The sequence below is a fragment of the Rhinichthys klamathensis genome, unplaced genomic scaffold (genome assembly GCF_029890125.1).
Source record: "Rhinichthys klamathensis goyatoka isolate OS25496 unplaced genomic scaffold, OSU_Roscu_1.1 h1tg000159l_1, whole genome shotgun sequence".
Classification (NCBI taxonomy): Eukaryota; Metazoa; Chordata; class Actinopteri; order Cypriniformes; family Leuciscidae; genus Rhinichthys; species Rhinichthys klamathensis.
Genome location: NW_026606693.1, coordinates 719,051 through 791,139, shown reverse-complemented (window position 1 = coordinate 791,139; position 72,089 = coordinate 719,051). Strand labels below are relative to the sequence as shown.

General features: G+C 36.5%; 6 protein-coding genes and 1 long non-coding RNA gene across 8 annotated transcripts in view; 6 read left to right on the top strand and 1 right to left on the bottom strand.

The window, feature by feature from the left end:
• Positions 1-3,138: 3,138 nt before the first annotated feature.
• On the top strand, positions 3,139-5,277 carry LOC130091073 (uncharacterized). Its single transcript, XR_008807770.1, has 5 exons — positions 3,139-3,252; positions 3,550-3,648; positions 3,747-3,901; positions 4,372-4,535; positions 5,218-5,277. It is a non-coding gene; the product is annotated as an uncharacterized LOC130091073 (long non-coding RNA).
• A 6,329-nt stretch (positions 5,278-11,606) lies between these two features.
• guca1c (guanylate cyclase activator 1C) lies at positions 11,607-19,388 on the top strand. Its single transcript, XM_056258757.1, has 4 exons — positions 11,607-12,259; positions 16,127-16,276; positions 17,158-17,245; positions 18,974-19,388. Exons 1-4 carry the CDS (start codon positions 12,065-12,067, stop codon positions 19,102-19,104), a joined length of 564 nt encoding a protein of 187 aa, XP_056114732.1. The 5' UTR covers positions 11,607-12,064; the 3' UTR covers positions 19,105-19,388.
• Positions 19,389-24,615: 5,227 nt separating this feature from the next.
• On the top strand, positions 24,616-25,172 carry thrsp (thyroid hormone responsive). Its single transcript, XM_056258756.1, has one exon. It carries the CDS (start codon positions 24,693-24,695, stop codon positions 25,110-25,112), a length of 420 nt encoding a protein of 139 aa, XP_056114731.1. The 5' UTR covers positions 24,616-24,692; the 3' UTR covers positions 25,113-25,172.
• A 2,120-nt stretch (positions 25,173-27,292) lies between these two features.
• Positions 27,293-28,877, bottom strand: ndufc2 (NADH:ubiquinone oxidoreductase subunit C2). Its single transcript, XM_056258755.1, has 3 exons — positions 28,630-28,877; positions 27,589-27,732; positions 27,293-27,476 (listed from the first exon to the last, which is right to left on the bottom strand). The coding sequence occupies exons 1-3, from the start codon at positions 28,766-28,768 to the stop codon at positions 27,427-27,429; spliced, it is 333 nt and encodes a 110-aa protein (XP_056114730.1). The 5' UTR covers positions 28,769-28,877; the 3' UTR covers positions 27,293-27,426.
• Positions 28,878-29,785: 908 nt separating this feature from the next.
• On the top strand, positions 29,786-36,747 carry rab30 (RAB30, member RAS oncogene family). The gene is made up of 5 exons (XM_056258780.1): positions 29,786-29,951; positions 31,440-31,538; positions 31,662-31,745; positions 32,817-33,000; positions 35,942-36,747. Exons 2-5 carry the CDS (start codon positions 31,452-31,454, stop codon positions 36,190-36,192), a joined length of 606 nt encoding a protein of 201 aa, XP_056114755.1. The 5' UTR covers positions 29,786-29,951; positions 31,440-31,451; the 3' UTR covers positions 36,193-36,747.
• A 3,452-nt stretch (positions 36,748-40,199) lies between these two features.
• On the top strand, positions 40,200-63,819 carry prcp (prolylcarboxypeptidase (angiotensinase C)). 2 transcript variants are annotated; one of them, XM_056258779.1, is made up of 10 exons: positions 40,211-40,288; positions 40,585-40,778; positions 50,167-50,307; positions 51,203-51,304; positions 51,383-51,564; positions 52,782-52,933; positions 55,498-55,670; positions 60,002-60,169; positions 62,052-62,239; positions 63,415-63,819. In XM_056258779.1, the coding sequence occupies exons 2-10, from the start codon at positions 40,620-40,622 to the stop codon at positions 63,614-63,616; spliced, it is 1,467 nt and encodes a 488-aa protein (XP_056114754.1). In that variant the 5' UTR covers positions 40,211-40,288; positions 40,585-40,619; the 3' UTR covers positions 63,617-63,819. The 2 variants fall into 2 exon arrangements, with proteins under 2 accessions (XP_056114753.1, XP_056114754.1); XM_056258778.1 differs by having other exon boundaries at positions 40,200-40,778.
• A 7,738-nt stretch (positions 63,820-71,557) lies between these two features.
• LOC130091069 (protein FAM181B) overlaps positions 71,558-72,089 on the top strand; it is a 1,399-nt gene continuing 867 nt past the window's right edge. The window contains exon 1 of the mRNA XM_056258754.1: positions 71,558-72,089. This exon is cut by the window's right edge and continues 867 nt beyond it. Within this exon, the coding sequence (XP_056114729.1) occupies positions 71,633-72,089 (457 nt within the window). The 5' untranslated portion in view covers positions 71,558-71,632.

Below are 72,089 nucleotides of genomic sequence, written 5' to 3'. Positions count from 1 at the left end.
AAGGAGGATGAGGAAGAAAAACAGAATAAAGAGGAAGAAAACTAAAGATATATTTTGTTAGTTCGTTTTTGTAAGTTTGTGAGAGCTATTTTTGTTCAATTTGGAGGTATTTCTTTTAGTTATTTATTATTTATATATTTATTTTTCTAATACAGAAGAGACATTATTTCTATCATTATTTCATTCGTTATTTTTGAAACCTGTAAGGCTATTAATAATGTTACTTAATGTCATGGCTGTATGTAATGGGGAAAGAATTGCACCCCTTTTGGGGACTTCCTGAAGGTAGCCATCTTAAACAGGAAGTTATGTGGCTAGGAGACAGTTTTTAATTGACCTACATCACACCACACTGCTTGTTTTGGAGGCCAGAGTTTTGTCTTTAAGTTTTCACCTTTTTGTTACAATAAAATTCAAGTCTTGTTAAAACAGGTATAGCGTCAAACATACTTTCCCGTAAGGAAGTGGCTTAAAGGAGAACTCCGGTCAATTTTAACATTGAGCTCATTTTTTTGTACATTTGGAGTGTTGTCAGTACAGACAAAAAACGACAAAAATCGGTGTTGCCTACACCGTGTTATCCTCTTTTTAAAATTCGCACCCTGTTGACTTCAATGGGGCAAGTTCTAAACCTGCTTTTAGCCTCTTAACATCCTTGATTTATCATTACAAGTGCACAGCCATGCGAGTGGTGTTATTAAGAGTGACCACACGGTCAATCTGACTGCAGTAGATGTGAAAGATATTAATGAAAATGATGTTAATTCAGCCAGCTCACATACCTGTATTTACTTCCTGTTTTCGTTCGAAGTCCACAGTAGTCGATCGAGTTCGCGCGCGCGATCATTAATATAACTAATGATAACACGGTGTAGGCAACACCGATTTTTGTCGTTTTTGTCTGTACTGACAGCACTCCAAATGTACAAAAAAATAAGCTCAATGTTAAAATTGACCGGAGTTCTCCTTTAAGAAGGAAAGGAAGCCACACAGACAGTATAGATTTTGCTGTTAAAACACGTTTTATTATGTAACATTATAGCTAACAGGGGAGCTCCATAAGCACATGGACGTCTCTAAATTGGATTTACATAAATCATATACATCTTAAAGACGCTTATTTTAAATGTCATTTAACATCTGACAGGAAAATCGTCGATATTATCCCAGAAGAGCATATCACAACATGAAATAGACACCTGAGTAAGTGATGTAACTTGTGTCCTATTGTTGAATTACTGTTGTCAACACTGCTTATATTACATGATAAAACAAATCTACATAAAGTAACTAAACATAGGCTACGTTATCTATTTTATTTGTCCATTGGTAGGCTACTGTTGATAAATTGAGGAACATTTATGTTGCATAAAAAGTGAGTTAACACATCAGCAACAACCTCAACATGTAAATGTTTATCTTGTTGTTAATGATTAAATGTTTGTTTAATCTTGTCTGGATGTTACCCCAGCCGGCATATGACCGACCTTCAACGTTGAAATATGGTTGAAATAATGTCAGTTGTTGTTTCAACGGTGAAACAACGTTGATATAACGTTTAATGCTAAATGGTTGAAAAATGTTAACAAAAACACTTCTAAATCAACGTTGAAATTTTTACATGATCTGTACGTTGAAACAACGTAATGTTTTCAACAACATACAACATAAATATCTGCCTTATAAATTATTATTATGATCATTATTAGCATTTAATGATATTCTGATAATACCGTCTTTCAATGGATATGTTAAAATATAATTATTATCTTTATAGACAACTCTCCAATAATAATTTCAACCTCAAGCTGAAACTTTTTGCTGTGATTTTGTGTGGATTTACAATACTGTGTGCTTGCCTAACAGTTTACCATGCATTTTTTATTCATGAAAACACCATTTGACCAATTAAATAAATATAGACTGCAAATAAACTAAATATACACATTTCGCTACGTAACCACGCTGAAAATACTGTTATTGGTTGTTTCACCGGTGTACTTCATGATTGGTTAATCTTTCTGTCTTCCAGGAAACTAGCCAATGACAATATGCGCGCATATTTTAAGTTTAAAAATACGTCCGTTACTGACAGTCATGTGGCTGAAAGACAACAACTCCCAGAATGCACTTGCTTTGCTGCCCTTACTAGGCCACTCCCAAACCACGCCTACCGGTTACAGGCGGCAGAATCCGAAAAATGGATACAACTAGGCTTGCTTTGATACATCGTAATTTATTTGATAAATTTCCATCGAAATGGTGCTAAATTGCGTTGTACCGGGATGTAGTAGCCTAATGTATATAACACAACTTAGACTGTCACATTAAAAATATTATGCAGAGCAGGACCATGTCAACAGAGTAGCTTATAGCTCTGCATATGAACTGTTTTCCTCCTATTGAAATCACTATTTCTCTAAGCTAATACATTCTCTAGGCTAATCCATACTCTAGTAACACTAAAGGTTTATAAAAAGAACCACAACCAATGAGAGTTATAACTTTTAATAAAAATAATAATAATAATATTAACACTTTTACACTCAAAGCTCAGCGATTCGAATTCAGCGATCTCCTCCAGAAGAAAATGGCATCGCTGAGATTCGAGACGGTAATAGGACACTCTATATGCGGGAGATGGAGGAACGAGAGGCGGCCGGAGCGAGACCTGAGCCCGGCGTCAGTGCTCTCGCTGTGCGCCGGCGGGAGATGGAGGAACGAGAGGCGGCCGGAGCGAGACCTGAGCCCGCCCCAGCTTGAGTCTGGCGCCGGGCTCAGGTCTCGCTGAGCAAGAGGCAAGAGCCGGTTAGCTTAGCTTCTACAGAAAAATGGCTGACACTCTCTTTACATTCTGTGAGTGAGATCCCGCCCCATATGGGCGTGGTGAAAACATGCGGAACACTGGCTGTAGTCTTTAGCCTCTGGCACAAAAATCCTCCGATGACGCAAAATGACGATTTTTGCGTCATCGGAGGATTTTTTCCAGACTAAAAATTAGGGCTGCAACTAACGATTTTTTTTGACAATCGATTAATCGGACGATTATTTTTTCGATTAATCGATTAATCGGATAAAAAATCCAGGGGGGGAGGGGTTAAAAAATAAAAAATAAAAGATAAAAAATTCAATTTTCCTTTTTATTTAATTTTTTTAAACCAGATCATTCAGCCCTGGCCAAGAGAAGCTGTCCAGATCCCTTTCTCAGAGACAGCGTGAGGGTTCCTCAGGGTCTTCCACTCATGGACGGAGGTATTTAATTTAAACATGATCAAAAGTACAATATTGTCAGTATAAGTGAAGTGCTGTAAAGCTGCAGTCTGAACTAGGCATCTTCCATATGTAAGGAAGTGTTTGGCACCGACCTCAATAAATGTCACATGAGATATATTTTTATATAGAGAAAAAAAAAAGTGCAATGCAAAATGATCATTCCCACTAATTTGAGAATTAGACTTCATTTGCAATAACGGTCATACCAATGTCCTTTTTAATTTATGTAATTTTTTTTTTCTTTTTTTCTTTTTTTACCATATAATGTAGCCGAAGGAGTCTGTTCAAGTCACCTTTGCAGAAACGGAGGCGGAGTTCCTCTGAGTCCTTCTCATGGCGTCAGAATGCTTCTGAACCCACAAGGAGCAGTAGGAGGTGAGTGTTGTTAGGAACATATTTTGGCATATGGGAAAAAAATACTGGAGCTCTTTAAGATACTTGTATCTGTCTTGGTTGTGCTTGTATATGATCAGTGACACCCCGAGAACGACTATCGACCGAAGCCTTAGGCAGCCTCCTGAGAAGTCTATGAGAGCTGAAAGGGATCCCCCAAATGCTGCCAAGGCGATGTCGACGCATGCACACTCAAACAACTTGAGGAAGGAAGACTTCCCGATGTCTGAAAAAAGTAATTTTATTCTCTTATTTTTGCTGATGAATAATTAGGAGTCTTCCAGTGCTAGCTGTCCCCAAAGTTTCAGTTGAATCAAACTCAGCAGGTCAAAATGACACATTGCTGATTCTTCAAAATTACCTGAATATTATTATTTTTTTAAGAGCACATTTAACACATGTAAGGTTTTTTTATTATTATTACAAGCAAAAAAAATTGATCCACTCGCAGATTTTTTTATTTATTTTAAGTGAAAATTTGCGTGAAAATTGAATACAAGTTACTTTTTAGGTGTCTTATTTTAAGTGTATGAGATTTATTTTGAATAGAAATTAGACATTTAACTAGAAATATCACAAATATTCTTGGTAAAATTGAGTTTTTGCAGTGCATTTTTATTGGGCAAATGAGAACTATGATTTTGTGGTGTAGAGCGTACTCCCTACATTATAAAAATAGTAATCGGTCGCTTCTTTTTTGGCTAGAATTTCAGAAGAGAGTTCTTCAGCTCCTTGTCGAAATCAAGGATACAATTTGTGTTGCCACCGGAACATCTGGAACAAGTTATGAAGTGAAGCCGGCAAACACTGAAGAGCAGCTCAAAGCTTTAGAGAATCGCCTGGAGGACAAGAATGAGGGAGCAAAACTGGTTAAGTTTTAACCCTCGTGGTATTTGGGTCTGAGTATCCTTTCTTTCTTTCTTTCTTTCCTTTATATAGCACAAGTAAACACAACAGAAGTTGACTACTGTGCTTCACATAACATAAATTGTGCAACAATATTTAAGAAAAAAAAAATCATTCAGACTGCAGAAGAAAACATAGATACATTTAAATAAATGCACGCTCCAAAAGATACAGCTTTAGTTTGAGTTTAAACTCATAAAAAGAGGATAGCGATCTCAAGGAGACAGGGAGGCTATTCCACAACCTAGGACCGACAACAGCAAAAGCACAGTCCCCTCTAGACTTAAAGCGTGAGCCTATAGAGCGTGCACGGTATGTTTTCATCATAGACAGTAAATCCTCCTCCTGTCTATACAGTAATGTCTCTATTGTGCGACAAAGTCATGTGGTTATGATGCAATTGTTAACCTGTTTTTAACAAAAAATGCTTCTACGGGGCCATAACGTAAGATACAAAGTAATGGAGCCTTTTATACATTGTCGTGTTTCTTTAGAAATAAATTACATCATTATGACAGTTGGCTTGTTCACCTTGGTGACCACTACAAACTCCTCGTCCTAATCATTTGCCTGCTTTGTGGAGGTCTGGACTCTACTGATCACTTTTTCTGGTAATATTTTTAATTTCTTGTTGCTCCTTTTCAGAGTAAACATCTGAAGAGGTTGGGAGGTGTTGATGCTGCAGACCATGTGAAAAAGTCAATGTAAGTAACTTTTGTTCCTTTTTTGCATTGGTTTACAGTGATTATGTTCCCTGTCATATACTGTCATGCACTCCCCCCACACACCCACTTACTCGCTCTCTGCTACATTTTCATAATGAACTTGATTGCAATATAATATTCTAATATAAATCTGTTTTACCATGGCAGAACTATGACAAATAAAATGATGGCCATAATGAGCCTCAGAGGAAGAAGTGGGAAGGTTGCCTTCATGAAGACCCATCTCTATAAGATAATCTGTGGTGAGTTGTCTAACAATGTTTTAAATGATTTAATATAGTCAGCAGAATAATAATTCATAAGAAAAATCATTTTAGTTGGAGGACTCTACAGAGAATGCATTTTTTATATATATACACTACCGGTCAAAAGTTTTAGATCAGTAAGATTTTTTTATGTTTTTAAATGAAGTCTCTTCTGTTCACCAAGGCTGCTTTATTTGATGAAAAAAAAAAAATGACAAACAGTAATATTGTGAAATATTATGACAATTAAAAATGACTTTTCTATTTTAATATATTTTAAAATGTAATTTGAAAGCTGAATTTTAACATCATTACTGTTGCTGATTACACATCAGTTTTCAGTGTCACATGATCCTTCAGAAATCATTCTAATATGCTGATTTTATGCTCAAAAAACATAAATTATTCTTTTCAATGTTGAAAACAGTTGTGTACCTTTATTTTTCTTTTCCCCCCCAAAATTCTATGATGAATAGAAAGTTCAAAAGAACAGCATTTATTTAAAATATAATCTTTTCTAACATTATAAATGTCTTTACTGTAACTTTTGATCAATTTAACTCATCCTTGATGAATAAAAGTATTTTCTAATAAAAAAAAATATATATATATATAAAAAAGAAAATTCTCACTAAACCCAAACTTTTGAATGGTAGTGATTAATGTTACAAAAGCTTTCCATTTCAGATCAATTCTGTTCTTTTGAACTTTCTATGCATCAAAGAATCCTGAAATAAAAATTTAAAAAACTGTTTTCAACATGGATAATAATCATAAATGTTTCTTGAGCATCATATTATAATAATTTCTTTAGGATCATGTGACACTGAAGTCTTTAATGATGTAATGTAATGATGCTGTAAATTCAGCTTTGATCACAGGAACAAATTACACATCACTATATATTCACATAGAAAACCGCTGTTTTAAATTGTAATAATATTTCTGAATAAAACAACTGCCCAAGCACATGATTATCAATGAACTTGCACTTTGATAAATACTAATTTATATACTTGAAACATTGGCAATGCCACAAAATGTGATATTTGCAAAATGTTTTAATTTGAGAGGTTAGTGTTTGCTAATACTGATCTTTTTTTTTTTCTCATCAGACGCTGTCTTGAGCTCATTTGCTACAACAAATACAGAAGTAGACCAATACATGGCCAAATACCTTAAATATGCACCAGAGAGGATGGGTGGCGGTGGCAGAAAGTAACGAGGGAAGATTTAAAGCGATGAACTATCCCTTTAACCAGCCGTAGGCCTACATGTTGCCTAATGTTTGGGCCAATTTTCTAAAGTTTATAGTATGATGTGTAATAAATGTAATAAAGCCATGCAGCCATGTAATAAAGCACTTTTCTTACGCCAGTGAAATGTCTTTATTAATTTGACCAATCTGCTTCTTTCTAGCTGGCATGTCCGGAACCAGTGTTTATGTATCCATTTCAAGGTGTTTGGTGTTACTGTTGAACACATCAATACTTTAGTGAAAACGGTTTAACAAAATAAACTGTTGAAAAGCAGGACTTTATATTGACGTTGAAATTTCAACGTTGATTGGATTTGCAAAATCTAAACTAAAATCAATGTTGATTCAATGTTGGCGAATTCACCTATGTTGAGAAACGACGTTGGAATGACGTTGCAATTTCAACGTTGATTAGATTTGCAAAATCTAAACAAAATCCAACGGTTATCCAACACTGGCACCTGACGTTGTTTCAACAGTGACTCAACGTTAAAATGCCAGCTGGGCGAACATTGAACACGTGTGTTCAACATCTGGTGGACAGTGGCTCATGAAGGCTTTGAGTGAGTATATTTCAGAAATGAATAAAACAAATCTATTTAAATCTTCTCTGTCGAGAGCTGATGTTAGTGCACCTGTCGCTCATTTCATTTTGTTATCGCAGAACTTAGTTACATAAAGATCAGGGAAAGATTCCATGGTTTTATCTTTTAACAATGAACAATCATAATGACAAAAAAACAGAAAACAAATATCATGGGTTTGTGTACATCATAATATACGAGGAAAAAGCACAATGACAAGGTTAATATCTTTGAATAATTAATCATAATAGCTAGCCTACATGATAACGTCAACATGGCGGATGATGTACGGATCGCATTCATACTTAACGAGATCAGGCTATAAAGTACCTACTCTTTTAGCGCTCCTTAACTAAGTAGGCCTTATTGAAATGAAGTAGGCTACCTACTCAGTGAATATGCGGTTTCGGATGCAGCCAGTGATTTTAATTTTACATAGTGATGGATTTTGAAAAGTTGAGTTTTGTCCACACCTGGTGACCATTTTCATGAACTGCAGTCTGGTTATATTCTCCGGAATAGGGTGTATACTGTATTATATCTGACTGCTTATATGTTGGTATTGTTCTGCAGGATGGGGCAAGACAAACTTAATTACAGATACAGTTACATGAGAACCAAATGACTCTGGAATGACAAATATGTCTTGTCATTTTCACTGCATTCCACAGCATAATATCCAACCTTTTACACCACAAATTTAAGGGTAAAAAAATTATCTTAAAAGTCTGTCATTATTTTTAAGTGAAGATTTCGAGACCCTCTTAGAGACCCAAAAGCAAAATTCAATGTGTGAACTAATGATATTTTTTCCTGTGCATAATTGAAAGCTCTGAACGACATCAAATAATTAATTTACTCATCATTTGCTCATATTTTCAGATGGAAATAGACGAGTCTGTGGATTGGATAGTTGGTGTGTTGAAAACACGTTTTGACTTCTTTGTTTTAAGTTTTTAACATTTAGCCTATAGACCAAGTAGGTATTGGCAGACACATAGTTTGAGATGATATATAGATATCCACAGATCTATCATCAGAAGTCATAAAAAGACAACCAAGCAAACACCTTACCAGTAAACATCATTGCCATTCTCTAATGACCCAAACAAATCTCTTCAGCTCTGAATGTTGTCATAAACAACAAACCTGACACATAACTAACATCCTGCAGACACACCACAATTTTCACATGCCAAATATCCTCTGAAAAACATGGTGCCAGACCCCCTTCATCTCTAATGACCCAAACAGATCTTATGTTGCAGCTCTGGAATGCTATCAAAAACAAAGCCGCCCAACAGACACTTAGACCAACTTTTAAAATAATCTAAAAACAAATTAGTTAGAAATATATTATGATTTTGTTATATTTAAAGGCATCCATTTGTTAAATACCTCATGACAAATAATTTGACAACATAATATTTGTGTTCATTGTGTATTCGCACTGTATCATGCTGATAAAAGCTGGTTGAATCTTTTTAGTAGTAGTAAATCATATACAACTATGAGAAATAAGCACACTTTTTGCTTTAATCTATTTACCAATCTAAAGTTTAACACAAATGATACACCAGGTTTTAACATATATTTTCTTCCCCAGTACTTCTGATGTTTGGCCTCCGATGGGTAGGGTATAAGATTACAGTATGCTTTTGAAATAGGTTTAGTACTACCGGTAAGTAAAAATTCACAGAAGAAAAAAGTTTCGCTCAGAGGACCCTCTGGTCTGGGTTTGAAGCTCTCATTTTCTGCTATGGGCTCAGCCTGTACGAAACTCTCTCTCAGATATTTCTTGTTTGTTTATGATGCTACTTAGAACTAAATTGACTTTTATAAACCTCTCATTCTCGGTGTGGGCAATATTGTGTAAGGACCTCTTTTTCAAAAAAGTGTTTAGATTGTGCTTTTATAAAGTAAGCAGATCAGTGGGTGCATATGTACAGAACGAACAATGGATACAATATATATACACAATTAAGTATAAATATAAATCGAGTAAAATAGAACTAAAACATAGTAACAGTAAACAGCAAAAAGATCATTTGAAATCTAAAGAGATTTACTTCATTAATCAGATTGGCAGGTGTGACGTGCTTTGGCCAATTCTGTCCAATTAATCAACTTTACCTCTATTTAATCCTGTTTTTATTAATAGAAAATCCTGAGTAGATTTATTTTAAATTGTATTGGAGAAATGTTTCATCACAAAGTCTGTTTACCTGTTTCCAGTACATGTAAAATTTAAAGTTTTATTTCTCACTTTTCCATGCAGGCTAAAACTGTTTAACTGCATTATATGGTCTAAGATTAAAATTAAAAATTTAAAAATCTCAAATTAGACACATTTTACTCAAACCACTAACACTTTTAAAATGATCCTAAATAATGAATTGAATAATATTATTATATATTTAATATTACAGAATGTTTATTTAATTTTTGAGTGGATTTAAGATTTAAGATTTAATTTATGAGTGTACACGTTGCAGGGGATATTGTATAAGAAGTCCCAAGAATCTCAACAGAATGAATGTAATCTGTTTTGGAAATTGTTTAGCCAGATTTACTATAACGGGAACACTGATCTTTGATAGTCTGCTTGATTTATCCGCTGCATCTAAATGTGGTGACACTTTGTGATCCTGAGTGGATCATGCACAAGCTCATGCAGATCAGAGCTCAGGGTCACACTTGGGTCAGCCGTGTTGGAGAAACATGCTGTGTGTTTGTGTCTGTGGCTAAAAAGGGTTAAAAGCCACTTAAAAAATAATTTAAAAAGCATTAACTAAGTTTAATAGCTATGAAAAGATGAGTGACATGCAGTATTGAAAAAAAACCTACAGTATTTTTTTTTTACATTATGAGTTTTATCATTTCCACCACATTTCCATTTTTTTCAAGAGTTTGTGTACTTGTTTATCATACATACAATAGTGTCATTAGCTGTGTTTCTATCCACCTATTTTTATGTGCATTTTGGGATATTGCATAAAAAAACCTGGATGGAAATGATGCACATAGATTCTAAAAAATATTATGTATGAAAACTATATACAGTGGCTTCTCCTACTTTTCTTAGTGATATTTAGCGCAAGTTTACCAGGAAGTGACAAATTTGTTCTCTTTTGGATGGAAGCAGTGCATTATTCACAAATGTTTTGTGCATTTTCCAAGTTAAATTCGTAATTTTGGATGGAAACATAGCTAGTGAAGAGCATGGAATGAAATATAAGACAAGTGATGTGTGAAGGAAAACAGTGAAAAGGTAACACAATATTTTTATTGTCTGTTATTTCTAATCAAGCTGTAAATTTACAAATTTTGCACACACACAAAAAAAGCCATAACAAGAACAATAAGTCAGCTATTTTATTACAAAAAAGTTTAAAATGTGTTTTTCACCACAGAATAATTTGTATCACAATAGAACATTGTGGTAGATGTGGTATAGAAATGTTCCTGACTATAAAACACAGATTATTACTGGAACTATTCAACACTGTCATATCAAGTGCACTGTAAAAAAAAATATTTCTGCGTTGTTCGATTATTGAAGTATGTCTTACACGAAAATACTGTTTCAGTCTTTCTACTTCAAAATTTCACGTTTAATTCAATGTTATGTGCCGTGTCTTTGTAATTAATTATGAAATTTACTTGTGATTTCTGAAAACACCAACAACCTTTTATTTTGTAATGTGTTTGCTGGTGCTAAACTTGCAGCCACAATGCTATTTGTATTTTGGGTGGTTGCTAGAGTGTTTATATGCAGTTGCTGGTGTTCTGAGTTATTTGTAGAATGTTGCTATGCAGTTATTCTGGTGTTCTAAATGTTTTCTAAGAAGAGTGGTCACTAGTTAATGAAACAATCAGAAATCGTAAGTCTTCATTCAGAAAAGTAATACTCTACCCAACAAAGTATAATTCATGTCTATAGCACAAATGGTGCAGGATAAGTCCAAACTCAAAATATGAACAATAATAATAGTAATGCTGGCCTTAATAAAACATAGTTTCATATAGAGTAATGAATTACTTAAGTGCCTTTAAATTTAGCAGACCTACTATATATTGCCCCTTGGTACAGTTCGAATCTTAGCTTCTTAAAATATCTTCTGCCCCCAGTTATGTTCCACACTTTGGTAGACTCAAATATAGCCTTCTCTAAAGGGTTTCCCCATATGAGGAACTCGCCATCCTTGGAAATCTTTTGGTCAATTACATAAGCTTGAGAAACAAGTCAAGCTGGGCGGGGTTTACTCAGAGCGGCCAGGAACATTAAAGCCTATTGGCTGACCTCTCTATGGAAAGTGATTGATCATTCTATGTTAAGCCCTCTCAGACAAGCCAAGGAAGTTCAGGATCACGACAAATCATGACCTATCCTACCCAGTGGGAGGGGTAAGTTCGTCACTATACTTTCAGAGTTCTCTCTTTGTCAGCCGTAGATGTCCTTTAGTTCTTGGAAGGGTTCAACAGTTATCCAATTAAAGGGTTATCTCTCCTTTTAGTTGCCTAGTCTTTTAGGATTTGTGCCGTCGTCAACAGTCAATCCCGGCTTGGAGCTGCGACACTCCTCACATCTCACACTGAATAGACTGCTGCTACTGCTGAACTTCTGGATTTGACACACCATTTCCACATTTCGTTCAGAAAGAGGTCCTCTGAGGAGTTATGGGTGCCCACGGATCCAACATGGATGAAGTCTTGGCGGAGGACATGCACCACTGGTACAACAAATTCATGAGGGAATCGCCTTCAGGTCTCATCACGCTCTTTGAACTCAAGACCATGCTGCAGATGCAGGGGATGACCGAGGAAGCCAGCAGCTTTGTGGACCAGGTCTTCTTAACCTTCGACATGGATGGGGTGAGAGAAAGCAGTTTTTTACTAACTAACATCAATGTGTGAACAGAACATTTTAGGTGTATATTGCATATCGGCCATTCAGTTGATCTTAGAGGACACCAAAATCTCTTCTGTATTGTACATATTTGTTTTTAAATCTATAATAACGTTAGTTAATCAAATAAATTATAGTATTTATTAATCAAATCAAAATTGAATTGCACAAATCAATATTTGCTGAGAAAAGCCAAATCAATATTTGCTGAGAAAACTAAAGACATTACAACATTAAATCATTCAATCATCGAAAGTCATATGTCTACATGAATGAACATAATCCTATTACTGGCCTACAGTCCACAGGAATCCTTTTAACTATCCAGTTAATCTGTCCTAGGTCGGCCACGTCCACCTTAATCCTGATAAATCTGAAAACGCATCTTTTTAGTTAAGTTTTTGACCTTCTGTCCACAATGAGATGCCATTTTTATCCAGTAAAAACTGTGGATCCCAAGTGGATCAATTTGAAAATGCTGATTTTGCATGGTAGTGTGGACCGTGAAAATTTAGGTATTCAAAAACAATGATGACACACATTTAGTCATGTGATGCATATTCCCATAGATATCTACAGAACAGCTGTAGAAAATCTATGCAATCATTGTTGTCTTGCTGTTCACTATTTACAGTGTTGTTAAAGATAAATATTAATTTGCACCTGTCCCAAGATTTACTCACAATTGTGGAAATATGTCAATTGCATATCCGACCATGTGGAACAGTGATTTTGAGTGTGACAAGAATGAACCAGTAAGTGGTGCCATGAAAATGGTCTCTCTAGCTATGTTTCCATCCACACGTTTTTATCCGCATTAAGTGATATCGAATGAAAAATGCCTTATGGAAACAGTAAAATTCGATTGAATTTCATGAATATCGACTCAAATGAAATACGATCGGTCTCATCGGATTTTATCTTGATCGATATACGGCTTATGCGATAAACGCGGATGGAAACGTTATTATGGTCCGATCCATTTTGCCTAGTAAAACTTTGTTCGCAAATGTCGGCTTGAATGTTGTGCAATTCGGTGAGAAAATGAATGGAAACACCTTGGCTTAACATGTCTCAAATCAATTCGATATACCAATTTGATCGCAAAACAGCATGTGACGTCATTACGCACAGGTTTTTATCCGCTTTAAAGCCGTTTGATGGAATCACACTTTCACCAGCTTTATTCGCATGAGGTTTTTTTACCGAACTTCAGATAATTCGATTGACAAGTGGATGGAAACATGGCTTCTGTATCATCTCAGTCAGCTTATATTATGTTTTATCTAAGCACATTAAGGTGATTAAAGCATTTTCATTTCAAAAAACGCTTTAAAACTCTAAAACCCAAAGTATACTTCGGTTTTTACGCATATGCTAAGGTATGTGTACAGTGCACAAATGCAAATTTCGTCACTAGCTTACTATGTGCGTAGTCAGATTTTTCTAACTGCGTGGCGTATACAATGTGTGCTTGTACAATCGTTTTGTCCAGTCGAAGAAGAAACCAATGAGACGGTACAGTCAACCCTAACCCTAAACATGCAAAGTTTGAAGACATATTTATTGATCATAACTTGTGGAGAGAAATAGCTTAGACACTGGACAAGGATGACACTTTAGTGCGCAAGTGTTGAGCGACAAAGGCTATATGTATTCAGGTGTTCGAATCGCTAAGCCAAGAATACTTTGGGCTTAATGTGGACGGTGACCGTAATAAAACTAAAACTCATTAATGTACATGCAGTCATGACTAAAGGCCCAGATATACTTCACTTTCCACTTTCCGCTGGGTCTCACACACAGTTGAGTGCGCAAGCCTTTCAAAGTAGGCTGAAGATGCGTTCACGCCTTGTTGTAATTACCGCAATTACGAGTTTTCCTCATAGACCTCGTAATTACAACTTGTAAGCCAGGAATTTTCTCAGTGCTTCTACTTGTACCACCTGACCACTGCAGATTAATGTAGGCGTTGATAGTGTTGCAATACAAACGCATAATTCCCAGTCTGAGGAGAGAACCAGTAGAAAGTCAAGCGTCATCGTCTCAAAATTATGCTAATTACGACATGGCGTGATTTTCTCCAATTTTGCTTTTGCTATTGGAGCAGATGGGATTATAAAAATGATACTCCCATTCACTGCTGTAGAAGTTTACCCAACTATGATGATTTCTGCAGGGGCGGACTGGCCATCTGTGTGATCTGGAGTATCACAGAACGGCCGGTACTCCAGGACGGCCGGCGGGCCGGCCGGCCCACCACCCGCCACACACGCAGTCATAACCTGTTTTTCCCCCCACTAATCTGTTTCACACTCCAGTACTGTAGGTGGCAGCAATGCACCTTTAAGTTGGATGCCAGCGCGGAGCATTATCAGCTCGGCCCAAAAAAACTGCGATCGCGGCCGAAGCAGCTGTGCGGACTGATCTCGATCACGCGAACATTATTACACAGAGTTGCGCGATCCACTGAGAAGCATTTCAATTCAGCGCAGAATTCTCTATCTCTATTATAAACCCACAGATGGCTGTGATTTAAGCTAGTTAAAAGCCAGATTAAACAGCGCTGATATTCTCAACATCTTGACGCAAAAAAACAGGCGAAACATTGTTCCAAGAACAAACCAGTTAGAAGACATTTCACTCCACAACTTATGAATTAACTGTAACTTAGTAAAACAAACTTTTTTGGCAGAAATGTGCCTGTATTCATATTAAAAATGCTGTTATATTAATAGTCATGTAGGCCTTTAAATGTAGGCTATTAAATGTAATGCAGTAATGTTTTTGTTTAGAAGTTATGGCAGTTTATTTATTTATTTTGCATTAAATATTTATACTAAATGTTTATGCTACAATAGGTTTTTAGAGAATAATATATATATATATATATATATATATTACAAATTTTCCACCAATTGTTGAACCAGAATATCAAGATATTTTATTATTTCGCATATGATGGTGAAAAATAAAAAAGTTAAAGTTAAAAGTAAAGGTAAAGGTAAGGTAAAAAACACCACCATGTTATATGTATAATAAATATTTTTGAGTATAGCCCTTCTAGATTATTTTATCCCTTGAGGTAGCCCTCACACACAAAAAGGTTGGAGACCCCTGGTATATAGTAACTGAATGTTTTATAATTACAAGTTTGTGTAATTAGGGTTTCTGTAGCCAGTGACATTTCATTATTTGTATTTTATTTTCAATGCAGATGTAATGGCATTGTACATTTTTTTTGTTTTTATTTGAAGACTGAGGCTTCATTAATAAACAAAACCCCAATTGTCATCATTGTTTTTGAGATATTACTTGCTGTGAATACCTTGTCTGATATAGGTTACAGTATTGTGGCATAGTATCAGGACATCCTAGTGGCTAGGGGCGAATGGCTGGATGATGGGCCTATTTGGGAGAAAGTCCAGGGCTGTTTTTTAGCCCCAGTCCGTCCCTGGATTTCTGCTTCTGAGAACCCCGTAAATGTGAAAAGGGTCCTCTCGCGTGCTCACTATCTAGTGGACTTTTGTTTTTGAGCACTCAAATCACTTGCACATGTATGTGTATGTGTATGTGGACGGTGTGCGCTGACAACAGCTGACTGATGCTGATGACGAAAATTATTAAATGGTATGTAAGGATAAAAGTTTAAATATTCAAAACGCATCTTGAGAGCCTTGCCGTCTGTTCCATGATGTTGTGCCTCATCTCGGTTTTACAACGTAACCACGTTATGTCTGAAAGGCTTTTTTTGTTATATCATAGCATATAACAACATATATGTTCATATATTTCTTTCTGATTTGCTGATTTTCATTCTTTTTTCTCCTCAGGATGGCTATATAGATTTTGTAGAATACATCGCAGCTGTAAGTCTGCTACTGAAAGGAGAGATAAACCAGAAACTGAAGTGGTACTTCAAACTCTTTGACCAGGATGGAAACGGCAAGATTGACAGAGATGAAATGGAGACCATATTCAAAGTAAAGTATTCATTTTTTCCTGTAGTCAGTGAACTCTTTGATGTAGAACCAATTGTTCACACTAGAGTTCTGTTTTAAAGGTGCAACTACTCGTAAAAGAAATGGTTTTCAGTTACTGATGCCATTGTAGAAATACACTATACACAGTTAGCCATGATTCATTTATTCCACAAGCAAAAGTGTCCAGTAACAGGGAGATAATGGAGACAAAGCGAGTAGAATTTGACTGGTCATGTGACTCGACATGGAAGCCTCCATGAGGTGACCTGCTTCATGTGTACTTTTAAACCGACTACTGCAGTAGAGATTAGACTTGGGAAAGTCATATTTAATCCTAACCTGAGTCCATGATGTCCATTGGCTGAACTCCCTTATTTTCAAAATAGAGTTTCTATCCTATTACACCTGTCCATAAGGAACACATTTTAAATAGTCAAAATGTACATTCTGGCTACTTACTTCCAGACAGTCATTAATATACTATTATAGTTTATAATATGTTAATTAGTTTTTAATTTGATGTTTTCTGTTCTAATTTTAAAGTTATATTCATTTTGTTGTGATGTTGCCCTTTTTAGCTGAAATAAAATGTTATATATATATATATATATATATATATATATATATATATTATTTCAACTAAAGTTTAGTTTGTTTCAAGTAATGAAAACGTTAATGGTTTTAGTTTTAGTTGATAATAACCCTGCTTCCAAGTCAATAATTTTTGGACACATAATGTTTATGAATCTGATCTCATTAAAACTTCCGAAGCCACATGACAGATGTTGGTTCAAAGATGAGGGAAATTAGACATGGGTCAGTAAGACAGTGAATGTTGTAAAACACAAAATATTAATACAGTATTTATTCATCTTCTCCAGGCCATCCAAGACATTACCCGGAGTTATGAGATCCCTCCAGATGATATTGTGACACTGATCTATGAGAGGATTGATGTTAATAATGAAGGTAAGAGCTGCCAGATCATGCTACGTTCACACTGTCCGTTTTTGGGATTGACAACTGCATTTACTTACAGGTGTGAGTCTCAAAATGTCCTGTTCACACAGTCACTTACAGTAGCATCTTAAATATTTTCTGCTTGAACATGCAACAGGAGTCAAGCCCGTATTCTCTTATCAGTAATCATAGACAGTGACCAAGGTAATATCAAAGATGGCGTCGTCCATAAAACTGAAAAGTCTTAGCCTATAACTGTTGACATGACAAGAGTCAAATCGAACCACAAGTTAATCCATCAAATCTTCATTAACCGACAGATCTAAATCTAAAACCTTCAGATGTCACACAGATCAAATCTCCGTAAGTTACAGAGAGCGAAACCACACGTGAAAACCTGCAACACACGGTAGACGTGTTTGAGCGGTTCTCTCGCACTGTATGACGGGACTGCGGTTGTTGTGAGTCTGAAAATGTAAGGGTGTGAGTTTGATTAGAGAATGCAGTTGTGCACTGTGGCGTCTGTGTTTTGCTCAAGGTAAACATTTACACAGAGTTGCCCTCTACAAGTCATTTCTGTTCAGGATTGAACCTGCGAGCTTTGATCCGTATTAGCAGCCCACATTTAAAACCATTAGGCTAACGCTTACGCCACTACTGCCTTTAATAAGGGTCAAGGTTAATGTCGAATATTTCTTTCTAGAACCAGGATAAGAACAAAGTTATGAACTAAAGCGAATATTAGTTACAGAATCTATATACAGAGAGAACAAATTCCTCAGTTTTCATTACCAAAATGAATCTAATTCTCATTTCCATAATGTGATGTAATTAGCCTACAGTACAACAAATACTAGCCTACTATTATTATTAAAAAATAGATTGTAAGATTTTTTTCACATTATTGAGAATGAGATTTTCTGCAATATTATGTTAATGACAATTAAGGGCATTTCCATAAAAGTAATGCCACCAGGATTAATATAGTTAACTAAAACTTAAACCATAAAAAAAAATGTGTTACTTGAAATAAAATTAACTTTAGCTGAAATTTAATAAAATATTTTGTTTCAGCTAGTTGCCAAGGAAACATTTTTTATATACTTAAATAATTATAGACATATTATAAAACCAAAAACTAACAAAAAATGACAAAACACATGACAAAATTACGAAAACTTGTAATTAAATATAAAAACTAATTTAAAAATAAAAACTAATTAAAAATATTCATAATAAAAAACTATAATTGTATTTCAATGATACTAAAATAACAATGAATGCCACAATCCTAAAAACAATTGTATTAAAAATATAATGTTATATGTATCCTTAAGGCCCGTTCACACCAAGAACAATAACTGTAAAGATAACTATATTAGCGTCCTCGGCGAGCGTTCTGAGTTTTGTCATCTGCTGCTTTAAATGCTCAAGCTCTTTAAAGCAGGATGAATTCTTCTGATTGGCTTTCAATGTTTTTATCGTTCATCAGCTGGAAAAAAAAGTCTGAAAGTAATTTTTCCAACGATATTGTTTCTCTGTGCCATCATTGTTATAGTTGTGGTGTCAACTCTGCTATTCTACATTTAGAACTATTTTTTAGAACTATATATTTATCATTATCGTCTTTGATGTGAACGGGCCTTTTGATATGTGTACATTTTTATTTATTATGTTTTATATATAATAATAATATAAGGAGTCACCCTTAAAATAGAATGTCTGTCCTTTTGGCAGGTGAGTTGACATTGGAGGAGTTCATCACAGGAGCTAAAGAACATCCTGACATCATGGAGATGCTCACCAAGATGATGGACCTCACACATGTCCTGGAGATCATAGTCAATGGGCAGAAAAAGAAGGAGTGACTGCCGATGTATGACGCATTGGACAATAAAAGGATCCCCTCCTAATTGAAGATGATCAACTCTGTGGCTGGAAAGCGTAAAACAGACTCAGTAGAGGGTGAAACCTGCTAGCAGCATCTCAGAGGTGGAGATGAGCGACCATCATCATCAAACATCTGTCTTTCAAACACTTTCTCTCTGTGTCTGTGCCTCAGACATCTAGTTAGCGGAGCTCTCTTTCCCCTCTACCTTTAACTGCATCACCTTTACAAGTCTGAAAATGTCATTCTTGCAGGAAGAATTGACACAAGGAGATGAATCCATGGTTTAAATCTAGGGTAAACATTTTTTCTTATACTAGTTAAAACTCTGTTCACATCCTGATAGCAATCAATAATAGAAGTGGTCTAAATATCCAAACAATTTACATATATTTTCTGTGGAAGTTTCAGGACCAAAAAATGTTCGTCCAATCATTGCATTCGGTCCGAATGCAATGATAGGATATCCTACCTGCCTGCCAACTTGTGTGTTTGCATACCTCCTTGCACCTGCTCGCATAGACATCACACGTCATCAGCGCGAACATGAGGCTATGCACAGTCACATGCTGCAAACAAAACAGCAGCAGCCACCTTTTACAGTTCCTCCTGAACCTAAAAAAGAAGCTTATTCTGATTTCACGCCATGTCGTAATTACCGCAATTAAGAGATGGCGTTCTACTTGGAGCTGTTCACATTCTCAGACTCGAATTATGCGTTATGGCAAAACTATCAACGCCGAAATGAATCTGAAGCAGTCAAGTGGGACAAGTCACAGGTCTAAGTGTTTTACCTTCATTATTATTGCAATGTTAAAGATAGCACAAGCACACTTTTCAAGCAAAACAGTTCACAATAAAGCAATAGATTTACTGTTCAAAATGAAGACTAAACATACTAGGACTTTCGGGTTGTGTAATGAGAGCGAGTGTCATGAACTTGGGCATCAAGACCACTTTGTTTGATATTTTCTATCTAATGGAATAAACATTCAAATGTGTTAAGATTTAAGACTTACTACAAGTGTCCAAATACGGTTTTGGGGACACTGTGTATTTGAGGGGCCAGTATTATATTTAATTGTACAGTTTTTCTATTGATGTATGTGATCTTCATTCTGACTTTTGAGATTTTGTGTTGAATCATATAGACAACGTTGCAATTTTAACTTGTTGTAACCATTGCCTTATATAAATAAATGCAGTCTAATGCACATTTGGACTTCTGATTCCTGTCTTCACTGTCACTGTTGCTTTAAATTAGAGGAAAGAAAAAAAAAAAAAATGAATAGTAGGTCTACTTATGAAGAAATATGGTTTAAAATCATGAAGTACCCATTTACACTACCTTATAAATCAATGACTGGGCATTGGGCCTATTTCAAAGTAAAAAAAAAAAACGCTACAACTAAATATATTCCCAATCTGGTCGCTGGAAAGCACAAGAGTCAAGCAACAAGTGGGAAAGGAAAAGTGGAAAAAAGTAATTCAGTATACTGTACATATAAATATGTATAAATTGTACATTGAAATGTATTAAATTGTATAAACTTTCATTCGATATGCACTACTTTTTTCATGGAGGTGGCAATCCTGTGCGTTCCGTTCCGAGCCAGTTGAGCTAAAAATAAATATGGCGTCTGAGCGTTGCTTTTTGTTTGTAAATGTCGATTTTTGACCAACATTTTCCACTTTTGATGTAATTTCTAGCAATAAATTAGTATTGTAGTTATTAAATATTTGCTTGGTTATCACCAAAGTTCTCTCTATTTTGTTATTAATCTGTTATGCTGCTAGGCTGGTTAAAACCAGACCATTCTAATTTGTAACTGAGTTATGGTCTGGCAAAATCATTTTCAGAGGGGCGTCACCAATGGAAGTCACGGATAGACCTAAAACCAATCAGAGCGATGAAGGAGATGACGTATGCAGAGCGGCGAAGAATCTCAGAGTGTTGTTCTTTGCTCGGTTTTTAACAAAAAGGAAACGTTCAAATCGCTTAAAACAGACGCGATAGCTGATTCGAACGAGTGATGTTCGATGGCGGCATCCATCTTTGTAATGTAGGCTACAAAATCTGCTTCAAAATCCCAGCGCTGTCGTCATCGTGTAAAGCCCGCCCCAACGTTTCTGATTGGTGCCTCGATTTCGACGGATTGGAAATGGGCTTGAATGAGCTCTTTGCCAGACTAACTTTCAGAGCAAATCTAAAATCATGCCTCGGAACATTGCCTGATAGGGCAACAAGTCAGCTAAGCTTTCTGATGCAGCTTCAGTTCAGTCTAGCTTCAATCCTAATTAAATGCACCTGATCCATGTAATCAAGCCCTTCAGACTTATTTGAAAACTACAGGTATGAGTTTTGAAGCAGGGATGAAACTAAACGCTGCAGGGCTGTGGTCCTCCAGGTACTGAGTTTTGCACGCATGCTTTAGGAGAAAACTACCCTGACGTCGTCATACTCGGATCCTCTAATGTGGGCGGGGCTAAATTCGGCTGGCATCCAGGCTAGGAGAAAACGGTAAGTTATTTACATTGTGTTAAATTAAAGCTATATACTTTATCAGGTCATGCCTTCCCTGAGAATTGAATGTACAGTATGATTACTGTTTGAGCTACAGAACATTGCATTATCCTTCTGCAGGGATGGGCCTCGAGATCCACTTTCCTGCTAAGTTTAACTCCAACCTTAATCAAACACACTTGCACAACCTAATCAAAGTCATCAGGATTACTAGAACGCTACAGACAGATGAGTTTGATCAGGGTTTGAGCTGAGGAAAGTGGGCCTCGAGGGCCAGAGTTGCCCAGGCCTAAGTTACCCTAAACATGATCAATATTAAAGACTTCATTACATGTTATTTTAATCAGTCATAAATGTCACCTTGAAAAGTAATATGCCAGATTTGACATGCATAACCAATGAAAGTGTGGCAAAATGTCTTCACATGTTTTCCTAAAAATACTGTTAAGAACCCAGTTGGCCTGAAGATTTCCTTTTTTGCATAATTTGAAGCTTGGAAATGACATAAATATATTCTGCTCATAATACACCTCACATGTCTCATATTTCATCTAAAGCTCTTTGCACTGTATTCCAAAATCATTTTCACTTATAAGCGTCTGATGTATGCAGCAGCGTAATCTTGAAAATATTCTATAGAAAATTATATATTATATTGGGTTTTTGGAATGACATTTGCTAAACATTTGAGTGAAGTTAACTCTTAGAAAAACGACCTTTAACTTGCAATGCCCAAAGTCTGTTTGAATAGATTTCATAACCCCATTTTATGTTCCAAAAAATGATTTTATTTCATCACAGACATTGTGTAAGCAGTCTGACTGTGCTTTCCAAACATGAATGATGTTGTACAGTCTGGTTGCATGACAGCAGCAGCACTAAGATATCAGTCATGCACAGTTACAGATCAGAGCCAATCCAAACAGATCTGACCTTGAATGTCTTTGCACTTTAACTGATCAGAAATATACCCTTATTCATATTTACCTTTCCCTTTATAGCCTTTCAATGTAAAATCCCCCAGACTTTTAATGTACGATGTACATTTAATATATCACACACTTTTAAAGCAGCATTGGTGCCCTTTACCTCTTTCATGAGATCCCACTTACATGTAATTAGATAAAGACATCACTTTTACAACATTTCAAATACATTTCACACCATCTCTAAAAAGCAAGCCGATGTGATTCTTGTTTTATTATGAGTTATGTCGCGTTTTCTTTTCTGTCCCCAGCAGAATGTCCTCTGTTTTATTTTTTATTTTTATTTTTTTGTACGGGTGATTCCCTGGAGGTTTGTGATTTATCTGCTTCATGTCAACATTTCTTGCTCGTTGTGACAACTAACATATGCTACTACTCACACACCATACAAGCGTCTAAGTATAGCCGGAGCAACTTTTCTCTATTTGCGGATATGACGAGACATGACGGGCGAGTGACATATGTAGGCCTATGCTATTTTCCACGAAACCAATAAATACACGAAAAAATAAATACTTACAGTATGCTAGTGAATCCAGTTAAGACAAAAACATGTTTTGGAAGTAGGACTGAAAGGCTATGGATTAAAATAGTGTAATTCACTCTGTAATTTAAAAAAAAAAAAGTTAAAAACAAGGTGATAAATAATTATATAACTCAATATGATTAATTTGTGTACGTTATAGGTTAACTATTGAAATAATGTCTGAGATGTGTACCTTTGTAATCATGTATGAACATCTAGGAAATGTTCTTATGTAAATGTACGTTTATTTCGAATGGATTAAATCCAGAGAGAAAAGTGACGCTCATTGAGTATATGTATAAAGGGTAGGCATAATAAGCATAGGCTTCAGCCTACACCTTTTTCGGTTGTTATGCATGTATATATTGTTTTTGTTTTTTTTAATTATGTGTGAGGACCGAAATAAATTTTGTTGATTGATTGAATGATGATGTATTGGCATTTAAATTGAGTTAATTTTGAATTTAAGTTATAGTGTATCTTTAAAGATATACTTCAAAAGAATATTTTTAAGTGCGTACATAATGCAGTGTTCTCAGACACTTAATTGCATGTTAAACTACAATTAATTTAAGATTGCTTTTTTTACCCACTTATGTACATATATTTAAATTCAGAATTCAGAATATTGCCTTTGAAATATAGTTAAGGACAAGCATTTATAGTAAACTAATGAAACTGAACTAACTAAAATATACGTTAATGTTATTTCTTGAAACTTCCTATGTATAAGAACCATGATATAACCATATCAAGTATATTTGTAATTACACATTTGTAATGATGAAGTTGCAATTATGTCATAGAAAATATTGGTAACACTTTACAATAAGGTCCCAGTAGTTAACGTTTGTGGATGCATTAACTAACATTAGCAAACTCTGACCAATGCATTTGTATTTAATAATAATAATTATATATATATAAAAAATAACAATTAATTAATACCAGTAGTCAATAAAATTACAAAAAAAATGGTTAGTTCTATTAGTTCAGGTCAATTAAAAATATTAACAGATCTTTTGATCTAACATCTTTTGGTTTGAATAATGTCTTAGTAAATGTTGAAATTAATATTAACTCTGATTAATAAATACTGTCTGTTAAGACACATGAAAGTGTACTCTCTTTAAGTACACAAAAATAGCTTTTTATTTGAAAAATAATACTGTCTGCAAGTACAGTTTATTAAAATATACTTATAAGACTGCACTACAAGTTCACATTCATACAGTGCACTTTTTCCCCCTAGAGAGGGTCTGATGTAAACCATGCCATTTGGAGGTCAGTGTCCTTCTGTAAACTGCATGGCAGCCAGAATATCATGCTGTGAAGAAATGAACTTTAGGGAGGGGTGTGTTAGCTCAAATGAACGCTTTAGCTGTAGCCAGATCAGGCCACTATGTTGCATAACCGTCCCCTAGACCCGCTATAAAAAGAGCCACTTTCTCCAGATCTTGCACTGCATCCAGGCCCCGGCCACTTCACCATCTTATCAAGCGACGCCCTCAGCCTGAAACCCACGAGACATCATGCAGTCCGCCGACACTAAGCTAAGCCGAAACTCCCTCCAGCTGGCCCTGAGGCGCTACAGCACAGTGGTGCACAACATGGAGCAGACCGTCCTGCTCCCCAGCCTCCTGAGAGACGTGCCGTACGACGAGGCTCAGGACTGCGAGGCCGCAGACAACAGCATGGACCTGTACGAGTACTACCTTATGCTGAAAGCCGTGAAGAACACGGTGGAGAGCGGGCTCTTCCCCCACGACGACGCCAAGACCAAGAGTCACGCCGCCCTGCACAAAGGCCTGGAGCCGCTGCTGCTGGAGGCCGAACCCGAGGCGCTCTTCCACTTCCATCTGCGGGGGCTGTTCACAGTCATGGCCACGCTCGCAAACAAGTCCCAGAACTTGACTGACAAATACTTGGACATCATTGGGGTCAGCCATTAGGATGCAGCACATCTTGAGGAAGAATCCCTCTTGAGGTGGAAGCAATTAAGTTACCGTACCCGGAAAGCTGTTTACATCCTTGTCACGATCTATGTGACATGCAATAAAAAAAATCTGAAAAATTATTTTGTTTCAGAATTTTATTTAAGAACGTCCTTAATAAATTCTTTTTTTTCATCCTTTACATTTGGCTTGCAATATTATTTTGCATTCTTTGTAATTATTGTCAGTGAACTATATTGTGAGGAATTTTTTTTTAATTTGATATCTAAAAATGTAACTGCTTCCTCATATGAGAGATTGCAGAATACTCATTTTGTAAAGTACATACGCAAGATCACTGAAACATAAAAGAACTTCAGAAGACATAATTGAACATAATGTCATATTACATATGACTTTGTGTCATTTCAGTCAAAATAACCAGTACATAGTGAAATCTTCAGAGATGCAACAAATATAAGCCAATAAAAGACAATTCATGTCAATATTCCAAAATTACTGTATGTACACCAGTGCTTTTATTTATAATGGTAACACTTTATAATAAGGTTCATTAGTTAACTACCTTATTTAATAGTAAGTGAGAATGAACAATTATTCTTCAGCATTTATTCATCTTAGTTAATATTAATTTCAACATTTACTAATGCGTTATTAAAATCAAAGGTTGTATTTACATACATTAACAAACTAACATTAACAAAGATTAACAAATACTGTAACAAATGTATTGTTCATGTTAGTAAATAGATTAATGTTAACTAATGAACCTTAATGTAAAGTGTTACCATTTATATCATATTATACTTTTTATTAATAGCTTTATTTTTTAGTAAATTTGTTATGTGATTTTGCCATTTTTTTATAATAATTATTATACTAAAAAAGGCTGGGTTGTTTCCACCTATGTTTTGGTCAAATATGGACAATCCATATTGTGTAATTTGAAATACTAGAATTTAGGTTTGATTTATTCATTCATTTTTCCCCAGATCAAAATTTTAGTGCTTCAACTCATTTCAGTTGCCAAGTTGCCAAGTTTAAGTTTCCCCTTTCTAATATTTATATTTTATTGTAGCTTTATTTAATGTAACAATATAGTTTTAGGTTTGGTTAATGATAATAACTCTAAAATACACACTTTCTAGAAAGCCCTGTAATCATTTCAGGAATAATCTGTTTTTTAACTGTGAATTTATGACAAAAAAAAAAAAAAAAGAAAGAAATCGATGAGCTTCCAAAGTAAACCAAGAGTAACTGAATCTGTTGCAAAACTCCTGGGATCGCACACGATTGCATGAGACGAGCTATCGGTACAATATCCGTGCCAAAGTCCAGCTGAAATCAGTCGGGTCATCATAAGGTTTAGAAAATCAAACTCAGTTTTAAAATTGATTGTTGTTAAATCATGATACGGAGATGTAAAACATTTGAAAAATTATTTTGGTCAAGCTCTGGGTAAATAAATGTAATCTTTTATTAAACCAAATCAATGAAATGGTAGATCGAAAATGTCCAACCTGTTGTGGACAAATGAACAACAGATTAAAATACTATGATTCTAATGTATGGGCATTGTATACATTTTCTTAGATAACTCATGTCCCTTTTAAAGCAGATCAGTTAATAAATGATCAGAAAATAAATATATTGTGTACGACATGAAAAAACACCCAAATGTCAGGCCGTTTGGGTGTTTGTAAATGTGTTTAGTGTGCAGAGCTTACCTGGTGGCAGAAAATGACATTTCCACCACTTGTTTTCTGCCACCACAATGTGTGTAACAACTGCTCCCACATGGTCTATTGACCGTCCTGTCACAATCATCTGTAAGGTCACTTCAGGGGTTCTGAGGGCCTCATGTATGCATGCCCTTGATTTATGCAACATGCTTTTTGACATTGTGCCATGCATAATGACATAATCAGTCTCCTACACATCCATAACGATTCAGACTGTGAAAGGAACAGTTCACCCAAAAATGAAAATTCTGCCATCATTTACTCACGCTCATGTCATTTCACAGATTATTGTACATTTTGAAGTGTTTTCTTGCTGTTATTCTTGTTTTTTGAGGGTGGGTAAATAATGGTTTAGTTTAGTGTCGACTGTCCCTAAAATAAACTAATGTGGATTTGCATTGGAAAACAAATGAAAGCCCAAATAAAGAAATCAGATTGTCCTTTTAAATAGTTTAATGACATTGAGTACACAACTTAATAAATCAATATAAGAGTATTTATAACAGAAAAGTCTGTTAAACCAGATTTTCAACTATAGTCTTCATGTTCCTTGTGACAACTACATCGACTCAACGGATTGGATGAAACGGCTCCACGATTTCGGCAAATGTCTTCCGTTCTGGTTTGAGAAAGAACATTTTTAAAAGGTTACAGGAATGAAAGTATTGTGGCAACATGCGCAGTAATTTAAAACACACTAATGTGGCTGGATTTCCACGTGCTGTTGTTACCTTTCACTTTAAAATCATCAGGATGCAGTCGGATGTACTCATTCATGTCCCTGTCCAATGAGGCATATTTGTAATTCTCATATTTTGTGAGATGATAGCCAATGAACCATGCAATGGTTGTGAACAGCGCTTGCCGATGAACACCTGTATATATAATAAAAGAAAAAAGCGGGAGGAAAGTCAAAGCACTGCACAAGATATGTTTGCATAATCCTGACTGTTTTGCATGCTTGCCGTTTCATGTTCAATTGATGTTTTAATCTTCATTCAAATTCTGTTAACTTTACTGGTAATAGGCACATTTTGTTAATTTGTTTAACGTATGTAATGTATTAGTCACCATGAAATCAAAATGGACAATTCTTATTTTTTAAATAATATTGAACTATTTACTATACATGATTTATTTCTTCCATCGACATCTCTTCACTAATGTTTACTGGTGTGAGGGCGGGGCAACCTGTCACTCACATGAGATCCACCAATAGCAAACCACAATCATCCAATCAATTCCCCATGGACAAAATAAAGTCCCGCCCAACATTTTTTGTTTGAGAAACAGTTTCACTTAAATACTTCAGGCTTACATTTCAAGCTGACTTTAAAGCCTGTATGACTGTTTCAATTTCAGTTTATATTTAAAAAACGATATAGTGCTGAAATGCAAATTATATACAGTCACTCACAAGCAATATTATTGGTTTAGGGGATAAGAACGAGTGCGATAGTAATCCATTGGTCTTGGTAATAAAAAAATGTCCCAATGGTAGTAGTAACCATTGATTGTATTTTTTATTTATTTATTATTCTTACATGGTACTACCATGTAAATAACAAGGCATATGAATGTGGTGTTCATTCAATACTACCATGTAATTGTAAATGTCAAACTACCACCATGTCTGAAGTGAACCACCACAGTTTTTGTAAATAGGGCAAAGTAAAATCAGCCAGGAACGCACTCATTTGACATTATTATGCCATCAATTGACAGTGTGTTTGTTACGGGTGTGAACTGCATTGATGCAGATTTGTTCTCACCGGCTTTGAGTGCAGGCCTGCGGTTCAAGCTGTTGTGCAGCAACGCGGTCGCCCAGCCGCACACCCCGAGCCACACCGAATTTCTGTTGACGATCCCCGGAGGAGGCAGACGTTTCGCCTCATCAGGCAGAAGCCCCATGTTCCCAGATAACAGTCTTTTCTGAAGACAGAACACTTAACTTTCCATATCACCTCCTAGAGGAAACCAAGGGCAATGTTTAGGCGGAAATGGTAACCGGTCCGGGGAGAAACACACGACGAATTACAAGGGTTCCGGAGCGGGCTTCAATGGATGAATACCGAAATCGCATACTTCTCTACTAAGTTATATAGTAGGCGAAAAACAGCATGGCTGAATTCGGAACCGCATACTAGCATCTACTATTACTACTTCTGCCTGCCATAGAAAGATATTGTAAAATTAGTGAGAGTAGTTTGACAGTATGTGGTTCTGCAGAATCTGTGACAAAAGAAGTTGGCCTGCTATGTCAGAATTCACAGTACGCATAAAAGAGTATTGGAAAAAATACTTCTTATTCTGAAGTTTGCATACGATGGACACTTTACTATCCCATGAGGCCACGGGAATGGATATGAGAATGAAGCAACGCAACTGACAGTTGTAAATCACATGATAATGACAACATGGCCATGTAGTACGTCCAGATTACATTCACACTACACACATTCATACTATAGCGGTTGTGAAGTAATTAGGCTACTTATTCAAAATAAGTACGTACTCAAGAGTATGTGATTTCGGATGCAGCCGGGCGCTTCCGCCATTAGTAAAATAATAAAAAGTCAAAATTGTGAGATGTAAATTTGAGAAAATCCAGAAGTAAATCCAGAAATCTAAGGGGAACTCATACTTATATATGAGTTTAAACCTTGCAATTGTGAGGAAAAAGTCAGAATTTTCAGACTACTTTTTTTTTTTGGGCGAAACAAGCTTCCATAGATCTAAAAAAAAATAAAAAAATAAAAAAAAACCGATTTATTAGCTTTTCTGCAATTCTGTTTAGCCATTTTCACAGTTCAATCAAGTAAAGTCGCTGCGGGTAGAAGCAGAACTTCAAATCCCAGAATGCAGCGGGGTTTTTCCCGGAGTCTGTCTTCCACTGGGGAAGCAGTATGACGTCATTATAAAAAAAAACCCGAGGAAACTCTGCGATTATTGTGCAGCAACACTGGAGCCGAAAATCTGCCGAGGTTGCTGTTGGGCGCTGCGCGACTGCTATTATCGTTTAGATTAAGAGCCTGGAGAAAAGACTGAATGCATTCGGAATAATAGAAGCAGTGGGGTGAATCCCCTGTGTTTGGTAAGTGAAAAGATGATTTAATGTGACCTTTAATGTGCAGAACATCCTGCTATAGCTAATGGAGAACACTATGCCTGCTGGTTTTATATCATCATAACATGAAATATGCAGTTTTCACTATTTATAAAGGGTCCAAATAGAAAGAAAAGGATTTAGGCCATGGCTGTGCCTTTTCTCCTTCTCCTCTGCTCAGAGGTATATTGCATATCAGATTTCAGTTTTCTGCTTGGAGATATTGCAGATCTTTTTTTCATACCGAGTGGGGATCAATAAAGTATTTCTTTTCTGTTCTATGATTTATTATGCTTTTTTTGTATGCATGTATATATGCATGCATATGTGTGTATATATATATATATATATGTGTGTGTGTGTGTGTGTGTGTGTATGTGTGTGTATGCATGCATGCATGTAAGTATATATGTGTGTGTGTGTGTGTGTGTGTGTGTGTGTGTGTGAGTGAGTTTTCGAAATAATCCACACATTAGAGTCATAATGTTTAATATGTAAAGTTATATTTGATTTATTTTCAGCATTTATTTCTGGATCCAAATGAAATATATATTTTGTTATACTATGAGTGTAAAAAGTTGTGCTCATGCTGTTGCATTATGTTGCAAGCAAACTATGTAATGTGAGGGTTAAATAGCATAAACATGGATTTCTAATTTTTTTTTATTGAACAATTAAAATGTATAGCTATAAAACAACAACTATGCATATATGCCATACATTGTGTGCAAAAAGATATAAATATAAATGTGACTGATCACAAACTCAACTAAGATTTTTTATTTTATAAATATTATTTGCATTCAAAATGAAAAAGTTTGTTTGCAGTGGTAATGACATGGTGAAGTGTTCATGCATACAACAAATCAAGCTAAGTCTATTGAATCGAAACGGTTTTTAAAAGGGGGTTTATGCACATTTTCAGCTATATTTCTTGTAAGCTGCGTATGCTAACTTTCAGCACCATTCTTAATTAGCTGTTGAACAAGTGTTTGCCTGTATGCATGTGTGTTGACAGGCCTCTGGGAGTTGCTCTTTATTCCTTGTGTCTTTATTGCGCTCCTCTCAGCATCCTGCCATAGGCCTTGGCAACAGCAGTGTTTGAGCGCATGCATAGCAGCTTCTCCTATAGCAACACTTCAGAGACAAACACAGCTAATGTGTGTGGTGAAATACAGAGGCACTGTTGATTGAATCAATTAAAGAATGGAAAGCCAAAAAAAAAAAAAAAAAACGGTCCCCAGGGACATCGGGCGTAGTTTATTCCCTCGTTTGTTCTCAGTAATGCATCACTGGTGACATTGAAATGTTTGTTCTGTAAGGGCTGCTGAGGCTCTGTTACTTCAAACGCTGTTTTATCAGAGGGATGTTGCTCAGCCGTGTGTGTTTTGCATTGCAGTTTTTAACACCCACGTATTATCTGCCTGTCTGTCTGTCTGCCTGTCTCTCTCTCTCTCTTCATTCATGTTCCCTCAGCTGAGCGTGAGCATGGAGGATTATGACTACTTATTCAAAATTGTGCTGATTGGAAATGCTGGAGTGGGCAAAACCTGCCTCGTCCGACGCTTCACTCAGGTGTGTGTGGAATCATTTCCAGCTCTAGAGGTTTGCAGTGTGCAGCGTTTCTACAGGTTTGATGGTCCTCTATTATAATTTCATAATAAGGTAATTCAAACGTCTTCATCTTGCATTGTCTAGGGGCTGTTCCCTCCTGGACAAGGCGCCACCATTGGAGTCGATTTTATGATCAAAACTGTGGAAATAAAAGGAGTGAAGGTGAAGGTGGGTGTGACTCATTATTATGCATAAAGAATGCTTAAAGAAATGTGAAAAGTGATAGATTTTAGTTTCAGTTTTCAGTCTTTATTTTGTATTAAGTTATTTCTGTAATCTTTTTTAAAATCTTTTTTTTATATTCTATGCTTTTGAGTCTTTTGGTTATGCTCTTGATTTCTTTTTGTCATGAATTGTAAATTGTCCTTTGTTAAAGGGGCTATGTAAATAATAATAATAATTATTATTATTTCTTTTTTATGGACATAGCATAGGCCCAAACCCAAGGACACCTAACAATTTAATAATACAGATACAAATAATAATAGTAATTATTATTATTATGATTTCTTTTTTATTTACATAGCCCCAAACGCAAGGGCACCTCACATTATTATTATTATTATTATGATTTCTTTTTTATTTACATAGCCCCAAACCCAAGGATACTTCACAATATAATAATAATAAATAACTTTTTATTTTGTATTATTATCCATTGACAAGGCTGTTGGTAGATTTTGGAAATGACACATGGAGGATTCTTAACATGGCCAAATATAAAATAAAGAAATCAATGTAAAAAAAAAAAAAGACTGTTATAAGACTGCATTGCTTTAAATATACTGTATATATATATATATATATACTATACAAGTATTGTATACGCACCGGGCAAAAAAAAAAAAAAATACAGTTTGCATCAGTGTATGTCACATTTTAATATTAAATTAACAAATAATGTTAAAATAAATAAGTAAAACAAAAAGTTTATTTCCCTTACTCCGCTACAAATCCCTAAATGTAACGGTATTCAGAACAGAACAGGAATTAAAAATATGAGTATAAAACAAACATAAATTATAGTGGCATTTATAACACATTTATATTATATAATTGTGGAAAGCATCAGCTTAGACCACTGGAACACTGTGACAGATTTAGCATGTGTTTTTGCATCTAAAGGCACCTCTGAGCCTTTTTCAGCATTCCACTTCACTTCCTGCTAATGTAATGGAGTGAAAGCTGTAGTTTGTGTTGGGTTCTGCTGAACGTGTTAAGTGACTTTTTGATCCACAGCTCCAGATCTGGGACACGGCCGGGCAGGAGAGGTTCCGCTCGATTACCCAGAGTTACTACCGCAGTGCCAACGCCCTCATCCTCACCTACGACATCACCTGTGAAGATTCCTTCCGGTGCCTTCCTGAGTGGCTGAGGGAGATCGAGCAGTATGCCAACAACCAAGTGGTGACAATCTTAGTAGGTGAGTATTCAAGCTTCAGTTTATCTATCTATCTATCTATCTATCTATCTATCTATCTATCTATCTATCTATCTATCTATCTATCTATCTATCTATCTATCTATCTATCTATCTATCTATCTATCTATCTATCTATCTATCTATCTATCTATCTAAAAAAAAAAAATTCTGTCATCAATTGCCCTCATGTCATTCCAATCCAAACCCATAATACAGTAGTCAACATTTAAAGTGGATAAAAAAAGTTCAGCAAAGTTGTCCTAAGACAAGAAGGGGTATTGTTCAAAATTCATGTTTAACTTTGATGAAAGCTTTTGATCCACTTCAAATGTTGACTAGTGTACTTTTGTTCATCTTTGAAACACAAATGAAGACATTTTTAATGAAATCTGAGAGATCATACATTGGAAGCTCAACCACATATGCTTGACACGCGAGAACAAACCCTGTTGTTTCTTGCGGAAGTTCAAATGTGTGTGTGAGTGAGCCCTATTGGTTTCTCATGTGTCGAGCAATCATGTTTAACCTTCCATTTATCATATTTGAGTGCTCTATTTATGTTCGCAAATCAGTGTTTATATGAGAATAAAAGCCTAAATTAAATCATCATATAAAGCGATCGTTCTCTTCAGAAGACTTGAATTAAACCACTCGATTCATATAGATTGATTTAATATAGTCTTTATGAACATTTTGAAGTGTCATCTTCGTTTAGGAGTAAATACGTAATACGTGAGCAGCAATATACTGTAATCGAACATCTGAAGCCGTCCACACTGCGAGAGCGACGTTGAGATGAATATGTAAATTTGTACTGTGGGCTTTCCTCTCAGTAACAAAATAAACACAGAACAAAATTGAGAAAACCGCAAGCATTTTAATAAAGCATAAGAAAAACATCTGGTCGTAGCATCGTGGATATCCACGGCTCTCCGGTAAAGTCACGTCACTTTTATTTATATATCACTTTATACAATAGATTGGTTAAAATCAAGCAGCTTTACAGTAATAAACACGAGATAAAGTGCCAGGGTCTCGTTTCATCAGAAGTAGAAGCCACACCTACCTATTACGTAATCGCCACGGACCAATGACAGTGCGAAGGCGTTTAGCAGCCGGAGCAAACTTTTCCGGAAAGTTCGCTTTAGCAAGCTGTTTCCAAGCTGATTTTGTTCGAAATGACGTCATATCAGTTCGTTCTTTGATTTTGCTTGAAGTTAGTGAAGTAAGTGAGTTTGAGCTTTGATTTAAAAACAGGAAGAGATGACACTGTTCTGATAGATACTATGTAACTGCGCGGAAAAATATGACCCTTCATAATAAATAATGCTTTGAATGAATTCTGTTTGAGAGCTACATATGGCAATTTATCTGTTCAATAAAATACCTTACTCACCTGTTGAGTAATAAAAACACCATCTCTGCGTCGCTTTTACAACATTTCAAATCCCTCAGTTCTCGCCGTCTCTGCCAAGCCAAGCCGATGTTGATTCTTGTTTTATTACGAGCTCTGTCACGCTCTCTTTTTGCCAGCAGACTCTCCTCGGTTCAGTGTTTGTTTAAAACGGGTCATTCACCAGAGGATGGAGATTTAGATGCTCCATGTCAACCTTTCTCGTTTCTTGTGACAACTGACCTCTGCCACTCGCACACCATACACACGTCAAAGTAGCCGGAGCAACTTCTCTCTATTTACGGATATGACGAGACACACAGGCGAGTGACGTATGCAATCCCGACAGGTCTTAAATATAAACACTTATAATAGGCTTAACATTGTGAATCAGGGTAAGACAAAAACACTTTTTGGAAGAAGGATTAATGATGTATTGACCAATTATTTAAATTGTCTTACTTTTGAACAAAAATAGTTACATAGTGTACCTTTAAATTTTTGCCAGGCGTCGCAAATGGTAAAAAACATTATTTAACCTCTGCATTCATTTGTTTGTCATGAACTCACGCTCATTTCCCTCCATTTCATCTGTTATGGATTTTTTATCCCCAAACCTAACTATTTTAGATTTGGCTCCCTAAGACTAACTAAACTAGTATAACTTATACGCTAGCACGTCTAAATATAATTGACGTTAGCTACGTTCAGGCATCAGCGAGTCTACAGTCGACTACAGCGTCCAGAGCCGATAATTCTAACTTACTTGTTCTCTTGCTGCGCAGCTTAAATGACAGACATACTTGAGTAATTGTCCTTTAAATGTTCTTTATTACGGTCGGGAGTCTCGAGCAGTTCTCAGAGAATCTCCCAAAAAGAAGCAATAAGCATGGCCGGTGGATCTCAGACAAATCCCATTGAGAATCCCACCAGTAAACACAAATACAACAGTTTTTATAGAATAGGGAGGTATGGCAAAATGACATATTATATAATTTCCCTACAATTTGATTGGTTACTTCAAATTTAGACTGTCTAGTTTCATTTCCCATATTTGTTGTTATTTATACACACACACGCAAAGTCATACGTTTTCCATTGGTTTCGTACAGTACATTCTGTTCAAATGTTAGATGTTAGACAAGGTTAGATGTTAGTCTAACCTAGTTAGTTTAATATATATTTTAAAATTTCCACCACACATCTCATCTCAAAATCCAATCAACAACCGATGCATAGAACCAAGTCTCCGTTTGCATCTGTGGCTACTTCTGTTTCACCGCGATTTTAATGCTGAGAGTTTCATGACATCTGTGATTTACCAAAAAGTTTCATATACTTGCTGATTAAGGTGCTCATGCAGATGTTGGAAACCGTCCATCAACATTACTTTAATACGTTTTCGGAGCTGTTGAATATGCAAACAGCTTACTTGTTAACACCGAACAAACTGACTCGCTTACATCAGACCATCTAGCTGTCAACATATGTTGGATGTCCTTGTCACCAGAGCATTTGAGCCCTGTTCGATACTGTTGTCGTTCACAGGGAATAAGATCGACTTGGCCGATAAGCGAGAGGTCCACCGGCAGCGAGCGGAGGAGTTTGCGGAGGCGCAGAGCATGCTGTATCTGGAGACCTCAGCCAAAGAATCGGACAACGTGGAGAAGCTCTTTCTGGATCTGGCCTGCGAACTGATCCGCGAGGCCAAGCAAAACACGTTGGACAACAACGACTCCACCCCCATGCCTGGAGAAGGGAAAAACATCAATTACTTGAGTTGCTGCAGCATGAACTAAGTAGACTCGGCCTCCCTGTCTGGCTGAGGACGCAACATGGATCGCATACAAAGTGGTTGTATTGTTGGTGACCACTAACGTAGTTGCAGTGGTTACACTTTGCCACTTCTTGTCTACTTCTTATACCCTTCTCAAATCCCTGAGTATTTTAAAACATACATTCGGGAAAAACATAACAAGATGCTGCTGCTTTTAAAGGGGGGGTTGGGGGGGGGTTGGTCCGAAGCTCCTAGATGCTTTTGGACTGTAAAAAGGGCCTTGTTACACAATAATGCTTGCTAGTAGGTCAGACAATGAGATTTTCTACACTTCTGTACAATGCAACAGTTGGGATTTCCCTGCTGACTGTATTTGTGCCAATGTATTTGTCATATTAGAGATTTGTTTTCTTCGCAATCTCACCCACTTGAAGGACTAAATCATCCAGAAATTGACATTCTGTCATCATTTAATCACCCTCATGTCATTCCAAAGCCATATTACTTACTTTCTTCTGTGGAACACAAAAGAAGATGTTTCGAAGAATGTTCACGCTGATCTTTTCCCGGATGAAAACGCACAGTGACCAGAGCAGTCCACGTGACTTGTGCGCTATATTTCAAGTCTTGTGAAGCCAAACCGCTTACGGTTTGGAACGACATGAGGGTGAGTAAATGCGGATTGAATTTTAATTTTAGGGTGAACTGCTCCTTTAAGAACCATTGCCACAAAATTGGTGTGTTGATGTGCACATTTATTACTCGCACAAAATGCACTTCTTGATGATTCCATGCGAGATCGTTTGAGGTTGCTAATGCATGCTTTTCTTTTTTTAAATGAAAGTCAATGCGAACAGACAGCCAGCTACCGTCAATAATCTGTGACAGGAAGATGTGAAGTAAAACCCCCTCATTTATTAGGCGGAGAATATAAACTATCCACTAAACATCCACTGCTTAAATGGAAGCCTGGCTGTTAATACTCAATGAAGGCCATGTCATTTTGATAAGTCACAGCAAAAACCCAATGTGCCTCTGCCATTTCCATCCTGTCGTAATGCGTTACATAGCACCCCGGGGAATCTCTTGGGGTACATGTTTGGGTCACGTTTCACCCCAAAATGTGACTCAAATCGTGTCAATATATTGGTCTGGGTGCAAGTTTGTTTTTTCTCTTGGATTTGAGTTTGTTTGTTCTCATTATTTTAAGAATAATTCTCATTAGATTATCAGTACAGTAATTGGAATAATCCTGTCCAGACACAGTTACTGTATATATTGTTTTTTTTATAGTTTTGTCTTTTTTTTCACAGTACAACATATTAATTCTACCATAACATGTAGAATTACAACTATTTACAATTACAACTTTAAAGTGTGTTTTTTGTTTCGTTTTTGCATTACAGTCATGAATAGGAATGGAAAATGTGCATAATTTTTAAGCACACTGTAAAAATGTTATTGTTCACACAATAAGCTCCATTTTCTTTGCAAAACTATGATTTTGAAGTGAAACACACAGCCGTTCAAAAGTTTGGGATGAGTTATATTGGTTTGAAGGAAATTAATTATTTTATTCGGCAAAGATGCATTAAATTGCTAAAAAGTGACCGTAAAGACATTTAGATTTCTATTTCAAATAAATGCACTTTTGATGTATCAGTTTCCACAAAAATATTAAGCAGCACAACTGTTTTCAACATTGATAATACTAACAAGAAATGATTCTTCAGCATCAAAACGTCGTATTAGAATGATTTCTGAAGGATCATGTGACTCTGAAGACTTGAGTAATGATGCTGAAGATTCATCTTTACGTCACAGGAATAAATGACTGTTTTAAAATGTATTCAAACATTCATTTTAAACTGTAATAACATTTCACAATATTACTATGTTTAATCAGCCTTGGTGAACATAAGAGACTCAAAAATGTGACGACTTTAAACCTTTGAACGGCGGGTTCTTGACTGGTTTTATGAGATCTACCAGTCCAGATTTTTTAGTGGCTTTGCACATTATATCCTAAAAAGTAAACACAATGAACTCAATGTAATAATGCACTGTCTAAAATGCTTATTTCATTCCATATTAATAGTTTGTTTTCCCTATAGGAATACTCCTGACTCACTTTTGGAGATATTCTGTCCTACACATTATTACATATTACAAGAACTGAAATATACCAGGATGCTTTGTAGTTCATTTAGTCCAGCTTTAGTATTGTAATAAGCGTAGCGATGTTTAAAGCTTTTGGCACTTGAGAGGCCAAGAGAACAGTGTGTGTGTGTAGTTTTTGTGTGAATGAGAGATATCATGTATTCCATAGATGTTTCAGTGAGTTCTTGCACAAATGGTCTTTGTGTTTCAATGCATTGTATTGAGGAAAAGACGATGGAGTTGTTTAACGGTGTGATGCAGTGATTCTGATTTCTGTTCTGGAACTGTGTTGTGCATTTTAATGACTTTTTAAACAGTTGGAACTTGTACCTCCAACCTTGGCTGTGCTGTAAGGTTGTTTGCACCTGTGTCATTACAATGGAACTGTGAATCTCCTCTTTTATAGACTGTCAGTATTTTACTTGCTGCTACAGAGCTTTTTCCTTTATCCTTTTTTTATTAACAAAATTGACGGAATTACATCCGAGGTTTTAGATGCCTTGTGCTTGGTTATATTTGTGATGATGATGATGATGATGATGATAATAATTCAATGATTTTGTTTAGAGTGATTTTTTTTTAACACTCAACAAAATCCAACACTAACTTGAGGACCAATTGTTTTACTTTTTTTTTTTTTTTCATGCCAATTACTTTTCAGTATAATGCATTTTCCTCATATTTACGCATTGCTGCTTATATGATATTAAGCTTTTCTATTAACATTTTATTTTAAAGTGATAACCTTTTCTAGTTTTGTATAAACTGTTTTCTTTATATGTTACTTGACGTGCCATGCACAGTATTTTCTCTGTCAGGTATTTTTGTCTAGCTTTGTTTTACAGATACTCGCCATATTGTAATGTGTTGCATTGTGTACCAATGGGACTCTATAATAATTTCTTTTCTATGTTAAAGGCCCTAATTTCCAGTAGAAGTTGTTACTAAGCGCTTACATTTTCTGTGGACAATGTTATTATGTCTCATTATGTAAAGACAATATTCATCAAGGAGTAACAGTCTTTTGTCTAGTGAAGATGAAACTCAATTCTTTCGCTGTACATTTATGTGCTTTTGGTATATAAGTTGTGATGCGTCTTCTGCGATTAATTTGTCATAATGAGACAAACCCCACGACTGCAGCAATTCAGTATTGCGAATATGTTTTCTTGAGCAATTCTGTGTGTGTAACTTTGTGTTTTAATTCTCAGCATATAGACTGCAAGTTAATACATTTCTCCAAATAAACATGGTTATGACACTATCTGTATTATTGTGGTTGTGGGAAATGAGTTAAACATTTTTTGTAGATTCAATTTCCTTTACAAAAAATAATATTTTTAATACTAATATATTTTTAAAAATACATACTAATATAATTCACTAATACAATTTTACTGATATTCCATGAATATTATAATACAGGTAGACAAACTTTATTGTTGGCTTGAGCCTTTAGCCAGAAAGTTTGAAGTAGTTTTAACAGCTTTAAGTTGGAAGGTTTTAAGTTTTAGTTTAGTTAGTAGATTTAAAAGCTAGAAATTTGGACACACACACACACACACACACACACACATAGAGAGAGAGAGAGAGAGAGAGAGAGAGAGAGAGAGAGAGAGAGAGAGAGAGAGAGAGAGAGAGAGAGAGAGAGAGAGAGAGAGAGAGAGAGATGGGAAAATTAGGGACTCTAAATAATAATAAGTTTAAATAGTGTATATATTATGATTTATGATATGATTTTTAAATAGTGTATATATATATGTTATGATTTATGATACGATTTTAACGTAAGCTACGGTTATTAATTTCGTAAGGGGTGAGGAACAACAAGAAACTACAATAACCACGAGGCATCGCGCGGATCACGTGTTTACAATACGGAAGCACGTTGTATCGTTAAATGAAGTTAACAAAACATGCCGTTTATCGACAGAAACAACAGACATAATCCGCTTTGAGTGAGCGCTGAGACAAAAAGACACTCTTAATCACTATACACACATGGCGAACAGATAGCAAGCTTACTGCATGATCATTTTCTAAAATGCTCTGAAATTTGATCAATCAAAACTTAAAAGCTACGGTATTATATAGCTATCTTTTAAGGCATTACATTGTATCCCTGTGTTTTTTTTTTTTATTTGTATTACTGAAAGTTAGTTGAAAACTTTGCGTCATGGAATAACAACAACGAGTCATTTGACATCCTTCCTCGTTCCGCGTATGCAAATGATCCCTCGCTTGATATTTCCAGATGACCTGTGACTGGACTCACTCATTCATTCAGCCATGAGACTGACCAGCACTGCTCTGCTCTTCCTCCTCCTCCTCGTCTTCCTCAGCTGTAATGCACTGGCTTTCAAACCGCAGCTTCTAGGCAGACACACCGTCCAAACCTACTCTCATCACAGACCTCTCTCATACAAAACTTTATATTTTGATCAACAGGTAAGTAAGTGTCTTATTGAATTTATTGCGTGTCTTACCTGACTGTTTATTCTTGGGCATAAGAAATTGAATTTAATAGGACTTAAATGCATGTCAAGTAATAACTTTGTTTACCTTGAGATCACTGATATATATATATATATTTTTTTAAATGGTTATTTTTATTTTATTGTATGCTAAATATGATTTTCCCCTGTATAAACTAATTCAAATAATAGTAAAATAAAAAAAAACTAAAATAATAATTTTAAGACTAGGCCTACTATAAAAAACGTAATATGCATTTTCAAATATTATTTTGCAAACAACCTTCTGTTTTCATTTTAATAAATAAAATGATATAAACAACAGCAATAAATAATTATAACAATAACAATCAGTTGTTTTATTTGTATTATTATTATTTATACCACTTTTTTTAGACATATGCAATTTTTTTTACGATCTAAAAGGTTGCACATTTATTTTCATCTATGTTGTGTTATGTCTACCTGTTGTGGTTAAAATGTTTATTTTTCATTTCTTGAAAGTAAATGACTGTATGCAATTACAGTAATAAATATAACGAGACCCAACCAAATATAGTGCATTTTATCAGTGCATTCAATAACCAATGAAGTACAAAAGAGTAAATATCGAAAAAAAATGGATGACTGTATTTACACTGATACATAAATAATGGTATGAGATTGTTTTTTTTTAATGTAAATATTAAAATATGAAATTATTTGAAATGATACCAATGAAAGTCAGTCTAAATGAGTGAGTCATTGAGTCATTAATTCAGCATTTGTTCAAACGGTTGATTCATTCAGGAACGAAGCAAGTGAGCGTCTTTATGAATTGAATCAGCGACTCACCCGATTCATTCAGCAACGAAACACTTCTGTGTTGCTCAGAGATGCACAACGGCTCTGCTGTGCTTTTAATAATAATAATAACTAACATGTCTTGTTATTAATATTATTATTGTGTATACTATTTTATAGGTAATAGTATAGGTGTATAATATATTTATGGTAAAACATTAAATAAGTAGGCAATAAAACCAACCAAATAGTGAAATTTATCAATGCACTCAACAACCAATGAAGTAGGCTACAAATCTGTAGTGTTTACACCGATTACCATCTTTCTCTAACTTTGGTCCTGTGTCAGAATCTCATGTGACGGTTTTGTCTGTTGTTAACAGGTCAGCTCATTTATCAGAGCTGTAAAGCGTTGTCATCGCAGTCAGCTTGTGTCAGGCCGAAACTCTTGTGACCGATCACATCGCCAGGCCGTGTTCTGCAGCCCACAGCAGTTTTCTCTGGTTGTGGCTGCTCATTAACTTACAACTGGGCTTCCTTTAAGGATTTCCTTTATTTAACGTGTGCATAATCTGTGCCGTTTTGCTCTGTATTGTGTCTGCAGGAAATTCCCTTTCCCTTGTGGCCCCCGCGGAATAATAGCAGATCCTTTGCCCTTCTGGGATGGCTCGTATGTTGGCAATCTGCCCGTTTTCACTTGATTGAACTGAAAGAGAAATCTTGAAAGTCCCTTTATTTTATATGTGTCAGTTCCTGATGGTGTTCTAACATGCACTGACTAAAAAACAGTGATTATTTTGTTTAGTTATATAATATATAGTATATATAGGTAGTAGGCTATATTGCTTAAAGGGATAGTTCACTTTGAAATACATTTTTGGTATGTTTTAGCTTACCTCAAGGGCATCCAAGATGTAGGTGTCTTTGTTTCCGCAGTAATTTCAATTTTGATATTTTTAGGTCAAACCGTTCTTGTCTGTCAGTCATATAATGCAGGTCTATGGTCACCACCTCAAAGAGCATGCACAGAGAAGTCCAAATTAAACATGATTTAATGACTCGTAAATGTAAGTACACATTGATGGCCTAAGACACGAAACGAGCGGTTTGTGTGAGAAAACGAACAGTATTTATATCGTTTTTACCTCTTGTAACCACAGCCACGTCCAAGTGATCTGAGGGCGCCGGCGCTTCGGTCTGTGCGTTACAAGAGGTAAAAACGATATAAATACTGTTCGTTTTCTCACACAAACCGCTCGCTTCGTGTCTATATCAAAACCATATAGAAAAATATCAAAATTGAAATTACTGCGGAAACAAAGACACCTACATCTTGGATGCCCTTGAGGTAAGCTAAAACATATCAAAAATAAATTTCAAAGTGAACTATCCCTTTAAGGGTTATAAGGGTTGTATGACGCTGCCTGTTATTTAATAATTTACGTCTCAGAGACATTTAATCTCGTTTTCAACCTGACGAGTGGCTTAGCAGTTAATCTTTTACATGCTGTCCGTGTGAAAAGCTGACGCAGGAAAAGCCTCGCGTCTAGTTTTAGACAAAAACAATCCTGTTATGCTGTACTCTGAGCCTAATTACTTCTTGACCTGGACACACCACAGTGAAGGCAATTGTTTCTCGGTGTCTGTTCAACTCATCCTCTGAGCCGTCAGGAAGATCAGGCCCGTTTCCTGGCTTTCTTGCTCCTCATTGTCTTGGTTTTGTCCTCGTCAGCACTTAGTATGCCTTAAACGCTAGCCTTCAGAAGTAGCAGCGCATACGAGACTGTTAAAATGAGGATCTACACAGAATACTGTTAGAGGAAATGAAACATGGGTCTCGGGATCTTGCATTCTCTCTGTGGTTCGTTTCACATTCCCTCTCGAGTTAAGCTGTTTTGATTCTCTTTGTTGAGCGGTTGGACAGTTGTCGTGGGATATCATTTCGGCATCTGTTGCTGGGTGTGGATGATGAAACGGGGAACACTGTTTGACAAGCAACCAAGAGCAAAGCTGTGTTCAAATGCATTACAGTACAAAAAGCATTAACAAAATAGGGAGTGCAATATTGACCAAAAAAGGGTAATAACCTACTTTAGGGTCCAATTTTCACTTTTAACTAGTTGCCAGCAATGCATGCATATTACTAGCAGTGGCGGATTTAGCAAATTGGGGGCCCAAGGCGAAGGAAGAATGGGGCCCCTCATCCGATCTTTAAAAGAGAACGAATTATTTTATTTATTTTTATTTTTTATTTTTGGAAAAATAAACCATTAAATGGCACTTTCTGGAGAGTTTTGTGCAAAGAAATATAGAAAAAAGTAGGTCTAGCAAGTCTTATATTTCTGTAATTCACACAGATCAAACACAAATATGCTGACTGAATAGATTGCTAGTTGAGAAACACTGCTTTAATTAATGTTTTTATGATGACTTTGTAAAAGGTTAACTAAACAGCATGAGCCTTCCTGCTGGCCAGTAGGTTATTTGGCAAATTTCATTCATATAGATCTGTATTATGCTATAGTTTGTGATAGTTTTATACGTTTCTTACAGATAATCACGATGATCATTGCGTTTGTCTTACCGAATGTGGTAGCTTTATGCAATTACAGTTTGTCTATTTTTATTAATGCCGACAGTAAAATGTTGCCAGATATTGCTACGAAAAACAAAACAAAATAAATAATAATAATCCGAAATAAGTTCAAAACTTGTGTTTTGGAAATAAGATTAATATATCACTAACCCTAATATGCAACTTTCCACTTTAATAACTTCCTAAAGTGTTACATTAAATCAGAAAAACAGGTCCAGAAGACTACTGCCACCTTTCCATTAGTGGATCTGGCAACACGGAGGCTGCACGCGCGCCCTCACTCACTACTCTCAAGCCCCGTTCACTGCGCTAGCTTCTCGCAGCAACATTAATTGCAAACACTCATATGAGGTGGTTTAAACGGCTAATTAATCGTTCAGAGAGCTTGACATTTTATTTTTTAATGTAAAAAAAGAGTGATTTCCGGACCTCGGTCACCTCATAGCTGGCTACGGCCATGGACTTGTAACATATCGTTAGCATTGTTGTCATTGTCAGCGGGCATCACAAAAAAGTTTAACGTTACCTTCTGCAATTTTGCTAAAAACGTTTTGCTTTCCTCCCGGTTCCTGGTTTTTCAGCACCGCTTGGGTAGCTTCGCTTCATTTTTACTCTGTCTACTACTCTGTCTGTCACTCTGTACACTGTCTGTTAATCACTTCTTTTTCTCCGTCAGTTTTTTAGACCGTCAGTTTTTTTAGGGGGGGGGGGGGGGGGGGGGGGCTCCTGTCTGCGACTAATGATTTGATGCCTTTTTTCGCAAATGTTTTTTAAAAATATATAATTTGCGAAAAGTAAAAAAAAAAAAAAAAAAACGTAAGCATAATTTAATGGGGCATTTTGGGGGCCCCTAGGTAGCTCGGGGCCCAAGGCAATTGCCGACCTTTGCCTAATGGTTAAGTCCGCCCCTGATTACTAGTGTATATTGGCTGTTTATTGTGTTTATTAGTGCTTATTTTAATGCCTTATTGTGCATGACCATATTATACATCCCTTTATATCCCCTTCTATCGCCTGTACTAAAGCATAAAAATATCATATGTTTACAGCGATGTAGTTCAAATACTTGTTTCTCTGGAAGAATGCTACAGCCATTCTACTTTAAAAAGTGTGTTTCGTGTCGGAGTGTCTGATTTTGGTTTTGGTGTGTGTGATCCCACCCACGGCTGAATTGGTCGGGGTGAAATCAAGCAAGCACAGTAAACCTCACAAGAATCGAAAAGTTTTTGTGATGCGACAGATCGCTGAAGACATTTTTTTCTAAATGTATGCACTATATTGCAAATTCATTGTATTCTACTTAACATGTTCTTCCATATGTATATTTGAATAAATCCATTTAATGACAGCCACCATTTAAATGTTTATATTATAATTGTCATTAAAATTTATAATTATAGTGTTATTATAAAAACTTCCGTTTGTGTAATTAAAAACTTAGCCTACAAATTAGTTAATTTTAACATTTAAAGTTGGCATGAAATTAAAATTGACCCTATTTACTTTGTTAGTGCACATTATGTTAACCGCACTTTTCTAGATCCAATCATTTCCCAGTGGGAAAAAAACAAGACATGCCCTCTATTTGGCTCATCAATATTCAGAAAACACGTCACAATACTGAAGTAAAGTCGGTCGCAACTTCCGGTTCACTGAGACTTTTAATATTATAATGATGTACAAACTGGGGTTCCCATGTTAGTGCAGTTAGACATGTTCAACATATTGATCCTGGAACAAAATTCCTGTCTGAAAATTGAGTCCTGACAATATCCCTAGCCCTAAACCCATATATTATCCCTAAAATCAAGGACATCAGGGACACCATAGCTACTAGATCAATGCATTTATTTCCATTCAAAGGGATGGAAGATGATAGAAAAAGATTAGGCCTGAAGGATTCCTTATCCTGCAGCTCCCTATAGTGGACAACATTAATATCACAGTGCTCTTTTTTCAGTTGAAATGGCTGATAGTTTAGAATTTGCTCTTGTGCATCATAAATTCATGAAACTAAGCATGTTTTCTCAGAATGACTTGTTCTCCATATGTACGTTTTGAGAAGTTTGGACTTGCACACAAGATATAGGCATAAGTCTTACCAGACATATAGCCTATATATATATATAAAAAAAATTGATAACTTTTTGTCAGCATTGTTAGAGCTGGCATGTGCAATCTTTGAAGTAAAAAAAATAAATTAAAATGACGCAGAAGTTTGTATATGATCACAAAAGTTAGATTACTATTGTTTGGCCTTAAAGCAAGGACCGAGAAGTAACAAGATTTTTGATTGTGTCACAGCTTAAAACTGAGAGTCAATGTTCAGAAATTATTAATCATTATTATGTTTTGAACTATGGTGTATAGCTGTGTTTAAAAATGCCATTATTTAATATGAAAAAGTTAATAATTTTATTTTATTGAGAAAATATTTGAGTTTGTCTTGTATATTTCTTGATTAGATCAGATAACATTTTAAGCTGTCTTATGGTCATGTGTGCCACCTATGGGGCATGTTGTCACGTCTCACTTCCATTCTTTCGGGGCATTTCAAGAAAAAAGTATACACCGTATTAATGAAACAAAACCACATAATTTTACTAGACGTGTGTGAAATTAATGCCGGGGAAAAAAAGAAATACTCTGAACCAGGTTTACACAAACTGAGAAAGTCAAAAAGCATTAGGTTGTGCCCCGCTCTCCCCTATCCACAAGCTTTTCTCCAGATCAGGTTCTTCTTAAAAGATTTAGACATGATAAAGTAAGTTACAGAACAAGCTATGTGACACTTCCACATTTTTACATAGTAGATTGATTGACTCATTACTCATTCCGGTGTTGTGCATTTGCTTTTTACGTTTCTAATAACCAGCAGGGGGCGCTGCATTTCTGAACCACTGTGAACACACTGTGGATCATGTGACACATCTATCCACTGCAGACAAAATCACATGCTGTGTTCAAGTTATGAGATTGTGTTCACTTCTCAAATCTGCCATAGTCATTTGAAAGCTTATGATAAGGTGATATCATTGTACATGTAATTTCACAACAGAATAAGGATATTTTATAATAAATTAAGCTACACTACCTTTCAAAAGTTTGGGTTCATTAAGGTTTCTATTTTTATTTTTAATAAATGAATACATTTATTCAGCTAGGATGCATTCAATTGACAGTAAAGACATTTATAATGGTACAAAATATTTCCATGTAAAATAAGTCCTGGAAAAATATATCACGTGACGTTTCTACAAAAATATTAAGCATGCACATCCCGTTTCAACAATAATCAGACACGATTATTATTTGAGCATCAAATCAACATATTAGAATGATTTCTGAAGGATCATGTGACACTGAAGACTGGAGTGATGATGCTGAAAATTCAGCTTTAATCACAGGAATATATGACATTTTAAATTATATTAAAATAGAAAACAGTTATTTTAAGTTGTATTAATATTTTACAACATTACTGCTTTTACTGTATTTTTAATGAAATAAAATGGTGAGCATAAGGGACTTTCAAAAACATAAAAAAATATCACATACACTAAACTTTTTAACAGTTGTGTGTATTAATGTTAGTAATTTTAACACAAAATGTCTAGAAATTCTGATAGTTTATAATTCATCATAATAACATTTTAAAAGGAAATACTTGTACATTTAATGTAATATATAACAAAGCGTACAAATAACCTTATCATTTATGTATTATTAATAGTATTATATTTATTTTATTTAATAAGACAATGCAGGATAAAATACTGTTGAAATGTTTCTGAGTGAAAATGAAATAGACTTATAAATGATGTAAAAAAGTCCATTTTCTGGAGCTGGAGGCTTCAGACGTAACAGCTTCCACAGAAAAGAACTGTGAATATAGCTGACACTCGTTTGACCTGCAGCCAGGCTCTGACTGCTGTTGAATCAATGTAACTGTGAGTCCTTTTGCTGTCACTGGCTCATAAAATTTCTGCCTCTTTTGTTGCCAACGGGAGGAGAAAGAGGGTATTTACAAAAAAAACAAAACACTAGAGAGAACATTCTTTATTAAGTGTTGGGTGGGATTCAAGAAGAGCGAGAACTGTAAAGAACTGCAGAATTGCTGCTCTGGGAACAAAATTTAACAATCTTTTTTTTCTCCTTCCCTCAAACTTGGAGAATTTATGGAAATGTAGCGGACGAGCTCTGAACCGGATGAATGGATATCACAATTCTGCTGAAACCGGAACTAATGTGGCATCCCTGACGCTGGCACTAGATTTTAATACAAATTGAGGCTAATTATCCCTCCATCCTGCTCTGAGGTTTCACGCTCATAAATATGAGATGGCTGAAGGCCAGAAGATTGAGGGGAACACCCAGGAATAAAGACAGCGTTGTATCGGCACTGTATGTTAAGCGCAGACATCCGTTAAAGCTGCTTGTGGTTAAAAAAGCAGCAAACATTATTAAGCATTTGGTCCCACTTTATCAGGTTTTATATCAAAAAAGAAAAGTACTTAATGTGATCATGTTGTTTTGTGAAAAACTATTGAGGTGGGATACGGCTACAGTTAGGGACAGCTTTGGTGATATGGTTAGGTTTAACGGTGGGTTAAGGTTAACCTTTTTTTAACCAGGCAAGTTCTTAAGGAGTAAGGGAAAGGTCAACAGTGTAATTATAGATACAGATACAGTGTAGTTACAGAAAATAATTACAGATGTAGTTTTATAAAACATGTATGTACACAGTTGGCGCATTGGATTCATTGTTAGTACATAAAGACACTCCATACAGAGTGGGACCAAACTTTTAATACCCTGATTTAGTACCAAATAGGAAATTATATTTTACATTAAAAAAGTGGCCTATTTTAAAGTGCAACTTTGCCAATTTTCAATCTGCTTTATGTTGTCATAATGTCAGTAGTATATGTAAATGAACAATGTTTACTCCTTCTCCATGTTACCTGGACTGAGAATTTCACATTTATTAAGTCCTCCGGATGACACAAAACACGAAAACTACAGATTATACTTCCGCATATATACTTTATTATACTTCCTGCATCCTTCGGAATGACTGAGGGTTATTAAAGAGACAGTTCACCCAAAAATTCAAATTCTGTCATCATTTACCCAAGTTGTTCCAAACCTGTATGAGTTTCTGTCTTCTACTGAACACAAAAGAAGATATTTTGAAGAATGTCCATAACCAAACACTTGATGGGCCCCATTGTAGGAAAAAAATACTATGGAAGTCAATGGGGCCCATCAAATGTTTAATTACCGACATTCCTTAAGAAAAATGCAACAGCTTTTTGCTTCGGGGGGTTGGGCGGAAATGACAACGGCAGTTTCTTTCGGTTTTCCCCCTCCATTTGGTCTAAACGCTGTGTTCGTGGTCATCTAGTTTGAAATGTTGACTACAAACACAGGTTTTTCAGATTTTCCGTCGCTGTGTTCTCTCTGTATTCACAAGTCTTTGCATCCTTTAGCCTCTGCTTACCTTCACTGGAAACCAAGAGTAACTCACTCCCGCTAAACGTTTACTCTTTGAATTCTTACACTTGGAAAAAATACAAGTCAACACCATTATGACTAAAAGTTTGCTAAGGAGTATTTCCTACTAAAGCAAGGCAGTATTTGACTCCGGTAAGTGTATCCATAGCAGACTGGTGGGAGTGGATTATGCCCAGTGCATTATGGGCATTGATGTTTTCCTATTATTCGGTAAAAGGGAAGACAACAGTCTTTTTCTTCCTCTGTTTTTTAGTCAGGTTGCGTCGATTTCATAAACGTTTTCGCCGTTCTACTGAGCCCATTTTTCCAGTGGCAAAGTTTCATGATGACATAATTTGCATGACAAATTACATTAAATGAATATTTCATACAGATTACCTTTTTCCCTTGTGATTTAAAAAAACAACAAACTAAAAGCAGTTATTTTTGTTATTAGCAGTTATTAATCAGAGTTATTTTATTACAGATTGACCATTTTGGCTTTTTGGAGAATGGCACGTTCAAGCAGAGGTATCTTCTCAATGACCAGCACTGGCACAAGGAAGGAGGCCCGATCCTGTTTTACACGGGCAATGAAGGAGACATCACATGGTTCTGTAACAACACTGTAAATATGCACTTTTTGAATCGCTCTTAGATATGAAGAGATGGCAGAAAAACATTCTCCGTGATTTATGGATTGTGCAACTGACAAAACAGGGAGCTATTTTCTAAGAAAACAGTCATTATTCATGCATAGAGTGCAACAGCCAGGTTCTCGAAGGAAAAATCTAATTTATTTTCTCTATAGGGGATTTTTTTATTTTTTACAACTATTCATAAACCTTTAAAGACAGACCTACTGTGAGCTATGAGGTTGATAAGCGATGGTATATGTTTTTGTTGAATCCATCAACCCACATTATTTACACATAATTCTTTTAAATAATTGTGTTCAACAACACAATTCCTGGTGGAAAAACTACATTACCCATGATTCTGCCAAAATGTCCACCTGGTTATGCCAATCGAACACTTTACACCTGCCCATTCATGATGAAGCACTCAGATTCCCTACCCTCTCACACTACTTACATATTTGTATGTGACATATATGGCAAACAATGCATATTTTGCATACAAATATTTATATGTTATAGTATATTGTTTCTGTCTCTCTCTCTCGATCATGTCATTCACAGTGCTTCATGGGATTGTAGTTCTTTCCTTTATTAAAGTCATTGAGTATTCGAACAAGGATGCTGAAAAAATGGCGGGCACTGTATTCTGTGTGGCAGATATTATGAACTTTAACATTAACGGTTGATGATAATAATAAACGTAGTATTAAAAAATCAGTATCAGCTTCATAGTTGCAGCATTGCGAAAAAAAACTAGTATAGGCAAGTCTGTGAAGCAGAAAATTGAAATATTACCATTCAGAGGAAAACTTGTAAAAGTATAAAATGCTAACACTTAGTCAAAATTGAAGCTCAGTATCTATACCTCTGCTTCTTCCCAAGGGTTTCATGTGGGATGTTGCAGAAGAGCTGGGAGCTATGCTGGTTTTTGCTGAACATCGCTACTACGGAGAGTCCATGCCGTTCGGAGAGGAGTCTTACAGCGTGAGTCATGTGGAGCAATAAGGGTCATTTAGCAAACACCGTCCTTGACCGCCTGGACTTGTCTTTCCTTTCCACCAGAATGCAAAGTATCTGAACTACCTGACCTCAGAACAGGCTTTAGCTGACTTTGCAGTGCTCATCAAAGCACTGAAGAACACCCTGCCTGGAGCTCAGAAGAGCGCAGTCGTCGCCATCGGCGGATCCTACGGCGGGATGCTGGCGGCCTGGCTCAGGATGAAGTATCCCAGTGCAGTTGTAGGGTGAGAGTTTGCCCTACAAATATGATTATTTAAATATGATATTGTAATATATTGATATTAAAGGGTTAGTTCACCCAAAAATGAAAATTCTGTCAGTAATTACTCACCCTCACCCGTAAGACTTTCATTCATCTTCGGAACACAAATGAAGAATATTTGTGATTAAATCTGAGAGCTGGATCACTCCTCCATAGGCTTCTTAAGCGATCGAAACTGAACGGCCCAAAAGTTATGAAAGACATCGTTAAAATAGTCCAAGTGACTACAGTGTTCATACAGTCTATATACAGACTACAGTCTTATTACCTTAAGTTTATCAAACGACGAGAATACTTTTTGTGCGCAAAAAACAAACAAAAATAACGACTTTATTCAACTATTGATAAACTTAAGATTAAGCCACTGTAGTCACTCGGACTATTTTAACGATGTCTTTCATAACTTTTGGGCCGGTCAGTTTCGATCCCTTAAGAAGCCTATGAAGGAGTGATCCAGCTCTCAGATTTAATCAAAAATATCTTCATTTGTGTTCCGAAGATGAACGAAAGTCTTACGGGGTTGGAACAACATGAGGGTGAGTAATTACTGACAGTATTTACATTTTTGGGTGAACTGACCCTTTAAATTAATTTTCATGTAGAATAATATTCTATACATATTATTATAGATATATTCTACACATACAGTATATACCAGAATATTGATAACAAATAATAATAAAAAAATTATATGTAAATATGTACTATTTTAGGGTCGGTAAGAATTTTTTTATGTTTTTAAAAGAAGCCTCTTCTGCTCACCAAGATTGCATTATTTGATCTAAAATACAATAAAAACAAAATATTATTACAATTTAAAATAATTTTTCAAAATGTAATTTATTCCTGTGATGGCAAAGCTGAATTTTCACCCGCCATTAATTTCTAACCCTGTATATATTAATATATGAAGACATGAAGATGACATTGCAAATGTTTCATAAGCGCCCAACGGTCACAGCTAGTGTAGTTTATATCTAAATGTGAAATATCAGTCTATTGAAACTGCATAAGTACAGTATGTGCATACTTAATGGAGTATCATGCCTAGAAACTTAATGATATCTTACATTTAGAAAGGCTAAAGTGTGGTGTGTAACCATGTGTTTAATTAAGAAAGTGATTTTTCTACTGTGAAATGGGATGGGATCAGTGATTGTGACCTTCTGATGTTTTCAGCGCTCTTGCCGCGTCCGCTCCCATCTGGCAGTTCATTGTGCCGTGTGAAGAGTTTCACAGAGTGGTCACACATGACTTCACCATCAGCGGCACCAACTGCAGCAGCAACATCAGGAGCTCATGGGCCGCCATCGACAGGGTCTCAGCAACAGGTTGGTGAATGGGATTGCCATGCTGCGTAATTTTCATGATCATGTTATGAGAGATGATGTTGATGTTGATGATGATAATGCGTGGAAGAGCGACCGTAAATGGGATGGAGAAGCATAGTTTACTGTAAAGCTACGTCTTAGTTTTGCTTATCTTGGCGAAAGCCGAGTACAAATCAGCATGAAGTTTTAACATCTACTCTCGTGTAATGGAAATCGTGGCAGATCCTGGTACTCTGGTTACAAAACACACATTTACAATGATAATCAATAACGTGATCTTTTAGATTACACTTTTTAGGAAACCTAATATGATTAGTTTTGACCTAAGTCTTAAGTAGATAGCACACGTACGTCTGCAAGATGTCTGTTAAAGATCACTTCATCTGGAAAGCATCTGCTGTTTACTAACATCTCATAGACATCTTTAAGATGTCAGTTTAACATACATTCTAAATCATTACATCTTAAAGACATCTTCTAAACGTCTATTTGACATCTGACAGGAAACGTCCTATAGTCGTATTGCAGATGAGCAAACACATCAAATAGACGTCTCTGTGATGTACGTGTTCTATCAGGGAAGTATACAGAAAGGAGCAAAAAGGAAGATATTTCTTAAAATACAAATTTATTAGCAACACAAAGTGCTTTCTGGAAGCTTGTTTCCACCATGGAATAAAAATAAATGCAAAAGGTAAATCCGGACTTTTTACCTTTACAATTCTGACTTTTTTCCCTCACAATTGCGAGTTTATATCTCAAATTTCTGAGGGAAAAAAGTCTGAATTGCAGGGTATAAACTCGCAATTGTGAGGAAAGTTAGAATTGAGAGTTTAAAGGGGTCATATAATGCCATTTTTGTACAAGCTAATATGATTCTTTAGGGTCTAAATTAAAAGTTTGTAATATACTTTAATTAAAAATTCTCATTAGTATTGTAAGAAAACACTTATTTTACCTGGTCAAAAACAGCTCTGTTTTCAGCACGCCGTTTCAGTGCATATGACTTTAAATGATAATGAGCTTTGCTCACCCCGCCCCTCTGTTCTGTGTACACCGTTTGTAACATAATAACACAATAACCATAACGCGTTGTTCAGTATAAACGTGGGATTATGAATTATATTGAGAACGTCATACATAGAAAACATGCCGTAATGTACCCTAAGTGTAAACCTTAGACGCATTCATTGTGAAGCGTGCAGCTAGCGATTTGCAAAGATTAAAATATTAATATAAAGTTTTAATAAAACGTTACACTCACTTCCGTTCTTCTGAAGGTTCAGCAGGAACACGAATATCTGGTACCGATCCTTTTTTCATGAGCAGCAGCTTAGCAAATCCAGCTTTATACTGATCCTCGTTTATAAAGCAGTCTGGTGAGAAATGATTCGCCCAAACATGAAAGCATTGACGTTGCTCGTGGGGAATATTCCCTTCGAAAACAAACTCAGCCACTGCGTCTTCAGCGGTTCGGATTTAGGAACATTAAAATGACTGCTGTGTTCGTTATTACACCCAAGAACAGAACACCACAATCGCTTAGACGCCATTCTGCTCATAGACAGTGCTCCAGCATACCAACAATGACCGCGCCGATCCGCGCAGATTATGATTGACAGCTCTCTCATGAGCGAGGGCGGGTCTGTGTTGAAACGCTCTGTCAATCAACAATCGTGGGAGGGGCGTGCGAGCTTGTGACGTCACAGGCTCGAACGGCTCGATTTGAGGCAGGGGAAAACATATAAGGAGATTAAAACAAAACCACTGGATGGATTTTTATCATTATATGATGGTTGTGTACAGACACTGCCAACACACATTTCAGTACAATCAACTTGTAAAAGTGCATGTACCATTATATGACCCCTTTAAAGAGAGAGATTATATCTTGCAATTCAAACTTTATAACTCGCAAACTCACAATTCAGATTTATTGTGAGTTTGCAATTCAAACTTTATAACTCGCAAACTCGCAAACTCACAATTCAGATTTATTGTCTTGCAATTGTGAATTTATATCCCATAATTTGGATTTTTTTCTTGCAATTGTGAGATATAAACTCACTATTGCGAGTTATAAAGTATGAATTGTGAAAAAAGAAAAAAGAAAAAAACTAGGGCGGGGCTTGATTTTGTCCATGGGGAACTGATTGGATAGGTGTGGTTTGCTATTGGTCGATTTCATGTGAGTGACAGGTTGCCCCGCCCTCTCGCCAGTAAACACATCATCAGAGAAGAGATGTCACTGCAAGAGGGAGAAGTTATTTTTTTATTAAAGATTACGAGGCACATGAATGAATAAAAAAATCATGATGTGTTCTGATTAAATCATTTATAATAAATACTGCAATGTTACATGAAAAAATAATTTTTGATTTTTATGCTGACTAAATTCAAAGTGCTTGATTTTTGTTTTCCTGATTTTGATTTCCTTGTTATGTTATTATTACAATTTTTTTTGTAATCCCATGTTCATTTGTGACTCTGTGGTTTTGCACAGACTCTCTTTTTGAAGCTTCTGTGTTTCCCTGGACTCATTTGATTGAGTTTTTCTTTTGTAGGTGAGGGTCTGCAGTGGCTGTCTCAAGAGTTTGGACTGTGTGGTCCTTTAAAGTCTCCAGATGAAGTGTTCGGCTTCAAGGCTTGGCTGCAGGAAACCTGGGTGAACTTAGCCATGGTGGATTATCCATACGAAGCCAACTTCCTTCAGCCACTCCCAGCCTGGCCTGTTAAGGTGCGATAAATTCCCTTTCAAGGTTTCGCTTACAGAACATGCTGTGGCACACACCTTCTGATAAGACGGATATTTTGAAGGTTGATGTGGATGAAAGCGTGTTGCCAAGTGCATACATGTAAAATAAACCATTACAGAATCATGCCATGGTATTTATGTGATACATGTCCAAAGAAAATAGTTTTTACCATGGTAAAACATTTTTTTTATTTAGAATTTAAAGGAACCGTATGTAAGATTGTGGCCAAAACTGGTACTGCAATCACTTTCAAATGACTGTAGAGCGGTGTATCCCCTCCCCCCTGACTCGAGGTTGCCAGATAGGCTGCAGGATCCAGCAAATTCTTCTCCGTTTTCAGCCGTCTCCATCTTTCAAAGGCATCTCCTATACAAATCCTTGTTTTATTTCGGACTTTGTCACGAAGTATTTCGGAATCATAACAAGGTTTTTTGGGGCACTTTTTTATCCGACACGTTTGTAGCTGCAGCTGTGGTAACTACAGCAGAGCTGGCAACCCGGATACCGCAACACTTTGTGATTGGTAGATAGGTGGAGTGTGGCGCATCAGACCAAAACACAACATCAGTTGAGGGCTGCAACTTCACTTTTTAAAAGATAATATCCTGGCCGGTCTACTGTTGTCAGTGATATAAGTATTTGAAATGAACATGATTTCTTAATATCTAGTGACATATCAGGGCCATTTTATGATTAATTGAAATACATTTCTTACATACGCTTCCTTTAAGTATTTTTAGAACACTAGAACTGACCCTTTGCTAGGCCCCTCCCACTCTGGAATTAATATCATTTTTACATAAATGGCATGATTGTTTGATTCATGATTCAGTAAAATGTGACTTACATGGTCTAAAATAAAGTATTACACACACACAAAAGTCATGAACAATAAAGTAATACTTCAGCAGCTGGATTTCCCAGCTATTCGGTATAAATCACTCTCACTCTATGAATTCCTCATTAATGCTGACTCACCTCTCATAATAAGTCAGTTGTTGTACCCATCTCCATCATTACGCAAATAGCTTCATTCATATTCATAATGCTTCTGTTTTCTTTCGCCCTCAGAATTGAGCTTTTGTTCAGGTTTTTGTTTGGGTTTTGGTTAGAGGCTGGCGTGGACAGAAAACATGTTTATTTTCAAGACTCCCGAGGCATCTGTGTTTTCATTCATTAAATCTGTCTTACAAAGCAAACAGAAATGAATATGAGGAGCCCTAGCGTGTATAGTTTACACTCTGCTCCTAAAGCTAGTGAACAGCCTACGAGCATTGTGTTTATTTTTACAAGTAAAATGAAGTACGCATTTTACTTCCATATTTGGCGTATTTCAGAATGAAAGAGAGAAAAAAAGTTGGCATTACATACAAGATGAAGCCGGATTAATGCTACAGTAACTCGCTAAAGCAATGCCTAAATATCTATTTGCCGACTGGTTAACAATATTCAATGACAACAGTGGAAAGGCAAGTAGAGGTGAATTGTGTTGGCCAGAATGAATTAAACAATCATGGCAGGCCGAGATGAGAGAAATGTCTCAAAATGTACTTGGATTTCATTTAGTGCTGAACAGTATTGTATCAAATAGTTCCCCGTTTCAACCATTTAAAACTGACCTATTAATTACCTATTATTTGTGTGTTGTGTGTTGCGTATCTCAACAAGCTAATGTCCAACTTCTTTAGAAGTCAATCGTCTCTCGTGCGCTTTTGTGTGTAGTATGGATATCATGCTGAAATAATAGATTTAATATTTAAATAAATACGCTGAACTCGAGTCACAGAGCACAACAAAGCTGTCTGTCTATACTCGTCATGTCTGGGACTGGGATAGACATTGTGTTGCATAGTGTCTGGTAGACGCGTTAGACAGTCGAGTTCAGGGAGCTCAGTAGGTTTGGAAACAGGGATACACATCGGAGTGGGAATTTGAATCACAAAAGCTTTTATTTTTGATGAAATAGTTTTGTTATTTTATAGAAGTTTTTAGATACGTTATCTTCTGTGCTTTTTTGTTGGTGTCTGTAGCTTATTTCTAGCATACATGAATATGCAAAGTGCGTAGACTTGGTTTACTTTTGAGTATTTTTCTTCTTCTCCCCTTAAATCTGATAATGTATGCAACCCCTATGGGTGGTTAAAGCAGTTTAGGCAGCGGGTGTAAAGAGGAGGCTTTTTAATGACAAAGCTAATGTGATTATGTGAGTGACTGAGAGAAGGGGGTATTGAAGGCTTAGGAGTGGGAAATCTGTTGCTGGAGATGAATGTGTAAGCCTAATCCCATCTGAAAAGCAGAGAGAAGGTGCTTTGGACAGCCTCTGCTGTTTTTGTCATAGTATAAATCTTTGCTCGGACATGCGTGTAGCTTATCTCGCGCACAGACCACCACCTCTGAAGAAAAGGTTAGCAACCACCTTCTCAAACCCACTCTAAGTCAGACATGACAGATATCATATATAATGCGTGTGACATGTGCCGCAACTATCTCACAGTTTAATATGTAGAGAGAACTATGAGTGAAGTTGCGGTCACATTTACTATTTCTCTGCAAAGTTTCACATTTGAAATCCAGTCAATCAATTGGAAATTTGTGGGATTGGGACGAGGGCAATGGCGCTACCATTGAGCCAGAAAGAGCAGTTATCATGTATAGGTACGAAACAGCTTCACAAACAGTCCTTTTGGTATCAATATTTCTGTTTTTACAAATATTCAATTTATCACCGAAGCACTGGGATAAAAGATTATAGCTTAGATATCAACACTGATGTCTACGGAAACAATCAAAATAGAGCAAATCCATCTGAAAGTAACGTGGTGCTTCAAATAAGGATTGTATCAATTACATTATTACGCCAGTAGGTGGCGACACGTGACTATGCCATTGAATCATTCATTCAAGAGATTTGTTCAAAAACGCTGATTCACCCAGTAATTACATACCGGTAAGTCAAGTATTTATAAATGAGTCATTGAATCATTCATTCAAACCGACAAAAAAAAAAAAAAAATTTATGTCGATAATTTTATGCCGATATGTTATTTTGTTTAGTTGTCTCACGTCTGTTCAGAATCGTGATTTCTATTTGAAACAACAACAAAAAAAAACGTGCTTCTCTATTTGTCCAGAATTGTGCCATGATAATAATGCCAATAAACCAATTTTGTTTTTATTCAGGAAACTAGCTTTGCTATAACATTTAGCAAACATACAAATTGTTGCCTCACCCTCACAGATGTTGAACTCAACATGAAAAAGTTCATATTAAGGCCGTGATGAAACGGAAGTAGCGACAGATCTTTTCTCTTCTGTATTGTGAAGAACATTCGAGTGTAACGGATTATCGAAAGATTTTTAGATGCCGGCATTACACTTAAAATTGTATGTGAACTTGCAGTCAATTTTGTAGGGACAGGGCTTAAATGGACTCTGGTTGTCTGAGATGCGTCAGTTGAGAGAAGTTTGATGATGGTGTTATGGCATTTTACATTAAACATATACATGGATGTATTGTTGACAATAATATCTATAACATGCCTTTACAAAATTGAACTTTAATGCTCTCACTTCATAGCTTGATCTGTTTGTCAAGGTTTTTTCGTCTTTGAAAACGTTCTTACTACTTTGTTCCAGCTTGATTTTTTTATTTTTTTTATTAAGCAAACAATACAATACAGATAAATACATAAAGAAAGCAACAGCAGAAAACAAATATAGATGTGGAAAAAGCAAGTATCAGACCAATAAACTTAACAATAACAATAAACCAGAAAAGAGTGCATAATACAAAAGATAACAAATAAACAAATATACAAACAAAAGACAGAAGGCAATATGGATGAACCTATCTCTACTACATACACACACATATATATATATATATATATAAACATATACATGCATACATACACATTGTGTATCTCCCCATCCAGAATGTGTAGTATTGTAAAGTACAGTGAATGTATGATGTTATTGCTATCATTTATTATTTACTGTAAAATAATATATATATTTATTCCAGCTTGATGTTGATAAATTCCACACCAGTGGAATTCCATTTCACTCAATTTCACTTGCAAATCAGATGATCCCACAGAAAACGCTGCATTTGGGATTTTCACAGCAAGATTGCTTTAAAAGAACTGGAACATATGGAACATCGTTGTACGGATAAAGCTTTTCTTGTTTGCAGATCGAAATTGTAATTTGCCCCTTTGTAATGCAATGAAGCAGAACCGTTGTCATCTCTTTGAACATAAAGCCAGCTGTTTGTTCTGTGATAATTTACATGTGTTTTTCTGATTCTCAGGTGGTCTGCAGGAATCTTCAGTTTGACACCGGCGTATCAGACAAGCAGCTGTTGAATGGCATCTCTCAAGCCGTAAGAGTTTACTACAATTACACGGGAGATGCAGTCTGTCTCAACACCTCACAAACTGCTACTGGGGATCTGGGCATCCTGGGCTGGTTCTACCAGGTAAAATTTTAAGATGTTTAAGATGGTCACATTTACTAATGTAAGTAATTCCATTCGGTTTTATTTTGATTTGTTTCACAATGTTGACGAATTTTGATGCAGTTATTTTATCATTCATAGAAATTAATTATGGGAAGAAGCTGTTGAAAAAACACACGCCATAAAATTTGGTTTTGAGTGTATTCCAAGTCGTTTTAAGTCATGTGACGTTTTGTGTGAGGAACAGACCAAATTTGTTATTCACAGAAAATATTTGTCTCTGCAATTGCTTAGAAGATGTTGGTCTGTTTGGCCACACTTGGTCTGTTCTTCTCACAAAACTAGCGTAGGACTTTGAAATATAACACATGAGCCGCGCTAATTCTATGATAGGTGCATCCCAATTCATGTACTTATACACTATTCACAATTTTCACACTGAAAATTCCCAAAAGAGAATGTACACTTTAAATACGTGGATAATGCAATTAATTAACCAGAATAAAAATGTAAGACACTTCATGCTCTCAACTGTGGCAGCTTTCCTTGCGTAGAAGAGGGGGCGGAGCTATTAGACTCAGATGCCAAATGACACAATAACCTTATAAAATTCATACACTTGGAATTTGGGTGAGTGCATAGTAAAAGTGCATAAATGTTTAGTGCACCAGTTACGACACAACGAATACCTTTCCTTTGTAGTGTGTTTACGTCATTTTTGTATATTTTTATTTATATGATCACATATTAAAAGCTATTTTCTGTTCAAGTGATAGCATTACATGATGAGTTGTTGTCAGTGATGAGTAACGCATTACAAGTAACAAGAAAAAAAAGAAGCAAGAAAAGTAATCAGATTACTTTTTAAGTAATGCATTACTTTTAAATTTACAACAAAATATCTGAGTTACTTTTTCAAATAAGTGTTTCAATGTTTTCCCAATTATTGACAGACAACTCACTTGTCCCCATGTTGAGAGAAATCGGGAGTAAGTGCAGAGACGTAACTTACATTCGCAGCCTGACTCATATGAGTATTCATGTGCGGCGGCTCGCTGACAGCAACAACTGGCTGTTTTGAATGAGACGACCCGGTTACTGTGAACGGGGAGCGCTTTATGAACATTCTGTGACGTGCGAGCAGCGCCGGGGACAGTGTCACGTGACTTACACACATAACCTGATTTATACGAGGTTGAACTGGCCGTGTGACAGAGCGGGCATAAGATGGACACGAGCGCGAGCGAATTTAATAACGCGGAGCGTTATTAACCAATTGATCCATATATAAGGCGCTCCGGATTATAAGGCGCACTGTCGTTTTTTGAGAAAATTAAAGGCTTTTTAGTGCGCCTTATAGTGCGGAAAATACGGTATGTTAAATGACATAAATACACTTTATGTATTTAATCTCACTTTATTAACCAATGTCTTTGCTGCTGACCTTCGATGATCCAATTCAACCATACGAATAAGCAAAAATGACTTAAAAATTATAAACATTGCATTTGTGTTTCATTATTTGTTTGTTTTATTGCTGAAGTAAGAGTGTTTACTTTCTTCTTCTGCGATCCAGAATGGCAGCACAGCTGACAGGTTTATTTGAGCTGCGCCCTCTACTGTACACCCGTGAATTTGCATCTCCTTCAGTTTGCGGCTAATTAATTTCACTTTTGGTGTGAAAGGGCCTTTACATTTGCCAAAAATAGATTTTTTTGTTTATTAAAAAAACAATAAAACAGCCCAGCCCAGATAAGAATAAGTAACGCAAAAGTAAAGTAACACATTACTTTACATAAAAAGTAACTAACACAATTAATTACTTTTTTAGAGAGAAAGACAATATTGTAATACATTACTTTTAAAAGTAACTTTCCCCAACACTGGTTGTCATTTTGTGCAGAGCTGTACAGAGATGGTGATGCCAATGTGTACAGATGGCATCGGTGACATGTTTGAGCCACAGCCATGGAACTTCCAGGCCTTCTCTGACGAGTGCTACAACCAGTTTGGAGTGCGACCACGGGAAGACTGGGCAGAAATTGTATATGGCGGGAGAAACATCAGTGCTCACAGCAACATCATCTTCAGGTAGGACATCTTGTGTTTGTATAATATTGAGCATTGCCTTCACTTTCAGCTGAATGTTTACTTCATATCATGCTTACATAGAGTTTTATGTTAGCATGTTGCTAAGCTAATGGTGCAATACTCAGCGTATACACAACTTAGACTAATAAAAATAGTAAATTTTATTGAATTGAATTTTCAGTTTTGGATCAGTCTTTTGGACATCCACCCAACGTCTTAAATTAATTTTTCGCTGATCTTGTTGCAACGTATAGAAGCTTGTTTCCACAACAACAACAACAAAACAACCATTTAACTTTATCTCACAAATCTGACTTTTTTTTCTCTCAGATTTGTATGTTTATGTCTCACAATTCGGACGTTATAACCCGCAATTGCAATTTTATATCAATTCGGAGAAGAAAAGAGTCAGAATTGCAGGATATAAACTTGCAATTGCGTGGAAAACCCCCCAAAATTGTGAGTTTATATAATTTTTTTACTTAGAAGGGTGAACTTTATTTCTCAGAATTGTAAGATATGAACTCACAATAGCAAGAACAATGTCAGAATTGAGAGCTGACATTTTCTCTCAGACGGGCGATGATATCTTCTCTTAACTTTTTGGACCATTCTTTTGACTTTTCTAACATGCAGTCAAACGTGACACTCAACAAACCTAGCCAGTTTAGATATTTCATGTGTTCTAGCTCAAGCAAACCTGGTGCAACTTATGAAGCCCTTGATTAGTCGCATCAGGTGTGCTTGAGACAACACCTGATTTGCAGATTTGTGCTGTTGTGAGGGATTCTATTCAGGGGGTTGAATAACTTTGAGACTGCAGAAGTCATTAAAAGTTGCATTTTCAGTTGAATTTGGGGAAACCACTTGAAACATTTGTTGTGTTGAGCTATTTCAATTACTTTTGTTTGATTTGTTCATTGCAAACAGCTGAAAGTCTGTAAATTTTGTCAATAAATCTGATTTGGGTGGGTGTTAAATAATTTCGATTACAATGGTATATGCCACCCTAAAAGGCTGCCTAAATAGGCAGCTCACTATGTTTTGGATTAGAGCTTGTGTTTTATATTCTATAATTGAAACATTTCATTTATGTTCTTGTTTGGGTACATGCACTATATTTGGTGATCCTATGAGACCTAAAGGTGTAACGTACTAAGTGTATTCTTTTTCAGTAATGGAAATCTTGATCCATGGATGAGCGGTGGAGTGACTAAGAGTCTTTCCAAATCTCTAGTCGCCATTATGATTGATGGAGGTGCTCACCATCTCGATCTGCGCTACAACAACGAGTTTGACCCTCAGTCTGTTATCAAAACACGGGAGCTGGAAGTACACTTCTTCAAGCAGTGGATCAAACAGGCAGCTTTTGATTGAAAATGAAAAGAGGACTTTAAGAACGACGAAATGAACCATTTTTGTTTGCTGTGTGCCAAAGTTAGTGGTCTCTTCCTTGGTACTTAAAATTGTTTTATTGGGGAGTGGATGCGAGCCAAGAATTTTGCCATTACAATTTTACATTTGTTGCTGTTTAGATTATCTTGGACAAAATTGAGGAACGTAAAGTTTCAGAAAATACCCATACAAAACCACTCAGGGTTGCTTTTGCCAAAGCCTCAAAGTTAAATTGTAGCAATAATAATCATTCATATTTGCTGTCAGCTTGGGTATTCTACTTTTCAAAGGAATAGTTCAGAAATGAAAATTCTCTCATTTATTCACCCCCTTGTGTTGTGTTGAACTTGTATTACTTTCTTTCTTCAATGGGACTCAAAATGAAATTTTCTCTAGGAACAAACAAAAGAACAAAAAGGACAAAAAACACCATAAAAATATTCCACATGACTCCTGTACTATGTGTCTAGGTTTTCCAAATGTGACGTGCTGTGATTGTTTATGAGGTATGCAAAAACCAAACTTGAAATTTGAGTAAAAATCGATATACTGTTTGATATGTTTTTCTTTACTTTTTAAATATAGTCATGTAGGCAACATTTATGCTGGTTTTATGGTTCTTTTTTGCTCTTTTTGGAGCTTTCTGTTGTATGAACTCATTTGGTGAGCCACAGAAACAAAACCCATCATATTGGTTTGCAACGAGATTGTGAGTAAATGATATCAGAATTTATGGGTGAACTATTCCTTTTATTAATTGCAACATTATATTATAGGGCTAATTTCTACTATTCAGAAATCAAATAGTCACTGTAATTAGCTGGACCTAATACCAGTGATCAGTGTTATTTTCATTGTCCATACAAAATCACCACAAGTCTTCTGTTTTCTGAACAAACTGTTTACACTCTTGGTTGTACTATAGTGTTACTGTCTTAATTTGGCACTGTTTTTTTTTTATAGGAAATGATGCATGAACATGATCCACAGAATAAATGCATATGAACGGAAGTAACCCGTCCCATTTCCTGTTCCTCCACAAACGCTGCTCCAGTGTGATTTAATGAAAGCCTAAAGACAGAAAACGAGCAATAAAGTAGCTAGCGGGAGGCATGTGGTGTAAAACACAGAGATTGTGCCCCATGCCGGGACCTGCAGGACTCCACCAGACCTGTATTCACTCGCTGGCAGCTCCTGCTTCTCCAAATTGTGGTGCGCAGACATCATCTGCTCTGTGCTGAGCTGCCTCCTGCTAATATTATTATTAATATCACAGCCAGAGTGCAGAGCAGGTTGTTTTGTTGGGTTGGGGAAGGTCATGAGGAGGAATAGATGAGTGTGAGGTGATGATGATGATTTTCACTTTGTTGCTCCCTGAAATATGAACAGGTCAATGTTTTGGATTAATTATTTATTTTATAAAAATTTTTTGGTTATTTGCAACGTAGTCTGAAAGTAAGTAAGTTCAGAGGTGGGTGCTTTCAAAACAGGTTTCGTAACATTGGCGAATCGTTTGTTTCGAACCAGTGATTCGGAGCACATATTGAACTGCCAAAGTCACGTGATTTCAGTTAACGAGGCTCCGTTACAACATAATCGTTTCAAAACGTTTCAATGGTTTGCCGCTAGGGGGCGATGATCTCTGTGAACCCATAAACCAATAGAGGGTATGCGCATGACGTCACCGTCGGCCGGAGTGAATGCGGTCACGCCCACAAGTGGCAAAAAGACTGAGCGGCAGCATTTGTTTTCAGCGTGAATGCCGTGAAAATCACACAAAACACATCTAAAACGGGAAAGAGCTTTGCGATTGACTGTACAACTAGATTTGACCAAAAATCTGAGGTACTGTATATTTTTACAGACAGCAAAAAGCTACAGAACAGACTATATTCTGCATAATTGGATGTTTTTAAATAAACACTGACAAAAAACTATACAAGTTTTAGGGCTGGACGATATGATGATATACAGTATAACATTAATGTAAGTGATCACTCGGATTTAGACCTATCTATATTGTATTTATATAAAACGTTTACAGGCAAATTGTCTTCATTTATTTCCCCGGCGTCGAAATCAGGCACATATAAATGTCAGGAAACACGATTCCTGGCTGCATGTCAATATCCATGGATCACTGGATCTTTGATAAGTTTTAAGGAACACTATATCGAGTCCAACTTTTAGTTTAAACTGATAATAGTTTGTTTTACTCGGGTTAACGCAGTTTCCCCTATTAACTCCAGTCACGCAGCAGCTCTTCTGCCACTCAGTCCCGCTGAGGGGGGCGTGTTCCGGCGGGGAAGTGACGTTAATGCATTCCCTCTATATGGCAATATGTTTTTTTTTTTTTTTAAGTTGTATAAATTTGTAGACATTTTTTAATGACACATTTGTATAATAAAAAGGACGAGTTTTTGATTATAGTCTCAGGAATAAAAAGAAACCTACTTCCCCATATATCCGAGTGAAACGGCTTCTCAAATAAGAAAAAATGTTGGCGGGGACATGATTTTGTACATCATTATCATTTGCTAATAAAGTGCTGCAGGGATGACATTTTTTGTAGGCCAAAACCCATAAACGAGAGCGCATTTTAGAACTTCTGGTTCCATTGTCCTGAAGTCAATGGGTTTTTTGAATGTTTTTTCTTTTAGTTTAATGCCTGAAATAGGGTAGGCCTATGTGGTGAACACAAGCTCAAGATGTTTTCACATTTTAGTCTTCAACATAAAACATATTTATTGCTAGCTTCCTGAATAATACAAGGGGGTAATCCATCGACCGGAAGTTGAAGCCGGCCGGGTGCCGCCATCTTGTAGCAGAACTTCACTTGCGTTAGCATTTCCATTGACTCCCATTCATTTTGGCGTCACTTTGACAGCGAATAACTTTACATCTGAGGCGTTTAAGACTCCATTTGTCCATTGTTTATTTCTAAAGAAACACGAGAATGTATAAATGGCTCCATTACCTTCTATGTTACATTATGGCCCCGTAAAAAACAGTTTTTGTAAAAATAGGCTAACGATTGCGTCATAACCACTCGACTCTCTGTCGCGCTGTACAGAAATTACCGTACAGACAGGAGGAGAAGCTCGCAGGCAATCGGGGGGACGTCCCGTCAAGGGAGAAGCCCATAGATAATGAGTCCATAAAAGCAACGGAATACTTACTCCTGCTCACTCACGCCAAAGAACTCTTTGCTCAAGTTCCCCGTCTCTGCAAGATTAACGTTGGCAATTTTCACGCACAGCTACTAGAAGAGTAACGTCTGTCAGACAGGTTGCTCACGTCATCAAGCTTAGTTTGAGTCGGTCTGAGTCTGCGCGTCAGGAACGGAAGTGTTCAAAAATCGCTAAAAATGGGCTTCAACTGTCTCAACTGAGTTCCAATGAGATGGCTCTGTCCACTTCTTATACTGTCTATGGAATAATAACACCATTTTTAATGTGCACGTGGAAACTCTATCGCCCTCTTGAGTACTGGGGTTTGATACTGCTACAAGAAAGGCAAGAATGCATCATGTGTTTTTTTTCTGCTTGTAATTAAAAAATAATTACATATGCATACGCTAAAATTCACGCCAACGTTCATATTTATAAAAATGCCATGTCAGGTTCTAAGCAAGCTTACAGAATTTTTTTTGGAAATCTAAGCAATTCTTGCCACTCGCCATTCTCAAGTAAAGGATTTGGATGTTGACTGGTGCTCTTTTATATGTTAATGACATTAATTAGGAGGCGTTTACAAGGTAGAGATCTGAAAGCATTCAGCTGCGCACAATTTTAAGATCATTTGTATTTTATAGATTTCACATCTGGGAAAAGAGGCGTAAGCTAGTTTTTTGGTGCGTACGTTTATTTCTCTGACACACAGACACACATTTGAGCAATGATCTTAGATCAAATGTAGGACGGTTTCTACATACCATTTTATAAATGAGGCCCAAGGTCTATTTATAGGGTTGGAAATCCTTTTTGTAAAGTGAGAAGTATCCCAAGACAACTGGACATTTTGTCGGAAGTGGGATATTTTAACTGAATTTTCCCACTTATGACTTTGTCTAGAAGTGTATGTTTCTGGAATAACAACTCGGTCTCAGTAAATGTTTATATAGACGACAGTTACAATATTTTTATGGTTACCAAATGTATTGGATGTTCACTTGGACGTTCAAGCGTAAACAACATGTTACAAAAAATGTAGAGTGAACAAAATCTTTAGTTTCCATTCTGAATAACTTATGGTTACTGACAACATACACATGTAGACAAACATCAAGGGTAAGTGGGGGGTTTAAACACTATTGCGCTTTTCTAAGGACCCTGTTGTTGCCATTAAACATCCTTTCTTCTCACCTGACAGTTTCATCAATCAAATATGTTGCTAGTATTTTGCTGACCGAGAGTCTTTAGTTCTGGATGTGTTGTGGTTACACTGAGACCACACACACACCAATGGGAAAATATGTGAGTGTGTAAACCCACTGTCGTACTGGAGAGCATGGGAAGGGTGTCTGGGGGGGCAGGGAGTCCAGGGAAAACGGGGTTTAAGAAAAAGAGTGGGTGCTGAGTTTGTAAATTCCCCGGGTGGAGGGCGGGGTGCCCGGTGTGTAACGATAACCAAACAATACTCACTTTCAATGGTCCGTTTGCTTAAGCAGCTTTCCATGGACGTGAATCGAAAGCGGAAAGATGAATGTTGTTCCCTCGGCCGTCTCATTTGTTCTTCCCCCTGCTGAGTTTGTTCAACTTAGTTTGACCTTGTTGATTTCTTTTGCTTCTTTTGCTATTTGTTTTCCACTAGTGTTTTTCCCTGAATTTTTTTTTATTTATTGTCATGCAAAGACCACATCATCTGATGCTATAGACAAATATGCATTTGGGTCAATGGCATGAATGTCCAAGGTAATGAAAAGAAAAACTCATTTAAATCTCTTAAAGTTAGATGTGTCACAATCTTTATCACCATTTCAAAAAAAAACTTTCATTTAGGTAGTTCACCCAGAAATGTAAACTTCTATCATTATTTCTCACTCTTGTGTAATAACCACAGACTGCCGAACTAAGGTCCACATAAGGTCAAAATTATTTGATTTGCAAAACATATTTAAAAAAATAAATGAATTCGTTAATTAACAGTTCAGCCGAACCAGATCTATTTTCAACTTCATGTGTTGGACTGACAGTATAAAATAGACTTTCCAGTTTTTGCAAGTTTAGGAATCTCCTTGTACTCTTTAATGTCACACAATTCTTCCTCCTTTTTCTGCTGTCAGTATTCTACTCCTCACCCTCTTTGATCCCTTTGGCCTTTATGTGGCCATAGAAACTTGTTTCCGGAATTAGTGCGTCAAGCCCTTAAACGTGAATGACTAGCATGTACAAAAGCTCTGTGCGGGAAGAGAAGAAAATATCAGCCATTAGGCTGGTGATGTCACAGTGCCAAAATTAGGCCCCAGAAGAAAGAGGAGGGCTTGTTGAAAAACTAAAATTAAAGGGACAAGCACGTATATATACAAGGGACTTGATACACTCAAAAAAAGAAAACAAAACAAGATTTACGATTTTGAAAGCTCTCAGATTTTATCAAAAATATCTTCATTTGTGTTCTGAAGATGAACGAAAGTCTTGCGGGTTTGGAACGACATGAGGGTGAGTAATTAATGACAGAATTGTCATTTTTCGGTGAACTGTCCCTTTAATTAAAAATATCATAGTGGTCACTTCTATTCTGTGAGATAGAAACGGACTATGGTGTGGTTTAAAATTGCCTTAACTTTGGAAACGTGGAGGCGAATCCTGTAAAAAAAAAAAAAAGCTTGTTTTTACACTGTTGCTATTTTTCTATTGTGGTACACAGTTTTATTGTGAGGCCATGGCAGCTTCTCTGGGACCCCCATTCAGGACCGGGTCTAGAGCAGGGCTACAGATAATTAGATCACTGCTATCAGTTTCACTGTCTCTTTTCTACATCACAATTTACATGATAATAACACTCTCGATGGTTCCCCTCTCTCAAAAGCGCTTAGACTTTCTCCTTTTTTCCCCCCTTTCCAACATCCAAATGATTCACTGCCTCACCTTAAAATGCACTTATGGGGTGGGAATTTAAAAAAAAAAATCCCTGGGAAAACTTCTCAAAGTGAGAGAGAAAAGGGGTATGGCAGAAACAGTCCATTGGCGCGTGATTTCACAACATGCTAAGTGAAATGGATGCGATAAAAAAAGAAACTTTGTCAGGGCTGCTATAAACGTGTTTAATGCCTGGGAAAGTAAAGTTTAGTGGACTGAATTGGAATTGGATCAGATTAAGTGCATCTGAACTGACTTTACACAAGGCTACGGGCTCTCAAAAGAAACATGGGACAAACTATACATGGGATTTTGACGAAATATTTTTGAAAAGTCATCATGTCCTGAAATTTCAAAGCTTTGGGTCAAAAAACATTTTGTATCAATGAGCAAAAATCCTTGTTTCTGAGCTATTTGATTGAGGTAAACACTAAATCAAACATTATCTATGATAGCAATACTCTCCTCATTCAAACACTCCCAACATCCTCAAGTGTTTTCTTTCTAAGCCCAACATGTTCCAAACTAGAGCGACGTCCTTCAAGTGCTTTCACTGAGATCAGGATCCGTTCGGACCCCAGCGAAAGTCCCAGTGTTGGATCCCTCTTCAGTATTCACTGCTGGCCAAGAAACTTCCTGCAAATGCTGAATTGTTTACAGCGGCTATTTCACTCATACCCAGGATTTCTTAAGGTCAACATTTCTTCTGGCACACTGGGCTTGAACTGCACTTTATTCCCCTTTAATTTAACAGCTCCGGCAGCTTTTCTAGTTAAATCGACTGTTCATTATTGAGCCTCATTTTACGAAGGGGCTGTGAGGTGCAGTTTAATGAATCTCTGGCACAAAGATCCCTTTCACTGCCCGAGGAAGAATAGAAGCTATTTAGACCATGTAGGGCTGTATGTCAAAGGCAGCCTATAATAGTTGTCAGGCAGAGGCTAAAATTCCCACTGGTGCGGGAATGCACGAGGAATCAACTTCCACCACTAACAGATTAAGATAGTTGTAGGAAGTTAGAAGAACATGTAGAAAAACAAACAAACAGTACCTGTCCCAAAGCATGCATCTCTAATTAAGCGTTCACCTTTATGCACAGGACCAAATGCACATGTCCGGAAGGTTGGGTCAAGTTTATACATTCAAATTCAAGAGGTGTATTTTGTGAGACATGAGGAAAAGAATCAAAAATGTAGATCACACTGCATGAAACTTTTGAATTCTTTATGGGAATAAAATGCCACAATGCCACCACTAATTAAAAAATGAGTGAGTTCATCAGATAAATTATTTTAATAATCATTTAAAGAAGGTGTTTCAGAGTGTATTTCACACTAAGAACTTGAACAAAGTATAAACTACATTGTTGTGTGTGAAAACATTTCCTATTTGATCAGGTGTTTAATTTACAAACTATTAAGTTCTGTCCAGTTTTAACAAATAAAACTTTAATAATAAGATCAAAGTAATTCAGATTCCTAGTGGGCAGTCCAATGTAGTTGCTCTCAGATATTTCATAACATAAAATGTGTATGTTCACGTAGACATATTCAAGAAGACTTGACCAGGACAGATGAACCCGACGCTATTGTCTTTTTACTCTGTGGGTTGCCTCAAACAAATCCCTCTTAGTTGCAGGTGGTCAGGCGTGAGCAAAGAGTTAAGTCCCAGGGTCCCTCGGCCCCTCCTCTTTGATGTCCTGACATCATTGGCCCTGCCCCCTAAAATAATCCTCCCTTCCCCCAAATTCCAGCTTTCGACAGAGTGCAGACGAACTGTAAGGGTGTCCTGCACAGGACCAAGGGTTAGCAAACCACCCTGGAAATGCAGATAATAAATATGCTTTAGGGTCTCGAAAAGACAATTGCATACATCCTGCGTGAAGGTCTTGTGCTTGTGGCAGAGAGAGAGAGAGGAGATGGCTGTTCAGGCTGCCATCATGAACTCTCAGTTCTTAAACTTCTGTTTTCCTGGCTCGGTCATGGATTATGAGGTGGAAAAGGGTCTGGAAGGGGGTCTCCTGGGCGAGGTGGACTGTGAGGGTGACTTTAGGGAGACCACTAGGGACCTGCTTAGCTTCATCGACTCGGCTTCCAGCAACATCAAACTTGCGCTGGACAAACCTGTGAAGTCCAAGAGGAAGGTCAACCACCGAAAGTACCTGCAGAAGCAGATTAAGAGGTGCACGGGTATCATCTCGCCAGGGACCACACCGGTTCAGGAGCCATGCAAGAAGCAAGGCTCGCCCCAAAACCCAACAAGCAACTTCTCCAGCAAAACACCACCCAAGAAGGAAGGGATACAGGCCAACCTGCAAAGCAAGAGCCTGGCTGCCCTCTTTAACCCAGCGAAGGATGTACGAGGAGAGAGGGCCA

Excerpts from the sequence above, each read along its gene's own strand:
- rab30 (XM_056258780.1), top strand. The coding sequence starts at position 31,452 with ATGGAGGATTATGACTACTTATTCAAAATTGTGCTGATTGGAAATGCT. Across the intron at positions 31,539-31,661 it reads TCGTCCGACGCTTCACTCAG|GGGCTGTTCCCTCCTGGACA; the intron begins GTGTGTGTGGAA and ends TGCATTGTCTAG. Across the intron at positions 31,746-32,816 it reads TAAAAGGAGTGAAGGTGAAG|CTCCAGATCTGGGACACGGC; the intron begins GTGGGTGTGACT and ends TTTGATCCACAG.
- thrsp (XM_056258756.1), top strand. The coding sequence starts at position 24,693 with ATGCAGTCCGCCGACACTAAGCTAAGCCGAAACTCCCTCCAGCTGGCC.
- prcp (XM_056258778.1), top strand. The coding sequence starts at position 40,620 with ATGAGACTGACCAGCACTGCTCTGCTCTTCCTCCTCCTCCTCGTCTTC. Across the intron at positions 55,671-60,001 it reads TCCCAGCCTGGCCTGTTAAG|GTGGTCTGCAGGAATCTTCA; the intron begins GTGCGATAAATT and ends TCTGATTCTCAG. Across the intron at positions 62,240-63,414 it reads CACAGCAACATCATCTTCAG|TAATGGAAATCTTGATCCAT; the intron begins GTAGGACATCTT and ends ATTCTTTTTCAG.
- guca1c (XM_056258757.1), top strand. The coding sequence starts at position 12,065 with ATGGGTGCCCACGGATCCAACATGGATGAAGTCTTGGCGGAGGACATG. Across the intron at positions 12,260-16,126 it reads TAACCTTCGACATGGATGGG|GATGGCTATATAGATTTTGT; the intron begins GTGAGAGAAAGC and ends TTTTCTCCTCAG. Across the intron at positions 17,246-18,973 it reads GATTGATGTTAATAATGAAG|GTGAGTTGACATTGGAGGAG; the intron begins GTAAGAGCTGCC and ends TCCTTTTGGCAG.
- ndufc2 (XM_056258755.1), bottom strand. The coding sequence starts at position 28,768 with ATGGGGCTTCTGCCTGATGAGGCGAAACGTCTGCCTCCTCCGGGGATC. Across the intron at positions 27,733-28,629 it reads CAGGCCTGCACTCAAAGCCG|GTGTTCATCGGCAAGCGCTG; the intron begins GTGAGAACAAAT and ends TTATATATACAG. Across the intron at positions 27,477-27,588 it reads TGATGATTTTAAAGTGAAAG|AACGGAAGACATTTGCCGAA; the intron begins GTAACAACAGCA and ends TTCTCAAACCAG.